General features: G+C 38.1%; 1 protein-coding gene across 1 annotated transcript; it reads left to right on the top strand.

Annotated features, from left to right (window-relative positions):
- The first annotated feature begins 54,404 nt into the window (after positions 1-54,404).
- Positions 54,405-71,352, top strand: LOC139708749 (uncharacterized). The gene is made up of 9 exons (XM_071620683.1): positions 54,405-54,725; positions 58,083-58,305; positions 62,231-62,413; positions 62,975-63,266; positions 65,231-65,387; positions 65,969-66,135; positions 67,675-67,811; positions 69,137-69,303; positions 70,867-71,352. The coding sequence occupies exons 1-9, from the start codon at positions 54,414-54,416 to the stop codon at positions 71,179-71,181; spliced, it is 1,953 nt and encodes a 650-aa protein (XP_071476784.1). The 5' UTR covers positions 54,405-54,413; the 3' UTR covers positions 71,182-71,352.
- The last annotated feature ends 737 nt before the right edge of the window (positions 71,353-72,089 follow it).

Below are 72,089 nucleotides of genomic sequence, written 5' to 3'. Positions count from 1 at the left end.
GCATTGTTTCTTAAAAATGCTTCAACTGCTCCTTCAGGTCCAAAATCTACATTTATATATATTATTTTCCTGATCTCCTCAACATTTTCCAAAAATAAAGCATACACCTTTTATGCATTGAGTCCTCCTTTTTGTGGATAATTAAAGGCAAAAACCCAAAATTAGTGCTTGAAAATTATTCTTAAGTGTGAGTTACGGATAGAAAGAACCTCTGTAAAAAATGAATCTGTATAATCAATGTTAAGTATTGTTAATAACACAAAATGTGAACAATATTTCTATGATAACATGTTTCCAGACTAAACCGTCCGCATTTATGCTTTAATGAGAAAAATACTGATATCTCTTTATATGTTTGCTTTGATTGTAAAAACTGTATATGGTAGGATGTCTTGTGATGCAACAGGGGGGCATTTCATGAAGCAGTTTGGTCAGATATTTTTCTGACAAACTGTTTCAAACTACAGAAATCCTTGCATCTGATTGGCAGAGAGCAAATTTGTCCGACAACTTGTCGGACAAAATGCTTATGAAATGCCCCCAGACCTACACATATTATGCATAAAATGTGATATCCTGAACATTTTTTTCAAGTCACTCTCCCAAAAGTGTATATATATAGGACCTTTAAGTTTTTCTTGTGTTTGTTCCTGGCAGATTACTAGTACACAAAACAGAAATTAAGGAAATTAAAATGAATATACTGAAAACCAAAACTACAGATACTAATAACTTACTTCATTCTTCTCTCCCCACCCCACCCCTTCTTTTTGGTTTCTTGATATACTAGTAGATCTAGCTGACTTTGATAATTGTAATTATGTAACATCATCTTCAATTGACAAGGCGATAAAACTTAACAATCATTTCATTATGCTGCTGGACTAATGGGGTTAGTTGAACTATATTGTTTTTAATGTACTATACTTTTTCCTCCTATCAATCACATGTATTTTGGGTGGAATGTATTTTGACATAAAGCATCATAGAATCAACCGCCTTTGGGTCGGGAATTTTGTCATATTATATTGTGATTTAGATTCTGCTCTATGCCGATTTTGTTTCATTTCTATCAACTTTTTAAACTTCCCCATAGACTTTGTTCACCAGCCAACTACATCCCACCCTCTTTGGATAATGTGAACCAATCAAACATTGCTTTTACTTTTTAATAACATGTCTATACATAGCTATCAGACCAAAAATATTCAAACCGCTTTAAGTCTTTATGAGTGAAATTACAAATATCAATATATCTTTAAAAATATTCAAATTGTCTAAATTCAACTTCATCTATGAAAACAGACTTTTAACCTTTTTAAACATTTGAATACCCCCATAAGAAATAAGAAACATATAAAGAGGGGAGGTGCCGACTATAAAAATTGCTTACGGGAACCAGGCAATCCCTGCGCTAAACCTATGGAATTCACACAATTTTGGAGGAAACGGGTTAAATTTGTTAGGAAATATGTAAGGCAATACCCAAAACCTTAAGTTCTCAATGGAATATGCAGCTCTTCTACTGGTAAACTAGTAGTTCTGGGAGAAAAAATTAACTGTGACATAGTCCTACACCTGGCTCAGTCATTGCCCAAGATTTAAAGTATCTGAGCCAGAGTCACATGTCACTCTTTGCCATTTCTCTACAGGAGGTAGACAGTACTAAAAAAATCCTTTACCAGAAATTATATGAAATTATTTAATGAAAAGGTGCTTAAGAAAACTGGACTATTCCAACACACCTCCCTCAGGTCCGCAGCACAGATTAACCACCTGTTACCATAGGAAAACCAGTAAAAATGGTGTATTACTGTAAACATGCACATAATATGTCGTATTATGGGTCTGAATTTTAAGACTAGCAACCATGTACATTGCATTGCATTGTACAGAAACCTGGCGAATGCCCTGTGTGTAGTCTTTGAATTCAGACATTATTGTTATGTACAAATTAAGGGCATTTTCTCATTTTTTCTGTTAGCGGATTTCTTGGAGCACCCCCTAATTTTGATCCTCATATATATACAAATGTCTGAGGAAAAAATGACACTTTTGTCCGGCGTGTCACGATTATCAGTATATTTGTCACTAAGCCACCCCACTAGTAGGTCAGTTTATATCAAGGTAAAAGTATGCTGTAGAGAAAATATGGTGTAACCTACTTAAAAAGCAAGTTTACAACAAGAACTCCAAAGTAAAACCGTGTGAATCGGAAATGTGATTGCAGTCTAATACGGTCTTTGCCTGTCATTTTGCTCATGAAAATAATGGCGTGTATCATACATTGCTTTGTGACGAAATCTTTAATCCATGAGCAATCATGTCATTTGTGAAATATGGCAAGTTTTATTTCTATTTTCAGGATGTAACACTCATACTTTGTTTCATCTCGTTACTGTATTCTTAAGAATGGGATTTTAAACATAGCCGGATGAATAGTGACTTTCGAATAGCGAATGCCAGCTATGTATATTGGAAGCAGGTGTGGGCAGATGACATGTTGTTGACATTATGAGAAGTTATGCAGAAAATAAAACTACATTTATGATTACATATTTGTTTTATAGAGACTGATAAAAAAGGAATAATCAACCGGGATGATTATTAATTGAATAAAAACAGCGAGTGATCTTGATAGTCATGTTTTTATTTATTTACTTGTCTGTTTCTTTGTTTGCTTTGTATTGGTTTTTTTTATTGTCATTAAAAAGGAGAAATTGAATTCCAAACCAAAATTTCTCTTATTCTAATCTAATTATCCACAAAAAAGACTCTTCCAAAGGCGAATCACTCCCAGCATGTTTTACGTGATGAAAATGAACAATACTGGTATTTTGTATCGTTGCCATGACGCCAATACTATAATATAGGTACACATACGCACGTTATCATAGGTGTTTTACGATCTGATTGTCGTCGCTCTGTAATATTAATGAAGTGCGGTAAAAAAAAAGGTTGTGTAGATCTCCTTCGTTTCGTGCAACCTAGTAACGCTCGCATAGACATATATGCACTCACACACGCACGCACACACACACACAAACACATACACACACACATAAGATCGTTACAAGCCCGAGGAGGTATATCCCACTCGCACAAATTGAATGCCAGAAAAATTGGGGCATCGATTTTAAAACTTGGGCTCTGTTTTATTGGTCCTTCTCACTACCTGGGGTGCCCTTTCATCGCTGTTACATAGATATCTAAAAGAGGTACAGGGTAAGAGAGAGAGAGAGAGAGGGGGGGGGGGGGACCGAGCCAGAGGGGGAGAAGTCAAGTAGGGCTGAGCTACAACACAAAAGGAGAATTGGAGCGTGAGTCTACAACAAATTCTTGCGGGCATTTTGTTTTTTCCACGCCGACTCCTGGAAGGGAAATGACTTCAGCGGAGTAGGAGACCTAGAGCCCACATTGCTGAGAGGTATGCCTACCACAGCGAAAGAAGGTCAGTCCCGTAGGCAGGTGACTGAAGAGATGCAAAAACAAAACTATAATCTACTTGATTAAAAGACACGTCACAGAAGGAAATTACGGTCGGTTATCCAGGGTAGGTTTTGCGCCAGCGAAGAGAATGTGCGTAACATTTTGCCATAATTCTATTCGTTAGCGATAATGAACTTATTTCTTCCACAGATGCCTTCTCCACGCTTACAACGTATATGAGCGTGCAATAATGTTCTCAATATTGCACTGCACGTATTAGGCACCAATTTACAAAAACTTGAACCTTAACCAGGTCGCTCCTGACGTATACGATACCTGATTTACCCTTCCATGATATTATGCAGCAATTAGATAAAGTCGGTAGACTGTTCAGTCTGTGAAAATATGTCTGAATTTTAAAATCGAAAATTAGTGCTCACTATAAGTATTAGTCATAAGGAGATCAAAGCGCTTTCATGATAATGATATTTTATTGGCTAATACTATTTATTACTTCTCTGAACGTTAAAGACATTTATCGGCATCACCTGTATTGATGCGTGAATCCAATCAGAACAGACTTCAACAAAAGCCTTTGGGGAAAGGCACCAATTTGTCTTAAAAGCATGCCATTTCCTCAGCCTGTTTCCATTTCGAATTTGAATTTTTGATTTTTTTTTTTTTTTTTTGCGTGGGAGACATTTTCGGGAGAGAAAATATCTTTTATATTTTATATTTGTTTTAATTCCATTGCTGCAAACGCTTTTGAGCATACTAATATCAGTTTTAGTTTTGAGCTCTTATAAGGTGATTAGATTGTAATCGTCCTTGTTTAATGTGCTGCTAGAAGTGGTCGTGTCTGATTCCATATACCAGCACGTATAGGAAGCCTGTTGTCTTCCTGACGTGTTATTAGTCTAATGACCTACGTCACGTGAGTCCCGCCTGCCGACCGAACGACGAATATGTGACTGGTCAGCTGCTGCTTATCCTAACAAAGTGTTTCCATCATCCTCAGACAGCTGCTCCTACCACAGTTGCACAATCGGACACCATCCGGGAGAGACGTCACCACTGCTTTAAACGCAAATCACACGCAAGCTGCGCCATGTGCAGGGGGATGCCATGGCTACTAAAACAATGTGATGAATTAGTTTAGTTTGGCCAAACAACAATACACTCAAGAGTTACCAGTCGTCAATCGTAGTCAGTCTTGTTTGGAGCGGGGAGGGGAAAAAAAAACAAGGGGTTAGGGTACCTTTACTGTACGCTGCACGCATGAGATACGACACCTAGGTTCGAATTCACGAAGGTGGTACAAAAGAAACCATGGTTTAAACCATGGACAAAAACCATGGAGCGCCAAGTGTCGCATGCAATAGTTCGTTACGAAATCAATTATTTCGTCGATGACATTATTATTTTGTAACGAAATGACGTTTTGTAACTAAATGAACATTTCATGCACGAAATGATAATTTCGTTAACGAAACTGTCATTTTGTTGACAAAATAACCAATTTCATAACGAAATGTTCCTTACGACACTTGGCGCTCCATGGTTTTTGTCCATGGTTTAAACCATGGTTTCATTTGTACCACCTTCGTGAATTCGGGCCTTACTGCTTACCTACGGCCTACTGTTTGCATCTTTTGGCTGCTCGTTATCCTGTAGCCACATAATTGTATTTCACAGCACTTTGTAACTTATATGTATTTTTGTCTTTTCATCATAATGTCAATGATAATCCTTGATACGTCATATCTCAAAAGGGAAATGTCAAGATATATTTTACTTTAATACTATGAAAGCGTTTGCCTGGGTAACACATTAATATCCATAGGCAGCAGTATTGGGCTTAAATGAGCGTTAATCATGTTTCGCTGCATATCAAATCAAGGATTTTAGATTTTCATGGTGAGATGGAGACGGCAATGTGTTTCGAATCAATGTGACTCTACTCGACAATGTGACAGGACTGGTGTGCTGGATTGCAGCTTAGCTAGACCAATGATAAAGATAATGACAACAACAACAACAACAATAATAATAATAATCATAATCATGATGATAATAATAATAATAATAATAATAATAATAATAATAACAATAATCATGATAATAATAATAATAATAATAATGATAATAATGATAATCATAATAATAATAATAATCATAATCATAATAATAACAATAATAATAATAATCGTAATTGTAGAAGTATTAGTAGTAATAATGATAATTACAATAATGATAATAACAATAATAATAACAACGATAATGATAATAATAATAATAAGAAGAAAAATGATAATAAATATTTGGTACTCTACTCATAGTATAAACTAATACATCACAGCGTTTACACAAGACCAATAAAGCTGTGTAATTATCAAAACCTTTCATAGCAACCTAATGTATCTGTTATCGATAGGAGCAGACAGAAAGAGTAAGCTAACAACGTGGAAAGGGCAAAACAATTTTTTTTTTGGGGGGGGGAGCTAGGGTATGGTTCGAAGAAGGGACTATGAAAAGATGAAGTAAAATTGATGACCATTTGCATATCTTAATGAACAGAAGAGAGTCTTCCTGCGGTCTCTCTGTGATTGCTCTGGAGGCAGATGTGCAAATAAACGGCAATTAAGAAATGCAGTCATCAAGACCTCAAGGCTCTGAGTAAAAACAAAAAGAAAATAAAAATCAACATAAGAAAAAAGAGCTTCCTTAGCACTGGAGGCAATACCAAAATTGTTTCAACACTATTGAAATTGAAGTAAGTTGAATAGTCAATTTTCTTTGAACTGCAAAAATTAATCGTATTGACTGTGTATTGAATTGATACATTTTATGTTACTTGATAATCGTTGCATTTCTCATTATACAAGCATTTACCAATTCATAAAGTGTACATTTCTTTCCCGAAATGATTTGAAGAAATATGACAGTCAAAATAAACCAGGAACGAAGAGACGTAAAGAAGTCCTGAACTGATAAGAGTAGAGACACAATTCAGAAAATATGAGAAGTCGTAACAATGTACATACGTCATTCTGGAAGTTAGCACATTGCATGTGCAGTTGGCCAATTTTGTCTGGCTGAGTATTATTCATCCTTTAAGCGTTTTTTGTGATTTTTTTCAACAACATTCGTCCGCTGATTACAAAATCCAAAGGCGACAATCCTCCATTGAAAAACAGGAACAATGTTTTTTTTTTTTCTTTTGTTTAGTGTTGTTTTCTGTGTATTGACTAAATTTTGATCAAATTTGTGCAGGAAGTCTGATATTCTATCTATACTTATAATTCGAATCATTATACATAACCATGACATTGCCATGATGTATTTGGGTACTTACTCATGTTAGTCTTCAAATCAACAATAACATACAAGAAGATGAATGAGCATGGTAGCCTTTTACAGTGTACATCCAAAACAGGAAGCTTTTGTTCTATTCTTTCTTTTTCGAAATACAATGATATACCAGACGCTTTTGCGGAGATTGATCTGAAAATGTATTAAACGCTTTCCGACGCTTTGCTATAGAGACCGTCTACCAGCCCGGACTTTGACGGATGAGTAGGCCTAATCTTACCATGCATTCCCAAGATCTTTTCTTCTTCTTCTTCTTCTTTTTTTTGGGGGGGGGGGGCACACAGTCACCAGTTTACCTCTTCACCTTAGGAGAGTCGGATGATATTGCTTGGCCTTGAGGAGGATATCGGAATTCATGGAATTGTTATTTGTTTAGCAGAAAGATGAGATGAGGCATTACTCATGAGTGTGATATGTTCTGCATTCCCGTGAGAAAAAGAGGCAAAGCAAGGGTAATAACGGTAGAAAACAGGTAATAAACCATCTTTTCTCCCCCTTATCCTTCTCCGGCCTCCACCTCCTTCTCCTCCGTCTCTTCAGTCATCATCGTTTCCTTCTTCTTTTTCTCTTTCTTCTTATTTTCCTCCTCCTTCTCTTTCATCTTCTCCGTGGCATGTTTATGCGATGGCATCTTTTCAAATGAAGTTAAGAAAGAAATCACTTTTCAATGACTTTTTAAAATGACTGCATCATTTTGTAAGGATTACTATTTTGTGTAATTTAAGAGAACAAGATCAATCTATAACGATGTATTACCCTGATTACAGACACACCTTTAAAGAGAATGATATGGTGCATGAGATACCTAAAAAGAATAATCATGATAATTTGTTAGTTCATCTCTCAAGTTGAAATTAGGTACGATTCAATTTTATGTCAATTCTTTTGTCTGCTCATGACAATTGACTCCAGATATTGCAAATTCAATGTAAACAGCATACGAAAGTTCGGTCTTACTTCAAGATTACTACATCCTGTATGAGATGCCATCGGCTTTTATTTTTGTTTTATTTCCATGAGATATGAAATAGAATTCAAGCATACCAAGGTGCAATAAACACATCCAAGGTCTCACTGCAGTATTAATCATTTTCAAGACTAGCACACAGAGTTTCATTTAAAATAGAAGGGGAACTTCACTGCGTTGCTGCAAATAATCTTTGTGATGTTTAGACGTGGATAATTATGACAGGTAGACTCAATGCATACTGAATACCAATATTGATTCTATAAAAGACACCTTTGATAGTATACTAACTGATGTGGGAACGGATTTGAGAAGACCAAACTAATACAAACAACACCAAATAAGAATCAAGAGGGAAGATTCTGGAACACCACAGGGCCCCGTTTTATCAAAAGATAAAATCGAATTTAAATTTCCTTACCACACAGGCTGTCATAGACTTACAGTTGAAATCAACTATATTATAATCAATTTTAATTCTTCATAAAACAGGGCCCTGAACTGTGAAATATTTCAACAAATTCAGTTTCTGCACTGCTTGATTGACCATTTGGCTCCAAACCTCCTCGAAGAAGCAATACATTAGCCCAACCTGGGCAGTACCACCTGTTGCCCAACAATTGAAGACCATGCTTCAGACCGCCATCCCCTCCCCCAACCCTCCCCCAATCTTTACATCTCTAGGGAGCGAAACAGTCTGCTGCTGATGACATCGGAGTGAGACCGTGATCGGAGCAAATCCTGGCGTGAGACCCGACACGACAGGCTCAATTAGAGAAGTAAATCCCGATCAGCCGTCTAACGTCATCGCTGGAGAAGTGGCCCATTACCGACGACTTCCGTCTATCCTCTACTTAAATACTGCATGGTGAGAAGCTTTAGACGGGGGCTTCGGATGAGGGGTATATCTTCACTTCTTGAGCCGACGTGATATTTGCTCAATCCAGCGCGGCGCGTCACCCTCTTCCCTGCATTATCGTCTTATCTGTCTTTGCGTATGGAAGTAACTGTGTGTGTGCGTGCATGTGTGTGTGTGCGTGTTTGTGCGCGACGTCATTGCTTCAGGAGGGAAACTATAATACAAATGACAAGCTTTTGCACCGTCACGTCGAACTTGTTACATTTCAGTGCTTAATGCATCGTCCCTGAAAGAAAAAAAGTGGATCTTGCTTGATCGAGTCTCCATGCTTGGAAGTAGAGTTGAATTTTATTTGCAATTAAACCCTTACCAATTACAACCCACGAGTAAGAAATTGGACTGTGAGTACGGGAGCACTAGTAATCGTACGGATTGATTTTTCGAAAGATTCCATCATCAAATTTCATTGAGTGAACCAACCTTTAAAAGGAATGTCTTTACAGCTGGAAAAATGAACAAACAAACAAACAAACAAACAATTGAACACGCGTTGCCAAGTTATCACCGTGATTCCTCCTTAGCAGCTTTGGAAATATCAGCAGTGGCAATTTGACTGTTTGTGAGAATGAGCATGTATCATTATGACACCTTGCACGGTCTTTCCAGAAGGTTCCATCCTCATGTAAAAGAAAAAAGTCACATCAGAGTTGGTTCATCTTGACGAAGTCATGATTCACCTTAAGAAATGCCATGATAGATAAGAAAGATTTTGAGCGTAGGTGAAATCTGAAGAAATGATAATGAAATCAAAAGAAGCATAAGAATGATCGCCTTTCCAGTGGAAAAAAATATAAAAAAAACTCGACAGGCCTACAGAGCAAGTTGGCCGGGTCGGGTCGGATGGTAGGCCTATGTACAAGCACCTTGAGTTCTGCTCGGTTATTACAGGAGTTCCACTCCGTTAGCATCACGTTTGACATCATCTTTGAGCCGCTTGTGGCGCAGCCGACAGCAAGCCCATACCTAAACAATATTATTTGACATCAAACTTCAAGCGGTATACTGCTATATTTTTTTGACCTATAGGAAATTGTCTTGTTATATCTACATTGTTTATCTTTAAAAAAAAACTTTCGAAATTGTGTTACATGTGTACATTACAATACTGTGGGATGTCAACACGTTCATATCTTACTAAGATCAACTTTTCGCTTGACCTTTACACCGCGTCATACACAAGGCATATTATCAAATTTTTGCCCAATATTCTATCTTGAATGACGTGTTGTATCCCCTTTAACAATGATAACACGGTTTCAATTGATGCGTTAGACACATTAATGTGAATGAAGAAAAACTGTAGCTTATATGCTAATCCACTTGACATGGTTGTTTTCAATAATAGTAATCCATTGCTTCTATCATTGCACCTAGAGTTGACATCACATGTATGGAAAGTCACCAATACTGACAGATTTGCTCATTACCTATTATCTTCCTGCTTCTTTTATGTTTCATGACCAGAGGCATCTTTATTCCCCTTTACCATTGACCTGATTTGATAAGGGAACAACTTTCATTCATTCTGCGTCTTCTACCGACACTGCTAGATTGATTATATAAATTGATTTCACGGAAGACCTGGACAGTTCCAAGGAAGGCATAACCAGGGGGTATTTCAACATTAGATGAAACAGGAAAATATTGGCGCTGAGGTAAAGAGAAGGAAAAGCTTTTTCCAAGATTGCTTGTGATTGTGATTGTTCTCGTTTGATCCATCATTCGTTTCTGCACGTCGTGCATTTTCTGTTACCATATGCGCATCTTGTTCCCTGGCTTTTAATAGTAGAAGATGGAACGTCTATTTCCTTTTAATTTGAATTCGAGTGTAATCCTACTTCAGCTTTAATTCATAAGGATCGAATGACGTATTTTGAAAACAAATGTCTTTAAAGTCTAAAGCCTTGAATAAATCTCATCCTTTCAAAACTATTACATTTGTCTGTAACACCATACCTGGTACTATAATCAGTGGCACTGAATTTCGTAATCCACGGTCTCAAAGCGTCTCACAAAATGTTTTTAACTTCAAAGAACTGATACGGAGAGAAATTGATTATTCAATGCTGGTGCTGTAATGACGTCACATGTTTTGATATGAAATTTAAATGCAGTAGATCTTTATCGGCTTAGCGTATAAGACCACGGACTCTCAATATTAAAGGTTCCGAGTTTCCACTCCTCTGGCAGGGGTGGTAAGGTGCGTGGGTAGTAGAGAGCCATGTCCTGGGTCTGTTTCGTGGTTTCATCCCCAGGTTGGTCGCTTCACCCTCCAGCCGATGCTCTCGACACCGATCACTCCATTTGGCATCATGTGAAATGGACTGATAGTTTACCGAGCTACAAAAGAAAACAACAACCGCTAATCATGTTGATAGTTGGACCAAGATCTACATCGATTAGCAGTAGATATTCAGCATGTATTATTTAGAGGTGTTTATTGCAGAATCTTTGTACATTAAAGGCAAAACATCTCACAAGGGCTCAAAATTCATTTTCCACCATTTGGAATTTGATTTGCAATACATGAAAGGGTCTACCAAGGAACTTTTCTGGCAGACACGATTTGGCAGGATGGTGGGTTGTTTTCGAGAATTTTGTTGTATTTCGAGATCAACAGAGTGAAGTAATTTCTATTGTAATGCATACGACGTTCATTCCTGAAGATCCCTCCACGTTCAGTGTCGGCGTGTCGGCAGAACGTTACATGATGATCGATCGTGCCCTGGCAATCGTTTCCCCAACAAGCTGCATGCGATTCGCTCAAGCGCTGAAGCATCAGTGGATAGGGCCTATTGCTGTGACCCGATTATTAATAATCGATGATCATAGTACAACTAGGAACCACGATTGGGTATGCTCTGATACAGTAGTACTTCCGGCGAACTTTTCTGGCTAATATTTCGCATTTCGGTCGTTATTTGATTGTAATCATGTTTTGACAGGCTTATTTAATAACACATTTGTTTTCTTTCATGTGTACATTTCAGACAAAAATCGACAGTTCTGCAGGCGTATGAAAACTATGTTTACCCTTCAAACTCTAAAGAAGTACCAGTTTATGAGATGAGTTTATGAGATTAATTTATGATATGCAATCATCAAATCATTAATTTCTGTTGCATGGTCTCCTTCCGATCCAAGCCGTGGTGGACCTTTAAATGAGCCAGCGCTTGAGGGCTGTCAAACAGCTAGGAGCATTACGTACTCCATGAACAAGAACAAGTGAACGAACAGAAGAATAAAGAATTATTGATCTTCAATAAATCAAAACTCGAAAGATAAACAGCGTGATACTTTGATCACCTCTGTCTTTTGCGTCAGTCTTTTGAAGACCGCAAGCCGTAACCATGGTTATTTCCATCGCGCCATGTATAATGTCATTTGCACGCCTTGAACCCAGCTTTATTGGCGCGTTCACACAACTTGCGAGCGAGAAATATGTACGTCGTCAAAGATACGCTTACATGCATTATGCTTGCCGTATTCACAGTTTGTTTTTGTTTTTTCACCAGGCATGCAAGCCTTTTGAGCAATGATTGACACCATCCTTTAAAGTAATGCGATGTCTGCATGAGAATTCTTGCCTAGCAATAAAAAAAACCCCCGAATACCTCACCACCAACCCAGCATCAGCACCAATCAAAGCAAAACAACCAACCAACCAACCAAACAAACATTAAAGCTACTGTATACACACATACGCACATATGCACACACATATGAATTAATAGCACATATTATTTACATTGTTTATGTGTGTATAGTTAGATAGATAGATGGATGGATAGACTCATACACCCACATCTCTATCTATATACCTAATAATGTGTGTATACATTATATAGATAGATAGATAGATAGATAGATAGATAGATAGACAGACAGGCTGACAGACAGACAGATAGATAGAAAAATAGATAGATAGATAGATAGATAGATAGATAGATGGACAGACTCATACACCCTCATTTCTATCTATATGCTTAAGCTCGGGTAAACAGAACGCTGGATTGCTGATTATGAGCAATAAGAATATTAATTGAACGATTGTTATGCTGGAGATTAATGTTATTTTCATTGCAATTTAGATATTTCTTTACAACTTTATTTGAATTCTGACCGTAAATCATCGTCCAGGCTAACTCGCCAATCGAGTATAAACATGTTAGGAACATCTGGACGAGTTCTTGCTGCAATAGAAGTGTCACTAATTATTGTTGAAGAATCTACGACAGATAAATCATAATCTACCTGTTATGTCCTTTATCTCCACAATACCCCACATACTGATTGCCTGAATTGAAGACTATCCACAGTCGTTGTCGCCACGTTAAACATACGTCATTCGGAAGCTATTAAATGGTGAAATACGCCGGTGCTTAAAGTCGAGCGGAAAGAAAGTCGGACGGGCCCTTGAGCTAAAAGTGGGGTGATATAAGGTGTTATGACTTGTGAGTTTCTTTGCCATGGTTAGTCAGATCTTCATAAGAACATTATTATGCAATATTGTGAAAATGGTATATTGGTAAAATTGGTAGAATGGTATGGTCAAATGTTACACGGATCTAAAGAAGAGACCTCGAAATTGATGGAGGTATGAGGAGAATTGAGTCAGTTACATTCGAAGAAGACGAATGTTTTTATGGGATGAATTCGCCGGAGAGAATCACCAAAAAGAATTTTGACTTTCACATTTTGAAAAGAACCGCTATAATAGTTTTTTTTTTCGTCTGTTTGGACTTAACTAATCCAAACTACACCTCGCTTCTCACAAACAATAAGAGGAATTAAACTTTATCCCATCATGCCCATACGTGTCTCACAATGTCCTCCATTCCCTTGTCGTGGTTATGATAATCGTTAGCAGCACTGACATCAACATCATCATCATCGTCATTATCATCGTCATCATCATATTATCATATCCATGCTATATATGTTCAACCTGTAATTCAGGTTAGTGGTCAACTTTTTGTTCTGCTTAACTGTGTGTCCACCCTGGGGCACCTTTTTTTCCCCACCGTCAATCCCTGTTCATAACATGCATGATTGCACGCAGTCACTCGCAAGTTCTATCTGAAATGTTTCTCTCCCCCCACCCCCTTTTTTTTTGTTTCCCTTTTGTCTCTTCGCACAAATTAACTTCACGTTAACAATGGATTTTTCTGATGTTCTCCTAGAGCCGAAATACTTCACAAAAGCGCTGCTAGTATTCTAGTTGATCTCCAGGGCGAAGTAATTGATTGATAAAGGTGGATGGCCCATATTGGAGTGACACCTTAAATGTCCATGAAAAGAGTTATAGTTTCCTTCTTAGCGTCATCTAACAATTATGAATGATGCGTCGGTAAGTGTACACTGACGTGCTTATTCTTCCAGGAAGACACGGGGGTTAATTAAATTGGATACAGGGCAGCTACCGCAGTGGTATTAATAAGCACAAATAATACACCAAAAAAAAAAGGAGGCTTAGTGTTTATACGGCTCGACAGGAGAGGGGAATAACAATGGCACGGGCAGTGGTCACAGATGAAATTTGTTTAGAGTCGAGCTTAATTCAAAAGAAACAAATAGCATCGGATGTACTTAGAGATATAATACAGCAGTTGATACGATACAGGTTCTGTTGCATAATGGTTGATCACACGTGTGATGCGTTTCAGTTTTGGTCTCAGCTTTACCTTTACATTCGTTACGATTTCAAAGCCATTCGTTGACGGTTATTCCACAAATCCGACTTATCGCAACGCAAGTATCGCGAATTAGGCTTCTACATGAATATCCGTGCACCCTGCCGTTGCTTTTTGTCGATCTAGGTCGACTGGTCCAGCTATTTAGAAGAATGCGCGTCTCTCCGATTTGATGTACGGCCCTTTCCCGTTGATTTGGCCAGGTCAGACAATGACTATTGCTTAAGCCTATTCATCAGGCCGGTCCCATTAATGATATCGTTTGCTGTGTTCTCAGATGAGAACAGAACGGGCATGGACATGACAATCCGGACCTTGATGGGAAATTATCACTTACTGATGTGTCCATGCTGGAAATTGGTCCGCATTGTATTGCTTCTCTTTTTTGTTTATGTTTCATGTACTGCTTCTTATTTAGGGGAATTGCTTTAGTTTGTTTTAATAGAATTGATCTGGTTTGCTTTGGATTGGGTTTGGTTCGGTGTGATTTGGTTTGGTTTGGTTTGGTTTGGTTTAGTTTATTTTGGTCTGGTTAAGTTTAGTTTGATTTGATTTAGTTTGGTTTGGATTGGATTGGTTAGGTTTGGTTTTCAGGCAATTGAAGGACTTACAGCAGTGTAGCTGAATCACAGTGAATGAAAGTACGTGGGATATGTGATGCTTATTCTTTGTTGAAAGAAATGTCGAAATCAGATCTTAATGGTATTCGTCGCTAGATGACTCTGCAAAAAAGAAAATAACTTGTAATAATAATTGATTTGTAGCTGGTTCATGGCTACAGGGTAGATTGAATGATGGATAGTGGACAGAAAGACATACTTTACTGATAAATGAGAACAAATGTGTTTTGTCTTTACACCTGTTGCGAGAGATTAGTAGGGTTTAAGGATGACATTTTTTTTTCGGGGGGGGGGGGGGGGGCAATGATACAACATGTTCAGGTATGTCAAGGCACTGAACGAGAAAAATGAAATGAGTCAGAAAATGTTGCCAGAATGCAGCGATCTATGCAGCGACTAACAGCACAAGTGCGAGAGAGGGTCGTAGATGATGTAAAAAATAATATAAACAGTGCAGAAAAGCGGTAGATGGCAAAGAGGATAGGTCTAAAGTGCACGAGGCGACCGCATTAACATTCTGTCGAATCGGTATGAAGAAAAGTGAACTCTAATCAATACCATGTGCGATTCGCCAAGCGAGAGATAATTCGCTAAATTAACCATCTATCGACGTGCGGTAAGGAGAGAGAAAGTCAATACGTCATTTTTTCTCTCTTTCATGGCGATTTTCCGGTAACTGGAGAGAAACGAGGTCATTCATTCACGGTGAGCCCTCTCACCCGCTTTGTGACGTAGGTGCAGAAGGTACTATGAAGACCCCCTACCCCTTCCTCCTCTCCCTATCGCCCCCTCCCCCCCCCCCGTCTTTCTGTCAATGTACAACTGCAAGAATTGTTATTACAGGCCAATAAAGCGCCTAGGAGAATGAAGCTTAATATCCGCATACTTCAGTACATCTTCTTGCGTCTTCTTCTTCTAGAAATCAACAACAACAACAACAACAAGTAGATGTAGGAAGAGGATTTTGCGGTCAGGACAAGGAGAGGTACGGGTGACAAAGACAGCGTTTAACGTTGTAATGGCTCGAGATATGCAACATGTCGAATTTAGTATAAGACGTACGTAGCTGTACGTAGCTGTGATGACAAATGAATTATATAATATTATACTGAAACATACAAACGCTTCCAACGTCGCCCTGTCACAGAATATATGTATTCTTGATCAAAGTCATGCGCCGATGAAACAAGAAGGTATCGTCACTGTCCACAAAATACACAAATGTATTCACCTTTTGGGTAACATGTCACCTTTGTTTATGTTAAACCGTATTTTCACTCATCCTCATGTCTGGACAATTATCAGAAACACCGGTGGCATTATCGGAACATGCAGTCAAACTTTTCCTGCTGAAAATTTTCCAATAAACGCTGAAAGTTTTCCAATAAACTGTCTTTGTACAAAGAGTGAGAAGAGATAGCGGACAAATAAAGGCGTGGGAGTAATGAAGCGTAAGCGCGTGTTATATACAGTTTACGCGGTATATTCACAAGTCCTTCTGAATTACCATAATTTGTTACCATTCTGACAATTTGTCTAGAAACGAAGTGTACTTCAATCTTTGAGTGAAGGTAATTGCATTACGGTGATGAAATATGTATGTTTTGGATATGATAGATTTATTTCAACGTTCTTCATGTCCATGTCTCAATTTCCTCCTCCTCCCCTCTTTTACCCCCCCCCCTTTTTTTTTTCTCCTTGGTTTTCTCTGCCTGAAGCATCGGCTTGACATAATTACAATTACAGTGTTGTCAGGGTTTTTAAATGGTTTACTCGTAGTGACCATGTTATCAAATAAACATTTTTTTTGCTTTTCTTTTATACTATGAGGAATTTTGATGAACATCACGAAAGCGAATAAAATAGAACGAGGAGAACACAACGTGCGAGTGTGTAAGTTTGTTTTGTTCTGAATCAATTCTTTCATGAGGAGTGCATTTCTTCAATAGTAAGGCAAAAGTACAAAAGTGGTGTGCTTGTGTGAATGTATTGGTGTCTGAGTTAGCATCTCAACACCAACTGCCTACACGTGATAGGAATCGAGATTAAAACTCTCTTCTTACCGTGTATCTTCAAAAAAAAAAAAGATTGAACAGATAAAAAAAAGTCATATGTTGAAAGCATTTCTGATAAGTAACTTTTTCCATACGCCATCCGTAAAGAGAAACTAAGGCACTGGCGAGCTTAGTTCTTCTCTCCATTTTTATAGTAATATATTATATTTCTCTCTATATTTAAGAATTCATAAAGTCACTGTAGGACAATGACATGAGGAAAACGTAAAGAGAATGCAACATACTTGGATTTTTGTAGCATAATGAAAAAGCACTTGACTTACCTCTTTCAGGAAGAAAAACTTGGCGGGTTCACTCACCAGATTTCAACATCCGTCAAAATCGTATGATATACATACAATTACGCTTCTGGGGAATACTGACAGGTGCCTAAAACTATGATAAATGATAGCAGCTCATCGCTTTTTATTTCACAATACCCGCCATCATATCAGTTGACACTCGATTCATTATATTCAAAGAAAAAAAAATGTCATTTGGTTCCCTGATGGTCGAAATCATTGTGCTATAAATATCTGACAGTCAAGTTTCCTACTGTCCGTTCCATTTCATTAGATCCTTGCAGTCAGGCTTCTTTGTTTGTTTTTGCTCGGCGTTTTAATGCCCTGCACAATCGTTTTTGTCAATAGTTCCTAAAATAAACGTGGAAAAAATGAACAAAAGAAAGAAAAAGAGAGAAGATCCGTTCGCGTCATCGCTATTGTTCGGACCACCTGTCCGTTGCCCGGCATTCATCGAAAGTTCCTCGGCGATCCGCTCGTACTTCCGCCGCGAATATCTATGCATGCACGCAAAGACAGCAACATGCCCGTCATCCAGTGTTGGTCGCTTTGTTGTCGTTGTTCTTTACTGCATATAAAAGACGCTGTTGGCCAGATGACCCCCACTTTGTTATCATTTCCTCTCTCCAAGTGCAAATGATGTCGATGCATCGAAAAATTAGAAAAAAAAACAACAAAACAAACCGAAGACATAATATACCTTTTTGTAACATCGAGAGAAAAAGAAAAAAAAAAGACATAAAAATGAAATAACAAAGAATAATTGTACAGGCAATGAGCATTTTTTCCTCATTACATCTGAGCGATAAAACATCAATATTTTGATTGCAGTTCGTTTCCCCAAAAACATACACCTTTAGTGTCTGAAAGGACACATGCTGATTTTGTGTGCATAACAAGTTGTGCCAATGGACAGACGACACGCAATATATACTATGGTACATAATGTAAAGAAAATCATTGCTACGCACCTTGCTAGATGTATGAAAGTGGTCATCAAGTAATATGGCTTGTAGGAATGTTGAAATTTTCTGTAATCCTTGGTGGTTTATTAAACGTAATGGATGTACGTAGATTTTTTAGAAATAATAGCTATTCATTGGGTATTTTTCGAATGAGCAGACACACTATTTAAAATGGTGAAGTAATGTCAAAAAGCTCATGATGGAGGCTTTTGACCACATTATACAAACTGCATGTGTGCAATTCTGCATGATTTTGTTATACAGGTTTGTTGTTACTACGAGGAACACGTTTGTCATTTCTTATATAATGCATGTACATTTGTTATGTACTGTATATTATGTTCATGCAGTAAACGTGAAATCATCACTCTCTTGAGAAAAGAAGAATCGTTCAATTATCTTATTTAATCTAATTCCATACTTGGTGGGAACGCGATAACATTTATTAATGTTATTTTTTTATCATCATCATCATCATCATCATCATTATCATCATTATCATATTTTTATTTGTTCTAAGTAGAGGTATCGCGTTTTACGGGTGTCCGTCTGTCCATTTGGGTGTCTGTCCGTCACTCCAAAAGTACTTTCGCCTCTCTCTCGTTCAGGGAAAGGTAAACATAATCCTATTATTATTATGTAATAATAATTGGGCTGGGGAAGGAAGGCCTACATGGAGCAACTTAGACTTTCTCTGAGTCAAAGGTCAAGGGGCACTTGTATTTTGAATAAGAATTGCATTTCCAACTGTATTTTTAGCTAGGAATGTGCAATTCAAACATTATTTGGTGGGAAAGATTGCGAAGGTTTGGATATTGCAGACGATTGCCATAGTACATGCACGGCGAAATTCACGTAGATTGACATTATATACCGACGCTGCAGCGAATGTGAGTCTCAAGTTGCCTACTTCGAATTTATTTTCTGGAATTCTGTCCAACGGGCAGCTTGACTTATGACGGATTTTTGTGGATAGCAGCGACAAATTTTCCAATTACTGGTAATGCATGGAAAGTGAGTGACCTTTCTGTCCATTACATGTTATTCGTGTGCGTGACATCCCTCTTGTTGGTGTTTTTTGTTGTTGATTTTGATGATTTCTGTTCGTTTTCTTCTCACGTAGGCTGCAGATCTGTACTGAGCCAGAGCTCCAATTTAAGCAAGCGTTCTAAAAATAAAGTACACCATAATCATTTTGTTCCTAGAAATCAAAAGTCCCGACAGACGAGATTAAGTATTACAAAGGGCAACCGACCTCAATCTCTTCTATTTGTTCTAGTGTTTGTAGCGTATGTAGAAAAATAATCATAATAATTTCAGGCTATTTGGGGGAAACTGGAGGAGCGAGAATTTATCTAGAGATATTACAGCGTCATATATCACAAGACTTTTGTAGCGATGGTAGAGTGAAATCTCTTTTTAATTTGTGAAGTCTCATAACTTTATCTACGGATCTATGTGCTATTACAGTTTACGCCTGTGATCTTTCCAGGGAAAATGTAAATGTTAAGATAGTGATATTAATAACAATCGTTTTAGCTGCGAAGATGAAATTAGAATAATCATGATAACTTAGGTCGAGAATAGGCTTTGACAAGTGAGCACTGTCTTCTGATTACTACAAGGGAGGGTACCCATTGATGATGCACTTGGGTCACATTAAGAGAACGACAGAAGTAAAACATCTTGTCTGGAGATATACAGGACTTGAATCCAGGATCTATTGTATATGAGTCCCTAGCTTCGTCCACTGTACCCCAAGATAGGGGTGAAGCGATATGGATAATCTAAAATGATGCGAATTGATTTTTTTTTAAGTACGTCTCGCCCCAGTTGACCCTTCCTGTGCAAATGAGTCAAAATGTGCACAAAAAGTTCACACACAAATAAATGGACAGGGAAATAAACGTGGCAAACAAAGGTTTCAAAATTCCATAGATTCATGAATAAAGTTTACTGGTTCGGTACACTGCAAAAAGTCCGGTGTTAAATAGTGAACACCGAGCTGGTGTTAAATTTTCGGTGCTCATTTATGGTGTTAAATTAACACCTACGGGTGTCATTTCCAAATTTTAAACTGTTTTTTGAAGAGTTTCTTAGTAACTGCACTTCTTGTTGATTTTTAATTTAAACAAGAAGATCAAGAATTTTACATTAAAATACTAGATTTTTGAAAAAATTTGAAAATAAATTTACACCAAAGTAACACCAGCTGGTGTGGTCCCTTATTGAACCTGGACGGGTGTTAAACTATGGATATTAACACCAGCAAATATCAAATCAACACCATGTGGTGTCATTTTTGAATTAACACCAGTACAGTGTCAAAATAACACCAGGTACAGTGTCAAATTAACACCACGAAGTGTCAGGTGAACACTTTTCAACACCATCACAGTGCATTTTTAACACCTGTGGGTGTGGTCCTTTACTGAAGTTTGATCGTTGTTAGATTTAATACCCGTGGTGTTAAATCTAACACCGATGTTTTTACAGTGTATAGGGATCGTGGATGCCTCATCTTTGAGGTCATCATCTTTTAAGTGAATTGATTGTCACTGATAGTGTTGTTGGAACGAGGACTAATGAAACATCCGGGATCTACATGAGCGTACCTCGATGCATTTATGTACATAATGCGATCACGTGCGCCCGTCTGAAACTCGTCGATTTTGGGGAAAGCAGACATGTTCAACATGTAAAAGTTCACTGTAACCCCACTTCTTTCATCCCGCACGACCTGATAAAATCGATAATGGCGCAAAGTTTCACATAATTTTGATATCATGCGTTGCTTGTGACCTTATTCCTTCCTTGGCGTAACTTGACATAATGAGTCCTTTGCGGCAATTTTCAGTACCAGTGCTAAAGGTGCATTGGGCCTTTGCACTGCTGTCGCCACCGCAAGGCATGTTGGCAAATAAAATCGCCTCATTCAGAAGACTCTCCTGTCTTCATCTCTCCATCCCCCCTCTCTCTCTCTCTCTCTCTCTCTTTCTCTCTCTCTCTCTTGATCTCTCTCCCACTGTCTCTTTCTTGACTGAAAGCTATTCGGTTAACTCCCTCGCGTGTTGCGAAGAGTCATTATCGTCTTCATTCGCCTCACACGGTCGATAAATTTGACAGCTATTGGCTCGATCCTTGGCAATCGGAGGCAAATCTCAGATAGCCGATGCTCTAAGAAGGAGAGGGGAGAGAGGGAGAGGGGGGAGAGAGTGTGGGAGGTTAATGACTCTACGGACACCCGTCGACATATTTTGTCCCTAGTGGGACTACGTGGCTTGGCGACGGCGTCACACCTACTTGCCGCTGAAGTCCCCTCTCTTTTACTTGTCCAAACATCTTTCTCTCCGTTCATTTAGAGAGGACACCGAAAGAAAATATCGCCGGGAGTTAAAGAAACAATCGGGAGAGTGGGACCACGTGGGAATGAGAAGAAGGAGAGTGGCAAGTGGGAGAAGGAATCTGATACAATGCATTGTTGATGCACAGTATTTGGCAAGTGTTCAGTTAATTCTTGCTTCTAGGCACTGAAGTCGAAATGTTCTCGTTCGTAATCATTTTTTATCAATATTACATGTTTATGTTTCTCTTGCAACTTGTGATACACTGATGTATTCCAATTGGCAGTCTTTGCGAAGTGAGCTTTATCCTTAAATCCTCTTTTCTCCCTTTTCTATGAAAGTGCACCTCCTAAGGCTCTCTTATTTCAATCACTTTTTGAATCGGTGATATGGTCCAATTTTTACAAGTTTAAGCTAAGGTCTTAGTCTTTTATATTATGTAGAAAGGTGAAAATTCATTTTGGCCTACGTTTTGTGGGTTTCGAGATAGGCGGTCTTGACACAAGCACACACACATACACACACACAACACACGCACACACGCATACACATACATATAATATAATGTATATATTATATCATATATTTATATATGTATATCTATATTGTGTATAAACATATATATATATATATATATATATATATACGTATATTATATATATAGTGCATGAGGCTGAATGCACTATAACAATATAAGCACCGACAAATTCTGAATTTGCCCCGAAGGCCAGTTATATTCAATGAGGCCGCAGGCCGAATTGAATATAATGGCCTGAGGGCAAATTCAGAATTTGGAGGTGCTTGGTACTTGTTATAGTGCAATACGATGTCATGCACTATGTGTTATATAAAATAGCATACATACCCAGGCAAGATAAATTGAAAAAAATACTAAGTCTAGCGGTTTAGATCATTTAAGACTCTAACGCTACACGTGTCTAGACAAGCAATAATACCAGTTTTTTTTAACCTGTGTAGACAAAATCCTGAAGATTCAAATTCAAACATAGAGTCTAGGGTCTACGTGGTTATATCTAACGATTTCTAGGCCCTACGATAGATTAGGTCTAGGGGCCCTGGCCTAACGTTATACTACTACTAGTACTAGACCTACGTCACTTTAATACGAGCGACAGAGCTAACGTTAGTTAACACTTAACCCTACAATAGGTCTACCATGGATCTAACACTAGCACTAGCAGTAACACGTTAGACGCCTAAGTTTACTTACTGCACTGTGGGTCCAGGACCAGGACTAGATGATGTTTTGTAGGATTAGGGATCTACTGGATTTAAACACAAGGCTCGTGCCAGGCATCATTGAAGTCACCATTGCTGCACAAGTGGATTCCGAGAGTGTGTTGTAAAAACGTCGTAGTAAAAGTTCATAGCGTAGCGTGATCAAAGGGCGCTTAGCGTATACCGTACACGCACACGCTACCCATTTCCACGGCACACTTTCGCGTAGAATGTACGGAGAAAGCGGCACAAATCTTGGGTTGACTTGCTCAATATCCGTCGGATTGATTCCTTTTTCAGAATAGTAGGAGTCCAAAATTCGTAGGGCGTATTTGATGGCATCCTTTATGTCCTTATTGTCTAAGATACTGTTTATATAGATCAGTCTCTGTAAAAGTAGCGAACCTGTTTTCAGCTTCCATTTTTTCAGCTTCCATGTTTAAATCTACCGCTGAAAGTCTAGTCCCACACAGATAAGTTGCTGGCATAGCCAGCGAGAATCGAGAATAACGATAATATCGAGCATATCGCGGTTGTGGCGCAATCGCGTCGATGAGGTGCGGGATTCAGTACTCGATGATTAAAATGAGGGAGCAAAAACCGATATCAAATCGATAGTGGGTTATCGTCTGCAATCGTTATATTTTGCGTGCACTATAACTTTTGTCGTGCACTGCCGGCCTGTATCATAAGTATGTATGCTATTATATATATATATATATATATATATATATATATATATATACTGTATACATTTACGCACATATGCACATTATATTAACCTACGTCACATAATTTAAAAAAAAAGCCGCTAGGCATGGATTTTAGTTAAGGACAGATTCTGAAGGAGCAGCTTTTAAGTTTTAAAATTATGTAAAACTCGATTCTAATGGACTCCCCTAGCCTAAATATTGGAAAGAAGGCAAACACTCTGGAAAAGTCAGAACTGAGAGAAATGGCTCCGAAGTATAGGGTCTACTCAAGCGCTTATCTTTAATCCCAAACTCTGCTAGCTGTGCAATGAATTAGAGGAAAAGAATATGATGCAAACCGCCATAGCAACAACAATGAAGGGATGATCAGATTAAGCTGAAACTGAGCATGCTTCATAAACACATTCTATCCCTGACTAATACCAATTTTCAAAGCAGTATCATCTGATTCTTTTCAAAAGTTCTACAGTTGTATGTAAGAAAAGAGTGTGTGAAAGATCTTAAGAAATAAAAAGGGACCTCTAAGACACCTTTTTTCTTTTTTTTGAGTCCTCACGTATGGTCACACATACATACATTCTTATATATGTACATTGAGTAATTTTTTGTCCATGTGTCGGTACAATAATATTAAACGTAGAACAGAACTCTAGCTTATGCTGTCAATACAAAGAAACGTTTTTTGTTTGTTTTTTTACACACAAATTTTCAGGGTCCTTGGCTTTTATCAAGTGTTCTTAATTCGGTGTTCAGAATCAAGAACACTTGGAAAGGGGGGGGGGGGGAGGGGGAAGTTCAAGTTATGTTTGGGTAATGTAGATCGCCTCGCCAACCCCCCCCCCCCCCCCCATTTGATTGTTCCAGTCTCTGCAATGCACTATTTTTTTTTCAGTTGCAGGGGAGGATGAAACTGTTAATTGGTCACTCTTTAGTTTTTGTTTGTTTGTTTGTTTGTTTGTTTGTTTTATTCTCCTTCCCCATCTCGGAACTTCGCCGCTGAACAATATCTGATTCGTATCTTGTAATTCAATGTTAAACAAAATACTCTACATTGTTCAGTGATTGTGTTATTTTAATCATGTAAATTGTTGAAAATAGTGTGATTTTGTATAATTTTTCAATAAAACATAAATACAAAAATAAGAACACTTGGAAGAGGAGCCCGAAAATTCGTGTGTCAAAAATAAACTGTGATGGTATTGACAGCATGAGCTTGAGTTCTCTTTTATTCTTTATATATATATATATATATATATATATATATATATATATATATATATTTAAAACAAAGAAGGAAAAACTGACCAGAAACAACTGTAATAATAAATAGCGAAAACTTTGAGCAAAGAAAACGGGTTTTCATCGGGATTCGAACCCGAGACCTCCGGATTACTAGACCGGTGCTCTAACTTTGCTCAAAGTTTTCGCTATATATATATATATATAATATGTACATGTATATTGAATTCGTTGTTATTTGCTATGGAGATTGGATTTTTTTTGACAAGATACTTGTTTGTTTGACAAGGGATTAATTTTTGACACATACTGATGTATTCTAATTCGTATTCGTAAAGGCCTATTTCCATCATTCTTGAAAACAACGCCCAAAATCGTGTCAAAGATACAGACAGATATTAATATCTTTTAATACCATGTCAGTCGACGCTGAAATTTTCTCCCGATCAAGTCAAAACTGATCATTATAATCTTCACCGCTACACGTTTCCATCGTTCCAATGTCGAGGTCTGTGGGAGGAGACGCAATTAGGCATCCGTGATCCGACCAAAATATGGGGGATAAGCGCATATAATACTTAAAGTTTAATTTTGTTTAGTCTGTGTGCGTATTTAGGAGGAGAAGACGAAGTCACGATGTATTTATGTCCAGTCTCAAGGCTTTTATAATTCGGTCGTTTCGTAACATGGCAAATGCGAACGTGCTAATCTGAAAACAGGTCAAATATAATTGTCAAAGTTATGTCTTCACCTCTTACGTGTCTCACTACTGTTTTCCCCATCACGTATAGTGTTACTAGTAGAAAGAAAAAAACATTTTGTGCGAAATCGGTCTCACACGTAAAAATATTTCATCGCATAGACATTTGTTAAAGATAAAAAGGTATATAAGATACAAGAAAGATTCATTGTCGTTTGTGTTTCGAATCGAAGGAAAATGAAAATTGTGTCTTATATTATACAGGTATTCAGGCATGAACAGTTTATTCCAATAAACAAATGTTTATCTTGTATATAATTTTTTTGTGAGGTGTACGCTAGATCTCAAACTTCAATTACTGCATTCGAGCGAGCGCCAACTTTCAACCTTGTTTTGGATGTTTTCAGTGTATGGCTGGGGCGTGACACCCAATTTGCGTCTATGCATGCCGTGCGTTAAATGCAGAGCGAACAAATACGGGGAGAAAGCCTCAACACTATGCCATGCATAGTATTCAAACTCAATCCGTATTTAATTATCCATTGTCCACTCACTCTTTTGATCTTCAATACTCTACTACACCGGTAGAATACTTGGTGCAAAAGTCACTTTTCGGCGATGGGTAAGTTCCCCCAACAGGTGCATTAAAAATGTCATCACTATTCGCATCATGTTGTATCCAAAATCACCGGAAATCTGGGAAATTGAGCTTTGAGGAGCTAATTCATTATTTTGTAACTACATTGTAGACACTTTATCTGGACAAAAAAAAAAGAAGAAAAGGATTTGGTCTCCACACGCAAGTCTTCTTCGTATCACCCAGCATAATGTGGTTGTGCTTTTTTTCTTTGTTTTTGTTTTGTTTGTTTGTTGTTGTCTTTTTTTTTTGGGGGGGGGGGACGTTATCCTCTCTAGATTTTTGGAGAAGGCGGCTGGCAAGGAAAGACTAAGCTATACTCGGGGATCACTCATGCAGAACGCCCATGAGTCAACAAAAGAAATGCAACCCCCGGATGGATGGGCAGAATTCTCCCTGCTGGTCGCCATGAGCGCAGCACAAGCCCCCATACAACCGCAAACAACACCCATCACAGGAACAAACAAACACACCACTACCACCACACTCCAACCAGCAACCACACACCACTACCACAATTCCAAACAAACCCAACACCGAAACTCTTCAAGCGTGACGCGCTAAGTATTTTGTAGCCCCAGCAAGTATGCCTACAGCATACAAGTTATTTCTCCTATCATAATATTCACTGTACACTCTTCTCCAAGTCCAAAATAAAACCCAATGTACATTATTCTCCAACAGGCATGTATTTTGCCATCAGTACAACAAAATCAACATGATCAGCAGAACATATGATTATCATAATACAGTCTGAGTGCCAAAGCAAGATTTTGGTTACTTAGTATTTCTTTACATGATTTCGCCGCCACGTGTTCCTATTATAGCCATTTCTAAAGGTGTTATCAGAATATACAAGTTTCATAAAAACACAAGACGAGTTTCAACATTTAAACAAAAAAAGTCACACAATTAACACTAGACAATATAGAAGAACTTCACATCTTGGGAACCGAAATGTTAGCCGAAATACAGTAACTTCACATCTTGGGATGGGGGGGGGGGGGCAATCTTGGCGGTTATCTTTATGGTCATTTTGTATGTCTTTTGGCATAATAAAGTTATTAGTCATATCTTTGTGTTCGTACGTTTCAGACTTTCATCTCTCAAAAAGGATGCTGAAACCGTTTCAGAATACGCGTATAAACGTCCTTTTAGATATTCATTATTGGGACGAATTCGCTGAATTATTGGTTTCATAAGGAAATATAGGCCTAAAGGAATTCCAGATTTTGGCAGCCATCTTGTATATCTCAAAACCTTCGAGGATACAAGAGGTGCATCATTCGGATTCGGATTCAGCATGCTCAAAAAAAAGAGGAAAGAACCATAGTGTTTTTTTTTTCAACTTTCACCGTTAATGAAGAAATATGAAGACATTTCACAAAATTGTCCCTATTTTTGCTGCCAATTTGGTGGAAAAAAAACAACCTGCTATTAAAAGTCAAAAAACAACTGAGCCGGTGAAACGTATTTATGCAACATGTTGTCCTAATGATTCTATGGAAGAATGGACCGGAAGTTATCATAAAACAGCTACTCACAGAAACTGCAGATCTCATCGTAGTTCGAGAGTTTAGAAAGAGAAAGAAAGATTTCAAAAAATGAAGCGAAAAAGCTTGGTTGGCAGTTGGGATTTAGATGTTGATGAATAGATTAACCATACTGCAGCTTATTCATGTCATCTGTAGTTCAAGTAATTTGAGGTTATGAATAAATCTCAGTATAGTGTCTGGGTCGCAACGTTGCTAAAGACATGGCTTAGTTTGTCTCGGAGTCGTTCACCTACGCTTTACCGCAATATTATGTAAAGCCGGTAATATTATTGTTTGCTTAAAATGTCATGTACCGTTATTAAAATATATTAGATACAACTGAATCGGCACAAGTGAACAATAAAACCGTCCCACACTTCATCACCCCATGCGATATCATTACCATTTTAATGATCTGTCTGCTGGCTATTGTATATTGAATTCCATTTTTTTTTTCCTATTTTGAATGCCTAATCTGCTGTAGGACTATGTGGTTATAAAACTTTCTTCTAATGTGTCTAAGTTGAATATCATGGATTTTACTTCATTCATGAAACAAAGTATGAATAGAGACTGGTTGTAAGTTTGACAACACAAAATGTGTCTAACTAAGATTTGCATGCACATGTTTGTCTAAAAGAGTTGAATCTTAAAGTTGCTCGAAAGCTGAAGTATTTCTAGGTATTGAAACTAAATAAACAAAATCTAATGAAATGTTATATGTTTGTTTGTCTATGATTTCAGGCAAACGCGAAAAACATTCTTTGTTTTCATGTGGTAGTAAAAATGTCATAGTCGCCACAAATAGGCAAACACGAAATGGAAAGGAAGATGATGCGAAATCGATCTGTCAGACTTGCTTATTTTGGTGATTTTTTGTTGTTGTTGTTGGACAATTGAATTTCGGTTAAATTGACCAGAGAAGATGTTTTGTGTGCTCGTCACATCTTTCTTTTGGACTTGTGTGAAGACTAGCAACATGATACTGGCCTCGACCGTGAAGAGAGTGAGACTGTCATAAATAGCGAGGGCATTGTGGCTAGAAAACCTGATCTCGCCGAAGAGAGTGGAGTTGACTTCATCCGAGACGGCCGACAGACGAGACTCGGCCGACGACGTGGATACGTAATCATCATCGAAGAGTGGTTCAGGAGCAGACACCTTGAATTGTTGGAGACACGTATCCATCCCCTACTCCATCAGCTGCCCTGCGAAATGGCAGGCCTCCGATGAGCACGTGGAACTTGAGGCTGAATCGTGGAATCCTAGAGCGAGGCTCAAGAGTCACTCGGGATTTTTTTTTTCTTCTCCCTCTTCTTCTTTTTCTTTTCTTCTTCTTCTTCTCTATTTCTTCATTTTCTTCATTTTCTCTTCTTTTTCTCCTTTTTCTATTTCTTCTTCTCTTTCTTCGTATTTTTTGTCTTTTCCTTCCCTTTGTTTGATTCAAAGTATTCAGTATGCCCAAAAGTATTCAGGGAAAGACGAGAAAAAAGCGGTTGCAACATTTCCCACATAATGGTTACACCGTTGTACTAAGCATCAGTCGTAGTGTAACTGTAAGAACGTATCTTTTTCTGCAATATACCGTGCATACCTTTACATGGCTTTCATTCTTACCTTTACTTGCTGACACAATTTCGAAAAAAAAATCAAAATGATTTAAGGACTAGTTCATAATATTCAAGATCAACATCCATTTTTCTTGCATACTTCTAAGCTAAAATGCTTTCAGTTTAACAGTATTCTGTTTATTTTTCTCCCATATCTTGAGGAAATCTGCTTCCCATGCATGTCGAACATATTATTGATATTGTGCAATTAAGACCAGTGAACAGTGAAAGTGTGATAGCGTTCGGACAAAACGAAAAGAAGTGTGGATTTGAGACAATAAATGCAACTACTAGTATAGATGAGATAATGCTGTCCTCACATGATTCTCCTCTTGGCACATACAATAAACATATCAAATATAATTTCAGCAATTATTCATAAGTATTACAGAACCAGTGACTAGCCAGTCAGTGCAACTCTCCGATAAGGTAGAGAGAATGATATAACTGTTCCCTTTGACTCCATCAGAAAATAAGAATGAGAATTAGCAGAGCTTTACGACAGCCTCACTGTTCTTTCTTATTTTTTTTCGTGCTCTTTTAATAAAGATTAATGAGAATAATGAGGTTACGTATTCTTTTCATCTCCCGTGCAGCTCGACTGCACGTGTTAATAGTAGCACTTTTGTCATTATCATTTCAGTGATTATACTTACTATCATCACTTAATAATACCCCTGCTATTATTGTTTTTTTATTACTATAGTTATTATTTTCATTATTATTATTATTATTATTGTTATTATTATCATCATCATCATCATCATTATTATTATTATCATTATTATTATTGTTATTATTATCATTATTATTATTATTAGTAGTAGTAGTAGTAGTAGTAGCAGTAGTAGTAGTATTGTTATCATCATCATCATCATCATTATTGTTATTCATTATTTCATTTCATTTCATTTTATTTCATTTCCGGCCAAAGTATACAATATGACAAATGCATATAAACAAATTAAAGTACAATGTAACTTATGCATATCCAAATGACATTTAAATGCACGTGATTTGTTTACAATGAAACAATAAACATACTTTCGATGAGGTTATTATTAACCTCATTATTATTATTATTATTATTATTATTATTATTATTATCATCATTATTATCACTCTCATTTCTATCGATATCATTAGCATCATTATGAAGAACCAGTCTCCATAACTATTACCTAGTTGGCTATCCATTGAGTAGCTGTACTCTGAATAACCTTGCTGCCGAGAGAGGGCGCGGTTACTTAATATCATCTCAATCGGAGCTGATCTCAATGATCTCCATGCCGTATATCTTGTGCAGATGAAAATATTCTATCTATTTATTCATTTATTTATTTCACATATTGTAAAGGGTTGCTTGCTCAGCAAGGCCCTTTTTAAAAACAACACGTTAAATGTACGATACAGAACATTAAAATACGCAAAATTGCATTAATAATATTATACACATTTAGATGTAAGATGTTGCAGAATATATAAATCATTAAACAACAATTAAAACTGAATATAAAAATTCAATAAACATTATTAGACATCTTAAACGAGCTGTTAGATCATCAATATACATAAATATTTAACTGCAATAAAATAACATAATTTCAATTCAATTAAAAAACAACTGAAATTACGGATCTGCCAATCCTATGCTAGTGTACTGAAGAGTTATGATTATGTAGATGTTTGTATATGTTTGTGTGAGTGTGTGTGCACTCTTAAAACATCCGAGTCAGAACTGACAGGGGACTGGGTCCGTTGGGGTCACACACCGTTCCGGGTCAGAAGTGACACGGAATGGGATCAGATATGACCCATTCAGAGTCATGAATTGGGTCAGGGTGACCCCATTCGAGGTCTTCATGACCAAATTCCAAGTCATTTTTTACCCCTAACGGTGTGTGACCCCAACGGACCCAGTTCCGCGTCAGTTCTGACTCGGATGTTTTAAGAGTGTGTGTATGTGTATGTGTATGTGTATAGGTGTGCGTTACATGTGTGTGTGTGTGTGTGTGTGTGTGTGTGTGTGTGTGTGTGTGTGTGTGTGTATGTAGGTAATATTGGCAGTCTCGTAATGCGACGATATACTTTTCTGAGTTGGCAATGTGCATTATGACACTAACCAACTGTATATAAGTGTAATATCAAAAAGCGTTCTAGCCACAATTTTACATCCCTTCAAACGTAATCTAAATGTCAAAGCCTCGTTTTTTGACAATTCCACCAAGTATTCATCAAATTATCTAGATGAATCACATTAGTCGGATATTACAGTACTGAGGGAAGGTTTGTCCGAAACTACCTAGTAAACTCTCATCATTCATCTTATCTTCACAGTATCCAAGCCTGTACCATTCGCCTATACGGACAACATAATGCGGACAAAATAATGCTGAAGACACGAAAGCCATGGAAGGCGTAGATGCTGGAGTTCGATATCGCAACGATTCTGGCCCTCAATAAGCCATCATCAGAACCCTTAAAATCTTAGGACCCCTCCCCCTTAAAATTTCGTAAATGACCCCAGAATAATCCAGTCATAATAGATTTAACAAAACAGTATAATTCGTCATATCGGTTAATGTTATAAAGTAATCACACGAAACGAGCAAAATTTATTAAGTGAAATATGAGCACTGCATTAATAGCTTGATTCTTTACAGAGTAAAAACGCAAGGCATTAGGTTACGGCTTAGTCTTTTGATGGTTTCACATTTATCAAAAGCAGCGCCTTTGAGACATTAATTGTGATTATGGAGTCAAACATTGATCGCTTACATGAAATCGATGTAAGGCATTTAATATCACTTGTTTGGAGAAGAAATCAATCTTCCACACTAGGAGTACGTCAATGGGTATTATGAATCAAGCGCTGATTTCTTACAAGAATGCAATGAAAGATAGTGTCACCTTGTTCAAGAGGAAATTGATCCCTCGCCTTGAGTGTATAACATTGGGGATCATGAATCAAACGGTGATCGTTTACCAGAAATCAATGAAAGACAGTCGATGTCACCTTATTCGAGAGGAAACCGATCTCCAACACCAAGCACGATTTGACCTAGATTACTGTAAGCCGAGTGAAAGGCGGCACGTTCTACACTACTAGATTTTCTTTACTCACTTTCGAATAGAAAATGATGACAAAATGTCAAGCAATTGGCTTCCCTTCGATCACATTATAACTAGAAAGCTGATAGCTTAAGGAGCTTGGATATTTGCGCGACCACGGAGTTCATTTCACGAAGAAAGCCTATAATCTCGACAAATGCATTTTGTTCCCGTCTAGCTAAACATCAGTATGACGTGCCCACTGTTCGGCTGGCGTCATTACGTGCAAATTCATATCCCCTTGCAATCTTCATATCCATCATCATCAAAACGAGCAAGTGAATAGTTCAGTTCCACCCCCTTCAAAACACATACCCAATCACAATCACACACACACACACCCACTCACACACACACACACACACACACACACACACACACACACACACACACACACACACACACACACACACACACACACACACCATACACACCCACACACCATAATGCACACGCGGTCATGATCTACCTTACCATTATTCACACTCATGCAGAATATGTAAACTCATCCACCCGCAGATCCACACCCTTGGGCATGCACGAACTCCCACTTCAAATATCCACGTACACATACACTTTTAGAACACTGGGTCTCTACTTTCATACAGCACACATAATACACGCATACACACACACCGCACACACACACACACACACACACACACACACACACACACACACACACACACACACACACACACACACACACACACACACACACACACACACACACACACACATTCACTCACTCACACCAATTCAAACTTATTATGTGATGACCCCAGACCGAAAAGCCGCCATCGACCCTTCCTATTTGAGCGTATACTTTTTATCCACTTTTGTTTAGTTTACCTGTACTTTAAACAAAATCAACACTTACATCAGATCCTCTCCCATGCCTAGCTCTAGAGCTTCTTTACGTGAAAAGAAATATGAAAACTTTCCTCCTAGATTAAACAAGGGGAACATCCATGCAGTACACCAAACTTTAGGCCGACTTGAGGCAGGAGGCCTTCGACGGGACGATAACGATGTCATACCTGGTGGTTAATGTGTAATCTGTGTTAAGTCTTTTTATTGGTAGGTCTTATATCACCCAAAAATAACTTCTTTATGGATTTCACGCGCATGATATCCTTTCCAATGTAGCTCTTAGTATTATCTTTAGCTTTGTGTAGAAAATCAAAATACCATTGATAGCGTGTGGGTTTTTTTTTTTTTTGATAGTCTTTGATATTGTTCTGTTGTTTGATGTTGTTTTTCATAGAGTAATTTCATCTATGACGTCATAGATACCCATCTTGGCAGACAAAGCATGCTCATCTATGGGGAAAGGATGACAGGAGGAAATAAAGCAACGACGATTTGACGGCCATTTTTTTTTCTTGGTCGAGCTGACAGAATTGAAGATCTGTAGTCTTCTCTCAAAAGACAAAAATTTAATGTAGTTAATGCAAATCAGATGGAGTGATGAAGTCAAATATGTATGACGAATCAACCTGCAGTTTATGATTGATTTATTTCTGGTTTATGCTCCCATTATATAATCACTGCATCCGTACCAGTATTAACTTATTGAACTCGTTATGAATTCGATTCTAGATATGTGCGCGTACATACTTGTGTATCTATATTCTATTTTAAATTGTTTACCCAGTTCTTATTCTTTGGTTTCTTGTTTTTTCCTTTTTCTTTTTCTTCTCTTTTATTTCTAATTCCCTTTGTGTTTGTACCTTGATAATTTAGTCTTCATATAGTTTCGTCATTATTACTTTGTGTCCATCTCCATTGATTGCATAGCAAATTTACACTGGCACTTTTCATGGAACCTGCATTTACAAGCTTTGCTTTTGCGGTTCCATCATATTTCACAAGTTATAGAGAATTGTCTTATGTACATTATATACGCTGACACACTTTCTGTCCATGACCCGATTTACAACATATTTTGTATCTTGCTTGGTTTGTATTCTTTTTTAATGTATTTCGATGAAATGTATCTCAAGTGAAATATGACAATAAACGTGCTGGAACTGTTCACTGTGTCTCGAGTGTAAGACCAGTGCAGTTTCAGTTATTCAATTCAATATTCAATATTCAATAAAGCCTCGCAAGAGCTCCAAGGAAGTGCACACAAATCTTTACTTACTTATATTTTGACATGAAGTTAAAGAGAAAATAAGATTGTGTCTTATTAGTCAAGTTATTTCTGTGTTGTATTCATGATCCCTTTGCAATATTATACCTCAGGGGATTGAGGGGTTGTAGTAGTTATATGATCTTAGAAATAGGAACTAAGAACATTTCTTTTGTGGGCAGGATAATGTAAGATTTCTTTTTGTACTTCTATCCATAAGGTAATAACTTATTCTCAAGTTTCAAGTTTCAAGTTTATTTCATATTTCCACTTTCTCAGTGATGGGATTACAAAATGATTGACAATAAAACAAAAGTACAAAATATATACAACCATATCTTATGTTTGAAAAAAAAAAAGACAAACAAACATTACACACAAATATAAATGGTCATTATCATCTGAGGATATTACAAATCAATGTCAGAAATATGATGGGGCCTACATACAAGCAATGATGCTTGTAAAAACTGTAGGTTCCCGAATTTATAGGCGTGAAATTATACGGAGAACGGACATGTTTATCTCGACCAACTCAAATAATTGTACCAGTGCAAAATCAGCATTAAGAACGAACTATCGAACCACATGAATACTTTAGTATCGCTTAAACGAGACTGTACATATTTCGCCGTGTTTACAAAAAAAAAAGTGCTATAATGGTATCGTTAAATAACTTGGAGCTGCGGACAAAGACAAAAGACTGGGGTTATTAAAAAGAAAATGTTGCTAAGAGCCGGGTAGTGTGTATCCACTAAGTAATAGCCGTTTTAGTTTGCGTTTGAAGGTGAATAAGGATAAGGAAGAAGTAAGATCTTGAGGGAGGTCATTCCAGTATCTGGGTCCAGTAAACATAATTGTTTTCTTTGCAAAAATAGTGCGAGTACGGATGAGGATTCTGAGGATGAGATTGAAATTGCAAACTATTGAAGAAGAAATCCACTCCAAAATCAATTTCATGAGAAAGAGACAAAAAATCTCTGCAGATAAGTTATGACTTTCTGAAACTTCAAATATTTTCGGAAAACACTTTTTTACCGGTTATTTTGAATATTCAAATCAGGGAGATGAGGATGTCATGCTTTCACAATTTCTTATTCATTTCATATACAGAAATGACAAATATATCCTATTTAACCTGTACAAATATAAAAACTTGCCTTAAAAACCACTAAAAAAAACCAACAAATGTTAACTTTGACATACTTTTTTCGGTATGGGAATATGCTTTTACTTGTATTAGCTAAAAACAACAACATTTTCCGAGTTTCATATACAACTGTATAACATACATAAAAATCTGTGAGGGCATGACATCATCAGCTGACTCATTTGAATATTCATAAGGACTGGTCAAGAAATGTTTCCCGAAAAACAAAAAAGTGAAGTTTTATAATGTCAGATTTTTCTTATTTCACATCCGATTTTTTTGTCATTTTTGGAACAGCCTTTTTATCTTTCTTTCGGAGTTCATTTATTTTTGGGGTGGATATTCTTTTTTATTAAAGTAACAAATACTGAAAAGCAATGCTTTCTCTCCTTGCGTTTTTCTTGCCTTTTTTTAAAGTGTAGGTTCAATCACCCACTTTTTCTCTTAAAAAAGAATGAAACAATGCATTTTCGATATTTGATCGATCGATTTTGTCGGACCATACTCTGCAATCTGATTGGTCCATTGTCATGTATTGATTTGTACTGATCCACGCTGAGCCATGTGTCCGGAAAATCCGAGCGCATGGCTCAAGTCTTGTATAGTGTTGTACCGGACGCTTGATGGGGAAAATGCTTGTATTTCATGAATGTACGGGCCCATTTTATAACACAAATAATGCACAGGCCAATTTCGTGGATCAGTGAGAATTGGATGCTCTCGTTTAACTTTGGAACAGTCTAGAACCCACTCGCTGCGCTCGTGGGTTTAAACAGTTCCAAAGTTAAACATCCAATTCTCACCGATCCACTCTGTCCTGTGCATCATTTGTATATTGTCGCCTTTTTCTAAAGAGTTTGTTACGAGCATTTGGTCCCATTCACTGCAAATACATCGACATAGTTTAGCTATTTTTTTTCCAGCGCAGGAAACACCGGTGAGCAAGCTTGACCCCTCACAGGGAAGAAAATTATGAGAGTTATTCTTTTTTTTTCTTTTTTTTTCATGCCTGAATCTGTCTTTAGATATCGCTAGGTTTGTGTTGTTCCTCCATCTCCCGCTAATATCCCCCTCCCCCTCTCACCATCCTTCCATTACTCTCCTGTCCTCTCGTTCTTTCACCTATGTTTTTTCCTCTCTATCCTCTTTCTCTATATCTTTCCTTCTCTCTATCACCTCTGACCGTCTCATTTTCTCTCTTTCTCTGATTTTCTCTCCTTTACCCCTTCCCTTTCACGGGCTGGCCAGCCTGTCTTTCTTCCTACTAGTGTGTCAACGATCGCTCTTCGGACGCACTTGAAAAGCTCCCTGGCGGTTTTAGAGTTCTGCCGGGCTCTGTGTCCACACAAATAACGCTTTATGCTGTGTAAAATCTGAGTGGGAGAGAAGAAAACGAACAAGTTGTGCAGAGAGAATGGACACTGAGGAGAAAGAAGGAGATAGGAGAGAGAGAGAAAGAAAAGATGAAGAGGGGGAGAATTGATATGGGTCACCACAATAACGTCCAGTCCCTCGGACTCTTTCCACCGCGGGCGTAGATCACGTGACATTTCCTCGCACAAGTGTACACAGTGCGGCACAAGCATCCACACAGCTATAATTGTAATTGCTCCCAACGAAGGGAGAAAGGTGATATGACTGCGTTGTTGTCAACTTCACATTTCCTGTTGTTTGCCTTTGCCAAATTCGCATTACGAAATCGCTTTCTGTGACTTGAATTTCCTAGCGTTATTAGATGGCCAATATCATTTTCCGACCTGCTTTCCACCCTTTCTCTGTCTCTCTCTCCTCCTTTCTTCCGTATACGCGCCTTGTGGCAACTGCCGCCTTCTTGATTAGTTGTGCTTTCATTTCTTTATTCTTTTTTTTTTTTACAAATTAATGTTGGCCTATTAACTTTATTTTTGTTATGTCTATTTTTCATTTATTCATTTACATTTATTAATTTCTTTATTCACAGACTTTTTCATTTCTTATTTCTTTTTATTTATTCATTTAATGTAACAATAACAATTTATATTAATACTGTAATATAGTCATTTTTCATAGGCAGATGGGACACGCTGGGTTTGGGGGGGTGTTGTTGGGTGGGTGTTGTTGAAACATCTGTATATATATATATATTTCAAAACAATTATGTATTATGTATCAATTTATATGTTATCTGTTATGCCTATTTTTCGTTTATTCATTTACATTCATTGATTTGTTCATTTAAGAACGCATTTACTTTTCTTTATTTATCTTATTTATTCATTTATATGTTACATAGTTTGGTGGGTTTTTTTCATGGGAATATAGGCCCGTTGTGTGTTTTTTGTTTTGTTTTGTTTTGTGTGTGGTTCTTTTTTTTGGGGGGGGGGCGATTGGGTGTTGTTGAATCATCAGTATGTTATAACGATCTAGTATACTTTCATCTAATTAAAGCTCGATTTCAATGCATCTGTTTGGGATAAGTATAACAAAAGTTCTGCTTCCTTAGAACTTCGATTCATTGAAGGAATTTGAAAGCTTGTACACCAATGTGATACATTCATCTCACATGGGTTGCGTATAGGTAATGTCCAGTAGCGATATTATATACATCTGCAAAGATTGTTAAGACAGTTTATCATGAAAAAGAAGACATGCCAGTACTCTTTTCGGAAGAGATTGTACATTTCGAAGATGGTTTCGCCGTTATTGTATCGCGGTTGTTTTGTTGTTTTGGATTTGTTGTTGTTGTTGTTGTTGCTGCTGCTGCATGCTGTTACAGTTAAGGGTGTGGCCAGAATTGCTTTTCGCGAGTAAACTCCAGCCGAATCACAATATAGCGAGTTGTCGGTGACTGCATGCTGAGGACTGTACTCGAATGATCTTCATTGAAATACCGACAAATTGCGTCATGCGTGTCCTTTAAAGGTGTCAGCATGACTTATGTTTATCACCTGCGCCAACTTCTAAATGGTTCAGATGTTCCTGTATAAAGGCTCCATCTGAAAGAGAGGGAGAGAGGGAGAGAGAGGGGTGTAGAGATAGAAAAGAGGATGATTGCCGACAATCTTAGTCTGCGCGGTCAGTTCGTTTGCTGAGACTCAACTCGTGATCTTTCCAGTTTTGTGTAAAGCCCTGTGATAATCAATATGAATAGCGCTCAAGAATGGGATCAAAGTGTCTTATTTGAGATAGAAGGGAACCTCTGACGGATCTGAGGAAGGCATCTCCGGCTGTGGTCTTACACAGGGTTGTCATGGTTACCAACAGGTTCCATTTACTCTCTCGACTCGAATACACCTCTGTACACCGAACGTTTTTGTAATGATGGCATCCAGGGTGTCTCTCCTCTTCTGTTTCAGCGGCTGCCGTTGCAGGGGTAGGGATAGAGGTACGCTGTATCAGTCTGCTGGTACTTTTAATCTACCCTTCTACCTTTCAAAGGAAAATCAACCGTCAGAGTGCATTGAAGTGCAACTCTGAAATATCGCCACCGTCAACAAAATCTTTCTCATGAAAGACAAGGGTTGTTTACTACCAAGTAATTAAGATCTGAAAGATTCTGAGCATTTTTTATCAAGAGTTGAGGTCACTGGTAATGATTCAGGGCATCATTGAGGATGTTATGCAATGGTGTTCTTCCAACGGTCTTCTAAAAGATCTCCATGGTGAAGTATTATAATCCAGACACCGTAAGGCGCAAAAGAGCAACAACACATGCTTCTTGTAAGCAAAAATGCGTTTGCGTTTTTTAGTATCCGAAATGAATGTAAAAATGCGATATATCCGGATATAAATTGTAGGCAAAATTTTAATCGGTATACTAATTGCTTGTTTGAACAACAGGCATGGGCCTATAATATCATTGTAGGTACTTTCATCGTGAAATATAGATACTAAATGATTTCTCTTGAATTGGTTTTCAATATTGACGTCATATTGGGTTGAAATGGAATACAACGCAAAACACTCTCTAGTCTTTGTTCTTTGACAGCAAGGCCTACAACGTAGACGTGTTTTTTTTTTCAATTTCAGTTTCAAATCAATTTTTTTTCCATGTGTAAGGAGTAATACATGATACACAATATGCATTTGTCAAGGCCTTTAAAAAAAATACAGATCATGAAATAAAGAACAAATTATACGGATAATCATTTATCGGGGAAAACAATGCACACTTTGCAATAGAAATCAAGAATAAATAAAGAGATGGAGCAGAGTGATCTACTAAGAAGCAAAGTTGTAAAACGTAGATCACTTGAATAAAATGTATACATATAACATATAATATCCAAATATAATACAAGGTTTACAATGACATCATCGAAACTAGTAAACATCGATCGTTCTAGAGAGAGATGAAAAAAATCTGTCACGATGCCGCAATCAAAACGATCATCTCTTCCATTGCCGTTTCTTTAATCTAATTTCTCGATCGTAAAGTTGCAGGAGACCGATGATCAATAGCACGTGGACTAACTGCAGCAGAAGATTAATATCTTGGGTGATATGTGCGGGACGATGTCTAGGAGACGATAATTGTGTGGAGGACGAGGAGGTATGAGCAATGCAATCGATATTTTGCTTCTATTTCATTCCAGACGACCTGCCCGGCACGTGCGCTGCCACGCAGAAAGATACCAAAATAGGGTACAGAATGTCTTTTTTTTTCTTTCTTCCCAAATTGTTTTTCTCTGCAAATTGGAAGAGAAACAAAGCTCTTTCTTTTAGTTGTCCAACATGTCTTAAGAGAAACAATTGTCATATAATATTGTATACCCAGGATTTTGTTGGAAAAAAAAACTTGAGCAAAAGGGCGCTAACCAATGCTAACCGGAGCTCATTTTCAAATTCTTGGTAGCTTTCGAGAAGATAGAAATAATATAGAAGAAAAGTTTTGAAAGTTCCACAACCAAAAGTTCGTCATCTTTTGTTCTTGTAGATACACCTGGTTATAGTGTTATATTGGAGATTGATGTCCAAATTAAATGTTTCGCTGTCTTTAGTGATTAAAAAAGCCCTAGGACAATTTGATATCATATTTTGAATAACAATTGAAAACGTGAATATAAGAACGGTCCAAGTCTAAATTTGTCTATCATCTTTGGAGACCCCTTGCATAGAATATGGAACATACTGAAAAAAAAATGTAGAGAAAAAAGATATATCAGTTGATTCTAAGGATAATGTATTCAGATATATTTCTTCTAACAATTAATCATTAGCTTGTAAACTCTGAGTTAAAAAAATCCTTTTCAAACATTTTCAAAATGTACAATAACAGAAACCCCAGGCCTTGTTGACGTAAGCACCACTAGGAAATGTGTGTGCGTGTGTTCTTTCGATTTCCAGGTATAGGGTCGGGTGTAAATCTAATAATTCTTTCACTTACCTATGATGCAATGAAATTACTTATGATTTAATTAAAATGAATGAGTTCTTTTCACAAGATATGAGTAGGCATACAATTAGGACAAGGAGACAAGTAGTTCACACGGAGGCAACGAATCGAGTGATTGTAGGTCCAGAGGCGTTGGGTTAATGTGCTAAAGTGCTCTATTGTCAAACGAGTTTGCTCATTTACAGTAATTGTGTTGAAGAACTTTCCCCCTCCAGCTATATCTCCCTTTCTTTCTCTAGTGCGCGCGCGCACACACACACACACACACACATATATCAATTAGTATAATGTCCCTTTTCTGCCGTTTTCGTTCCTATACACTCCAATTTCTCTCTTCCTCCTTCGTTCTCACGTACACAATTGTACATCGATTCGTAGATTCCCTCTCTCCCTCTCCCCTCTCTCTATTGTTTTTTTTTTCTCTCTCTCTTCTCTTATTGCCATTGAGCACCTCAACTTTTTTTTTCCACAAAGGAGTCAAATTGCGCGCAAATAATTGTTATGCAGTTGCTGTTTAAATTGGTTCGTAATTGAAGATCAGGGCCCCATTTCATAAAAGATTTTAGGATAGCTAAATCTTGCTGGAATGGCAACGTCCCACAGCAACAGCCAATCAGGAAGATGAATTTTTTTGTCATTACCATGATATTTGCCAATCAAGCAAGAGTTGCTATCATATCAACTTTTTATGAAATGGGACCCAGATTTGACATTTTCTTTTGTTGCTCATATCATTTAAATGATATCATCATTTTGCTAAAATGTCAATGCCATTACAATTGGGCTCATTTCTATCATTAACTACCTAAAAGTAATCCACAGTGCTGTTATCTACATTTTTGTCATCAGGTTTCCGTTTTCCGTTTGATTTCCTTCAACTCTGAACACTTTCTTTTTGTTTAAAAGTTTATGTATACTACTTAATCTTGGCACGCTAAGCAATTTTATGACACTTAAGTGGAAATTCACAGGTCAGTTTTTTTTGGGGGGGAGTTACCTTTTAGTCAAAAATCAATATCATTCTTTTGAAGTTGAGAGCTGATACAATGAGTTTGGTTTCCGTCGCCTTCGAGAATAACACATTAGTTTATCAGTGATTTCTTGTCAACGCCGAGCTACTCACCGGTCTACGAAGAAAATTTTGTCAAAGTGTGGTTACAATTTCCACTAAATCGCGAAATTGACAGATGCTGGAGCTGCTGACTGAGTATCCCAAATGCATGTTGCTACAACAATGATAGGACAGCGATATTCGGAAGATATGTCCAAGGAGAATTCTACAAAATTCACATATTTTTAAAATGAAAAGCGCTCATTCCTTCGATATGTTTCTGACATAGTCTACTAAGGGTAATACAATTCCTCTTGCCTTCTGAAGAAAATAAGTCTAGCATTGTTTTTTTTTCATTATGTTAGAAAATTAACTATGTTGACATCTTTCAATATTTTCCTTAAACCATTGTCCTCCCGTGACATCACTAATTGTTGACTCTTCTTATTCAGCGTGACTGCACAAGCAGGGATTTAACCAAAACTGTACAAATTCTCCACCTTTGAACAGATTGTTCGATATTCTTCAATCTTCACTGATTGTGTGCTACTAATATTTTAATATTTCTGTATTCACTTAATCGACATTGTATAATATGAGGTAGATTCCCCTGCAAAATTTTCCACGTTCCTCCCCCTTCCCGTTTTTCCCCGTTCGTACAGTTCTAGCCCTTAAGACAATTGTTTTTACTGGCCCTTCATTTTCGAATGAGTTACTCGTAGATTCTGTCAGGTTGCAATCAAGTTTTCTAAGTTCATTTAAGCAAGATCTAAAAGCCAGCTTCTCAAAATCCTCCGTTTAATTCGTTATTCATGATTAGTTGAAATGGTTGTGTGTGTATACTCCCAATGAAGCCTCGCTCGAATGACTACATTCATTTATATGACTGAATTGTAACTTTATTTAGCATTGGAACCTTAATTTCAATTATGAACATTATATAATAATTATGCATTACGTAAATTTCATAACATTCTCGACATTCTGTGTGCTCGTATGTTTCGTCATTTTTCGTCATTGACACATTTTACTAAACACATTATTATTACCCAGGAGCCTAATATCCTATAAGCTTTTGCTTTTTAGTAAGTTCCTCATATTACACGCTTTTCATAATTCCTTATACATTTATTTAATTCCATCTCAAATTGACTGTATTGTATTAAACTTATTTCTCGAAATCAAATTGAATGTAAAATGTTTGAAAATGTGGTATACGGAACAATGAATAAAAAAATGGATTATTATTCTTCAATTTTGTAACCTGGTGTTGGAGAGCACAGAAAGGCCGAGTGGACTCTATGCAACATAATTTTGGTTCAAATCCGGACCGACGCGTAAAACATTATAACATTTTTTTGTAACCCAAGAAGTCCATCTTCGCTCAGGTTTTTGAATCCATGCCGGGCAATAGTGACTTGCTGAGAACGGTGCATGCATATTATACACTTACAATCAGTGCTAATAAGGGCATCCAGTGTAAAATTAAGACAGTATTGTTACTACTTTAGTAATTGTCATTATCACTGAGATCACTATCATTATCAACGTCATCATTTACAATGCTATGACACTCTTGGTGGCGATCACTACTAACTTGAATTTGAGAATTTTGTTTTGAAAAGATTTAGTTTTGACCGTGCAGAATAATGACAAAGTTCTGACGAGTCAAGATCTCCCATGATACATTTGCATTAAAGATAACTCAATAATTTCATTCTAAACAAGCATTTCTAGATCCTCTTATTTCAAAATTCTCTTGCAACTTATCTCTTAAGTTCTTATATATATATATATATATATATATATATATATACATATATATAATATATATATTCATATACATATATACGGTATATATATATATATATTATATGGGCCGTGACGCGAGAAAAGGGCCCTAAGCGCCGCTGCGCGCAAACGTCAGAAAACGGCGTGGAATTTTAACAAAGCAATACGCGCAAAAAAGATCAACTAGCTAACTACGCGGAAATGCATAGACGCATCAAAAAGTGACAGGATTTGGACAAAACATGCTGTTTGGAATGTCGTAACTGGAGCATTTAGGAGTGGAATTTCAGACATAGGTTTGCATATCCAAATACGTCAGAGTTTCTTCTACAATATGGAGGTGAAAACTTATTATCGGTATATAATGCCCAAAGGGCCCTTTTCTCGCGTCATGGCCCAATGAGATTAAAACCTAAACTGGCATTAAAACGCTTTATCCTGGCGAGGAAAGCGCATGTTCTAGAAACAAGACACCAAACAGGTTAGTCATCGCATTCTTCATCAGCGACCAGGATGCGATGTGATGTTAGATTAAAAATCCGTTTCTGAAGCAGAACATACACACAAGGGTATACGTCTGCTCCTGGTCGGAGCGTATATATATACATATATATATATATATATATATATATATATATATATATATATATATAAGGTGTATATGTATATACTACCAATCTATTCCTCTGGGGTTTTATTTTTCTGTATATTCACCTATCTATCTATATCTACCTAGCTATCATATATGTCTTTTCTTCTATCATATTTTATTCATACATTCCGCCATGCATTCTTATGTGCATTTTTTATCATCATTATCATATGCCTTTATATTCTTGTCCTTCTTTCTTAATCCCTTCAAGAACCATGTCTGAGAGTAACAGGAAGATACCAGTCGGTGGACAATAAGCCTCAAGAGATACTGGCATGACTGGTCGAGCACGACCAGTGGCGCCCCATCCTCGAGATGGAGCGCCACCAGGGTTTCTGCTCCTCTGAGATGTACAACTAATGATCATTTCAAATGACTTCAGAGATCTCATGTGTCTTCAAATCTCTATCCTGATGGAGATTCAATGAAGGGAAAACCTGTACTGCAAATTCATATCTTATCGAAAATAATTCCAACCCACCAAATAAAGAAAAAGAAGGTCGATGTCTTTCGTGTGGATGTATTCACCTCTGCTGACGTCTGTATTAAATATCTATATCTATATCATGTATAATCAATATATACACACATACAGGCATGTGTACCAAATACATATATACGTAACACAGCTAGCTAGCTAGATAAATGATAGATCATCTATCACACTGACGGCCTGGCCGAGTTAAAATTTGTGGCGTTTTTTACAACAGTTACGTCTTCTCGAATACCAATGCTGCCCCGTAATGCTGCCCCGTTCTTTGGACGAGGGACCATGGTGGCATGCTATTTTAAGGAGGGTCGATGTAATTGGCAACAAGCAGGGTAGCCCAGATCAGGCGGCAGCGCAACGTGAAGACGGTGTTTACGCGGGGGGAGAAAGCATGCCGATGACTTGGCGCTTCCTGTTATTCGAATGATAGTCCATTGATATCAAAGGGACTTTGTTACCATGGCTTTCGCAGCCGCATAGCTTCACTGCGAGCCGCTTTACAGAAACTCGACACGGGGCGGCTAGTATCGGTGTGCAAGTGCTAACACACAGCCGGCTAATACGAGGCTGTAGCAGAGGACCATAATCGATAGACACAGAGGGAGCCCAGAGGGCGGTGTGTTGTGATTGCGGACAAAGGTAAAGAGACAGGTGAAATAGAGTTCAACGGAATCAAATTAAACTATAGCTCCAACCCCACCCCACCTATCTCTCCTTGAATTCTCGAAATAGAAGTTAGTGAACTCAAAGTTTTTGAACAGCAGCGGGACATCATTCCTTACATTTTTCATTACGAAACATGTATTTTTTTGGGGGGGGGGGGGGTCTGACATTCATTCGGTAAAATTTCCACTAACATTGCAGACCTCTTACTCTTCATCTTTTTCCTTTCGCTCTAATATTTCTCTTCTCTCACATCATCCTCCGTTAACTTAACTTAAAAAGATTCGGTTCCCACAGAAAATGAGAAAGTTCCTACTATGAAAAGAAGAATTTTTGGCTCTCCTTTTCATCCATTTTGTCCCATCCTTCCTTCACTACCATCCCCGCCCCATATCCTCAATGCCCTCCACTTCCCTCTATATGCACGAAAATATGCTTTAGTTGGTTTGTTTGTTTTTTCCAGGCTATATAACCGTATAATTTGCGTGTCCTGTAATCCCGTGTTAACGTTAATCGACAAACAATCCACACTTGTGGCTCCAGGCAAATATAATTATTCCTTAGACTGACAGTTTCAAAACAACCCAAGTGTGTGCTGTGCAAAAGCTGCGCTTGCTTCGCTGCATCCCGGATGTATAGAATTTCAGGTGAATCCCGAAGCCTTTGAGATCATCCGCCACAGATCTTGACCAATTTCTACCAGCTGTCCGATGTGAAGAGGCTTGTTTTGATATCGGATGATTTCTAGGGTTCCCCGCCAGCGGCCGCTGGTTCCAAAAATAGCGCGCGGGATTCAACACTGAGTGTAAGAAACGAATTGTCCAATCGGACTACTTTACTAGACATTTGAGAGGCTCTTATCGAAATAAGGGCAATTTTGTTTAGGGCAAGATCGAGTAAAAGAGAAGTTAGAAAGAAAATTTGATAGTTCAGAGCAATTAATGTTCCTTAATGAAAATAAAAACAAACATATAATATTATCACGCATTTTCTACATGTTTAGGCAGGTTAAGTTGATGACATAATTATTGCTTTTTCTTTTTAGAGGCCGTCATTAAAATCACTTTGCATTAATGTGATTAAATGTTATAATGATTTTCCAATAACCAGCTCGTGTATTACGCATCACTTAGTTACTGGCATGATACTGCATTTTTCCAATGTATAATCATCTTTGAAAAATCATTTGTAACGTTATATTCACTTTGTGAAAAATGCGGAAATTAAATCAAATAAAATAAAATAAAAAAACACGATATCATGTTAAACTTTCCTGCATTAGGGAGAAGTTTGCTAAACTTTACCAAGCCATTCATTTTCTTTAAGGTAAAAATAGAAATAAACATTATAATTCTTCGGTTAAATAGTGCGAAAATATTATAAATCAAATAAGGGTGAAATTGAAAGGAGAGCCGAAAGTTTTTTGAAACTTCTTCCGAGACGACCGTTAATTGGGATATCGGTATAGGCCTACTGCCTTGACGATACCCTTTGATGCCATTAAATGAACCATAAAATGGTCGTACCTTTGAATCACGGACATCGTTTCATGAAAAGATACAGACTAACATTAAAAAAATTTAACATGTACCAGCAGCATTAAAGGTCCATTTCCGATATCACAGAATCGATGTCTGACTTTAACCTTTGAATTATTATGTATTGCAACTATTGCAGTGAATCCATTTTTTTTTCCATTTTTGGAAAATGTTTTCTTCTTTCTCATTCATTTTAAAATTTGTCATTCATGGCCGTAATCATTGTCTTTGTGAATTTCGGTCTAGTAGTTCGCAAAACGCGGCGATTTATTTCCGTTCCCGAGGGAGGAACAAATAGTAATTTCCGCCTCTTCGCTCTACGACGAAGGACATCAATATTATGGTAAGAATGATTTGCCCTTTCAGTGCCGAACCGGGAATGGAAGAGAAAATCTCGAGGGTTGTAGACGTCATTTTGCAAAACATAACGGGAATTGCGGTATATAATCAATAGTACATGCTTACCTGTGTATTTAAAGGGGTATCATATACATCTGTATAATTATTTGCGTGTATATGTGTGTATGCTAATTAGTTTAAGTATTTATCATAACTACCTTAGGTATTACTTCTTCTCTTGATACTCATAATTCTTCTTATGATGCTGAATATGCCTGTGGACATTTCAATGTACCTCTTAACAAGCAGCATATTTGGAACGTGCCGCTTCGATGTAAAGAAATGAGGCCAAACAGTAACCTATGTTGAAACTTTACTGCCTGAGGGAAAAAATGTGCAGTTAAAGGGAAAGAATATATAGATAATGTGAAGATTATGACGCAAAAAAGAGGGAGTAGAAGAGGGAGATGAAAGAAAGAAAGAAAGAAAGAAAGAAAGAAAGAAAGAAAGAAGATGCTTCGCACGATATGAACAAAATGCTATGCACTGAGAGTCGTTAGCTAAAATCATGGATTCCAAAGGGAAGTAGAATCCATATTTACTAAGTGCTGGAAATAGCATGATATATTTGCTTTACATCCTCAAACACATACTTTGAGATAACATTGCAAGACGTTTCGACTTACAAAAGATATACCTCTAACTTTGCTGCTTGCTTACATAATTCAAATTCCAACACATACAGACAGACAGACGATCATAGTGTTAGGCGCGCAAGGGGACGTCATTTATACACAGCGCGTGGTCTATGAGGCCGATACCGATAACACTTTACACACACTATCGATGACTATCCGTGAATATGACGTCATATTCATGATATAGTGCACTTTGCCAAGAATATGACGTTACAGTCATATTGTCTTTAGCATAGCAATGTCATTATTGATCACATGACGCTATATGTGGACCAATCAACAAACAGGATTTCATTTAATAGTGACGATGACAATCACGATGATAACAATTCCAATTTACTATGTTTTTATTTACAATGAAAGAAAGAGAGAAAGAGAAAGATCTTAAGAAAGAGACAAGATCAAGAAAAACAAGGAAAAGAAACACTTGGGAGAAAGAAAGGACAAAGAAGAGACATGACAAGGAGAGAAGATTGAATAGTAAGAGAAGGAAGATCATAGTACAGTCCCAAGATAATGACCACTAAGACCTGAGATGTTAAAAGGTGGGATAAGAAATTGACCTTATCCGTATGGGCAAAACAAAGATGTGGGTGTGTCACATTAAGAATTAAAAGGTGCATTCGTTGATTTCTGGGTGCCGAAGATAATTATTTGATAAGTTGTCTTTGATAGCATTAGAACAAAACTGAAATTGCTTCTCCCCCCCCCCCAAAAAAAAAAGCAGGTGCTAAGGAATCTTTCTCAGCTTTTCAAACAATCTGTGTAAAGTTCTCTCAATGCAATATTTGATTCAATACCATTATTCGATTTTGCGTGTATTACATAATAGACCAGTTCGTAATTCCACTTTGCGCTTGAGCAGAAAAAGGTCATTTGTACCAACAGGCATTTTGGTTTATTAATTCACTGACATAAGTATCTGTGATGTGATGATTATTCATGTGATCCTTGTCTAAATAGTGCTTGCCAGAACATCCACCTGATAGCAAGCCTGGTATTTGGCAATATCAAAAGAAAAAGGTTGTTATTGCGTTCCATACGAAACAATGAATTAGATGCCTGCTAAAGTGTCAACTGACGGACTATTCTGGTCACCTGTTCTAAACACAAGTTCATGCTTTGTTTAGACACGAATTCCATAAAATGGTATGTCGGGCAAGCTTATGCATTATACAGCTTTAAAATGAGTGAAGTGCCTAACCCACTGAGAAAAAAGAAAGGTCATTTGCACCAAGGTGTACATGAGCTAATTACGAATTGGCTTATATGCAGTCTAGTCAGTTCAAAGTGAACGAAAAATACCTAGCACTAACAATCTATTATTATCATTATTATGATTATGGTTCTTGTTGTTGTTTGCTAGTTCGGGTTTGAATGTAGTAGAAATATTGAAAAATGTCAAAGAGAATAAAACATAAATTAAATGAGCTGCAAACTGAGAGTTAATAGTTTGATAGAACATATTATTATATGGAAACATGCAGAGAGAGGATCCTGGCGACTTGCTGAAATACGCAGCTTGAGGCTCCCTATCAATTAACTTAGACACTAAAGTATGCTTTGAGAGTGCGAGAATAATATGAGAGGGCTACATGTTGGAGCTCACAAGGGGGCGCTAGCAAAGATGAAATGTTGGTCTCCCACTGTTTCGAGGAAATAAATCCATTGAACCTTATACTCCACAGTCATGGAGGGTTCAGTCAATAAAACTGCCTTCTCATCTTATCACACATCGCCGGTTTAGATGTTCGCCTTTTCCTGTTTATCTTTTAGTTCCCCTTCTAAAACGCATAGAGACCTTGCCAAAGGTATTATGCGCTATATTATAAGAACGGCAATGATGATTATAATGATAATATCTTTAACAACAGTCAATAAAAAGACGTAATGTACGTTATACATTATCAAAGAAGCATATAGAGTATGTGTGCATATATAGTTTCCTCTTTACTTACAGGTTCACGTAACATAATAATGGTGGGTTCTTTTTTTTTCAAGTTTCAACACTGCTTTTCCCTCTACTCTCTTAAGTTTCAACATATCTGTATCAACATGCAGTCTTACAAAAAGTCATACATAATCACGAACGCAGAACCCAATATATTTACATTAGTTTTCTGTGTATAACTTATCAGGTTCACGTTGCTGGCCATCTTAAAAGCTGTTAAGCTTTAATAAAATTATGAACTTACCTTTTGATGTAAATGATGTACTATTCAACATACCAAACAACTTTTTGAACATTAAACTTTATTTGTTACTGTATAATAGAAATAAGGAAACTATAGCATTCAATATATTTACCCGATCTTGCATTATGGGTTCATCTTTGCTTTTTTTTTTCTCTCTATTTTTTATTTCTCCGACACGAAGTGTCGCCGGAGCCATTATTCTCTTTTAACTTCATTGTTTCTTTTCGCTTGAAAATTATGGCGGTGTTAACACGGTATTATCACGGATCTTGCGGTGCAAACACGGAGGATGCCGTTCTTTACACGATGAACGGCAATGTGAAAACGGTCCATTTCAAACTACCAAGACCGCCACGAAAAATTAAACATGTTTAATTTTTCTGGCGGTTCCCCGCGGTTTCCCGCGGTTCTCGGGGTTCATGGCGGATGAGTGACGGATGACCAGGGTTTGCGTACGGTGTAAACACGGTCTTTGGCGGAGCACGGCGATTTGCTGAACATGAACCGCCATCTAAACCGGCGATGTGTCATTGCACCTTAAACATGCGCTGAAACGAGTTCTGTAAGTTCTTCGCAGTGTCTCATATTCCCAAATATTGTTCAATGTTGGCAGCCCTGTAAGAGACTTAAAGTCGATTCAACAGACGAGTGCTGCATGGTTTATGAATGTATAGTTTTCGTAATAAGATGGTTTCTTTACAAGCAAGACGGGAGCTGTTCGGTCGTTTGTGTTCTGTTCGGTGAAGTTGTTCGTCATTTGTGTGTGCGTGTGTGTGTGTGTGTGTGTGTGTGTGTGTGTGTGTGTGTGTGTGTGTGTGCGTGTGTGTGTGTGTGTGTGTTGTTTTGTTTTGTTTTGTTATGTTTTTGCAAAATCACCAAGGAATCAATCAAAAGCTGAAGGAGGGATTGGGAGAGTGAAAGGAGATAACAGTTCGTGAATATAACAAAGTCTGTTCCTTCCACCCCCGCCCATTGTGACCATAGATAGATTGGTAGATAGATAAATACTTAAGTAAATATATAAGTCGATTAATTGATGAACAAAAATATACGATAAATGGTATCCATAAATGCTGGTCGGTGATTGGTCATAATGCAATCACGTGACTAATGCAGCAGGGATATCGAAATCGTATTAACCATTGAGAGTCATGTCAGGCAATTCCAGAATTTGACAGGCGGCCAACCGGGCTAGAATGAACGATGGTAGACCACAATAACAAATATTGCCTTATCTATCATTGTGATACAGCACTTGTCATTCCCGTGGGAGTTATATTTTGCCCTCGAGACAATGGGGGCACTGTGGCAAAGTGGATAAGACTTTTGACTTTCAGTGAGTCAAGAGTTCGAATTTCGTCAAGTGCCTATACGTTATGATATTATTAACCCAAATCAATCAGGCTTCAGACCTGCCCATTCTACTATGACTGCTTTAAGTTACGTTCAGACTGGAGCCCTTAACCTCTCACAGAAGAAATGCTCCATAACTAAGTTAAGGGTGAAATGGTTAGAATGGTCTCCACTGACCTCAAAAAGGCATTCGACACAGTCAATCATGCGACACTTCTTCATAAGTTATCTCTCCTTGGATTGAATAGTAATGCGTATAAATGGTTTAGTAATTAATTATCTCCGTGATCGTGTTCAGTATACTACTATAGACGGCTCCATATCCGAGCCTATAATATAATGTAACATGTGGAATCCCACAGGGCTCTACGTTAGGGCCCTTGTTATTCAATGTATACATCAACGATTTGCCTGATTGCATGAAGGAATGTAAAGTCCATTTATACGCTGACGATACATGTCTTACCTGGCAAGGATCTCGGTCAAGTACAAAAGAGGTCTCAACAACGACTTGACGTGCTTGACACAATGGTTGGAAGTAAACTCACTTGCTCTGAATGTGAAAAAGTGTGAAGCGATGTTAATAGGTTCCAGAAAAAGGATTATATATAGGAACAAGGTGTTGAGAGTCAGCATTGATGAATCTGAGTTTCCCTCTGTTACTTGCTGTAAATAAGGAGTCTATCTTGACCAGCATCTTGATTGGAGCCAACAGGTGGATAGGGTGATAAAAAGCATAGTGAAAAGTCTGTATTTATTGAAAAGAATACGATTTTGTATAGCTGAAAAAAAAAAACTGCTTTTGTGTTTTACAAGTCCATTATTCAGAGTAAATTCGATTATTGCAGAGTTGTATGGGGTAATTTGCGAAAAACGGATTCTGAAAAGTTGCAAATTATTCAAAATAGAGTTTTGAAAACTGTCCTTTTGGTTGAACTAAGGTACTCGACTTCAGCAATCTACAGTCGTTTGTCATTAGATACTTTGGAAAAACGAAGATATAAACAACTATTACATGTTATGTATAAAATTTCTAATGGAATGTTTCCAGAATTATGTATTGCAATATTTTGAAGAACATCTAACAAATTATTTTCTGAGAAACAGTGTGAAGAAATTGATATTATGTAAGGTAAAAACAGAAGTTGGGAAAAGAACTCTTTCGTTTAGAGGAGTCCAGAGTTGGAATCGGTTAATTTATGACTTGAAATGTAAGCTCTCTCTGTCCAGTTTCAAACGAGCTCTTGACATATCTCTGCTGTAGCCTAAGCAACTGCCCAGGATTTTTTTTTTCTCTCTTTTTTTTTTCTCTTTGTCTCTATTTGATATTGTTGAAATAACATTATATATCCGAGTTGCATTTATGTATAATAGCCTACCACCGGCTGCTCGATCAGCCTTAAATTTAGATGTTTTTTTACGGATATATACAAATTTATGAATCCCAGTTGCAATGTATTGTTTGCTGTGACAGGATAGACGGGTTACTTTGTTCTGTTGTGTTATGTAATGTTTGATTTTGTTATGTCATGTATGTTGTTACCTCAAGCCCTGTATTTTTTTCTCTCAATCTCTTTCCACTTTTATCTATGTATCATTCTGCCTTTTTGCATATTGTAAAGCCTTGTTTAATTACTATGTAACTGGACCCCTTGGAAGACCAGTGGTGCCATGGCGGCACCGCTGAATATGGGCTTTCCAGCCGTTATATTTTTTGTATATGTTTTTAACGGAAATAAATACTACCTACCTAACATGTTACTGTAGGTATTTGTTACGTGGCTTGTTTGCCTGGGTGTAGCCATGTAAGTTACGTGTTGGTATTTCAATGACTATCTCAAGAATGATATCACCCCCAAAAATGTGCTTCGAGGGCCGGCGACAATTTGTGCCGTCAGCCCTCTGCACAAATTGTCGCCAGACGACAAAATTGTGCAGGGGCGACAATTTGCGCCGTCAGCTCCATGCACAAATTGTCGCCTATTTCAGGGGGCGACAATTTGTGTCGGGCATACTCGTGAAATAGGCCCCACCACTGCGTATCCGTACAAATACTACGGCGGCTCGCCTGTTTATACTCGTGAATTCAGCCCCACCGTGTGGCGTTCATCGGTAGATAAGCACGGCGGTGGGGCTTTCTTCCACAGTATAATAATCAAAGAGATTAAGGCTCTTTGATAATAATCGTGAATACGGCCCCACCAAACGGCGTTTACGCGAGATGCATACGGCGGTGGGGCCGATTTCCACAGCATAGCATCGCACGGGTGCACGCGCACTGCGGTGGGGCCTGTTTCACGATTTTGCCTTGTGTCGCAACAAACCACTGTTACGGGGGGAATCCCCACGTTATTACACTTCCGCATCTCTGTAGCTGTTGAGCCGATGTCATAGCATGTGACGTGACTGAAAAAGAGAAGCGCTAGAACACCACAGAAGTGTGTAGAGTTCTGTGGAATATAGCAAAGGAGAGCATAACAGTCTCGCCATTCATACAACCATAACTCAAGTTGGTAAGCGCCAGTGCTCCAACATGATGTTTCGCTCTACTTTAGCAATTTTAGTATGCACCGTAGTGTGCCTTCCCCTCTGCCTTTGCTTCAAACCGTCCCGTCTGTGTGTCGTGAAAAATAGGATCGGAAATGCCAATCTCACCCTTGCTGTTCGGACAGTCGCCGACGGCACTGCACAAAATACCCCGTCTGCAGTCGTGCAAATATCCTACCGAAACTCCGACTCGGCTAACGCCGCCTGGAGCCAATGGACAAACATCGGTGCGCCGCTGCAAAACCAGTCGTTTCTGTCCAATCCTGCGTGCGTCTACTCAGAGCTAAATCAAACGCAGGTAAATCTTTTAATTATCACTGTCATATAAATGCTGAACCTCAATACAGTGTGTCAGTAGAGTATGGTAGATATCCTTGTCCCCCGTACTTTTACAATGTAAATGTGATATAGCGTAATGTCTGTTCTGCAGCAGGCAGGAGACACATCTGTTAACCCTTCAAGGTCCTGTTTACCGTTGGGAGCAGTTTAAAATTTTTTTCAAGATATCACATTTGATGCATATGTGTAGGTCTGGTAGTGTTGTACCACAAAACATCCTACCATAAAACATTTTCACAATAAAGCGTAAAATATAAGGAGATATCAGTATATTTTCTCAATAAACCGTATTGTAGAGGGTTTAGTCTGGAAAAATTGTATTTAGGGGAGAGCGGGGAGAAGTGGGACATTATTTCAAGTTCGCCAATTTTCTTCTTATATCTTTTTATAGAAGAGATGATTACATTTCCTTTTGGGCTTGCATGAAGGTTCATATGGTAGGTTACATAAAGAGCTATAAACTGGGGGTGGCACTGTTCTCAATTTTCTGCAGTTAATGAAAAGAAAAAACCTTATTTTGGGGGAGAAGTTGACCCACCCGTGGGTAAAGTGGGACAACGGCAAGGGAGAAATGGGACGGTGTTGGTAAAGTGTGACATCCTATAGAAATGTCGGAAATGTCAAAGTTGGAAGGCGTAATGAAACATTGGTAATGAAAACAGTCAAACATGCTTTCAAATTATCTCTGTTTTAACAAAACAAGTTTGAACGACATGTTTGAAAATCTCAACTTTTTTTTTACATGTAATGCTATTATGAGGGACAAATGGGACACGTTGTCCCAATTGTCCCTCACGTGGCATATACATAAATATGTACGACTGCTCAGTAACCATGCAGGCATTTGTCAAAAACAAGTTATATTAGTTGCATATCAATAAGGCTCACCACCAGCTTCAATTGTGCCCTTGAAATCATGAATACAAAGACAACAGGTTAATTAACCTGATTTCAAAAAAATATCATATTTTGGGGAAAATTTTCAATAGCATTTTATACATACTTAGAATTTGCCGAACTGCATGGCTTTCTTAGTGTGATGTATGGTTGTTGGGGGCTTATTGTAGATATAAGCCAATCGCTGATTGGTTGAATAGTTTTTAATTCAGAGAACGTGTCCCACTTGACCCGCGTCCCAACTCACCCCGCTCTCCCCTAATAATTGTTCACATTTTCTAAAAATTATTAACTTGTGTGTCACGTTCGCACGTCCGACTCAGTTGATGGCGTGCCAACTTTGCATATTCTGCTCAAATGCACTAACCCGTCCAATCCGATCGATAAATCGCCAAATGCCATGGTACAATGAAAGCGTTTCTCGCGCTTCCGTTCCTCTCACATATAGCTTGCATTTTATATGGGGTGATTGACTGTCAAGCGTGTGTTTTCTATTGGATTTGCATGTAAATTGAAAGTTTCTGTCACTGTTTTGTGTGCAAAAGTCATGCCTTTACAGTAATGTAGCTACTGGTCATGTGAAAGAAAAAAAAAACAGTCATATACATTTGTCATACAATGATACATCAAAGCAAATATTGGCATTTTCTCCACAACTTTACTCACTATTTGTCCAGCACAACAGAAATCTGTAGAAGTTACATAGACTGGAAAACAGAACCTTGTCTCAAAGCATGACTATGTTGGTGTCTCAGAATAATGTGGCACACATACAATTGTAGGGGGTCTACACCATGGCACATGAAGAGTTAAACAATACTTAACATCGATTTTACTGAATCAAATTTTTACAGTGGTTCTTTCTATCCCTAACTCATATTTTAGAACTATTTTAAAGCACTAATGCTAGGTTTTTGTTTCATCTGCAAATGGTAAATAGTAATTATAGTGTACTATAACCATACAAAAAAGTAGGTTTGCCATATTCAAGGCTATTGGGAATTCATGATGTCTCTGAAGCAGAGGGATTAAAGGGATGGTACAATTTCTTTGAGATTGGACTACAGGCTTCCAACATTAATTTTTTGATAATTTTTTAATAGATATTCTGCGACCTAATATTGGTTGAAGTAAGGATTCAGTCTTTAACATTTTGCAAGATACTTATGAGTAACCATTTTATGAAATGAGAAAGAGCATATAATTCTAAGAGGAATTCAAAGTTTATTTGATAAAAATTAGTTTGGATATAATATGGCTGAGATAATGTTTTACTTTGTTTTTGGATATATCTCAGCCATTTCAAAACCCAAACTTTGAATTCCTCATAGAATCGTATGCTCTTTCTCATTTCATAAAGTGGTTACTCTAAGTATCTTGCAAAGTATTAAAGGCAGAATCTTTAGTTTCAACCAATACTATCTTTAAGCACTCTCATTCTTTGAATCGGGTGGAATCCAGTGATGTTGATGATTGACCACATGTTGGTAACCCACATTTCATGACACGTGTCAGGAGTATTCAATGCTACTGAAGGAAAATCAAGCGTTTTTTAACCCCTTGAGGATGAGTCCCGAGTATACTCGGGCAGGTGTCTGATGGGAAATGCATACATTGTAACAAAATCAGCCCATTCTCAACAGGTTAAACCACCTGTTGTCACATTTAGAAGAGTCACAAAGTTGTTACAGGTCTATATTAACTCATTCAGTCCTATCAACAATGTGTCTATGTATAATATTCAAATTATATTGTGACTCTGGTCCTGTGTGGGTGAAAGCTACTGCAGAAGTGGAAAAGGATTTGTATTGTGACCCGCTACAACAAAAGGATCCTAAAGTCGCTGACGGGTGAGCCGAGAAAATCAAGTTTGAAGTCAGATCACCAAAATCTGTCACAACGTTTGGATTTCTGTTTTAACATAATTTTGTAGTCTAATGTTTCTTCTATCATCTGCCGAAATTTCAAAGCTAAATGATCAAAGGAAAGGCCTGAAAATAGCATTTTTCTGGGCCATGCTTGGCTCGCCCGTCAGCGACTTTAGGATCCTTTTGTTGTAGCGGGTCACTATAGTCATGCTGTCATCTTATGACCCGTTGAAAAATAGACTACTCTGTAGTTGTGATTATTCTTGGGCAGGTGTCTACAGGAGATATTATGTGTTAAATAGCAAACTCAGCTAGTTCTCAGTGGTTTAACATGATCCTCATTTGAAGTAATATAAGCTCCATTTGTCGAAGCATCAAATGGTCAAGTTTACAAAGGTTTGGACACAAATCTTGTGATATGCCCATAACTGTTCAGGTCCCAGTCTAGAATCTGGAGAGAAGTTCAAAGGTAGAAAGTCATTTGAGATAGTTGCACGTAGATATTTTTCTGTTGCGGTAATTTTCTAATCTAATCTTGTTTGTCCAAAAAGATATTCATTCAGGCAGCAGATGGCCAGGTCTACTCCTCCACGCAAAGTTCGCAGAGTTTTCTCGAGTTCAGTCCCTGGGCTCGAATCGGGACCAACAAGCTTCCCGCAGAGAACGCCAAGGGTCCACTGGTGGACTCTGTGTCAGCCGTGTGGTACGGGAAGATTCTCATGGTGTTTGCAAGATCGCTGAGCACCAGTGAATCAAGGCTCTACTGGTGCCGAGGTTAGAACATAATATCATCATCATCTTGATCATTGTTATTCCATTAGTTGTAGTATTAGCAGCAGTAGAAGTAGTTTTAACATCAATGGTGCAATTACAACATATGATTATTGATATTCAATATAGGCTATTATTAGTATCATTAACATAATTAACAACATTATTATCAGTGGCGGATCCAGGCGGGGGTGCACCGGGCGTGCACCCTCTCTTTATTTTTTGTTAAAACAAAAGAAATAAAAAGAAAAAATGGGGGCGCATGCACCCCCTTTGATTTGTAAAGGCGCCTCCTCTTTATGGAATTCATGGATATGCCTCTGATTATAGTTTTCTTCATCATCATAATCTATATTTCTGTGTTGATTGTGTAGCAATGGTTGTGGGATAAGGTACAATTGACTGCAAGAGCAAATGCTGTCAAATTATAATGGGATGGACATTGCTTGTTGCAAAAAATGATAAATCAGTCAAATTTAATTCCAAAAGAGGAAGAAAGAAGTCCCATCAAAAGTACAAGGAGAATTGTTTGTGTGTTCCTTTAAACACCAATTAAGTTTATGACAATTTATGACAGTTTATGACAGTTTGTTGTGTTTATTTGTAAAATAGAAGAGGAGTAACAACATTGGTTTTGAAGAGGGAAAAATGTCAAATTACTTTTAATGCAAACATTAAGCAGTTTCATTTCGATTATTTCCTTATTCTATCCTCCCCCTCTCCCAAGTTTACTGCAGTACAGAATCATTATCCAGGTTATCCAAAATAGAATGTGTTTATATTCAGACATGATAGGTATGTTTCACTTTCACACATGATAATAGTCCTTGTGCATCAAATGATAGGTGTGAAGTTTTATGGTTGAAAAGCACTTGAATAAATGCAAACATGCCAAATGACAAACAAACACTGTGGGAATCCCCCCCCTACCCCTTACTCTCATTTCCTCAATAGCCATTGTTGAAACAGTACCATACATTGCAGTCCTATTCAAACACCTGTCATTACAGTTTCAGAAATTGTGTTTTAAGTAATGATTTTAATGTGCAATTTATTACCCACGCCGATGAAAATCAGCAGGGGGTTATGTAAAGGGTTCCGTATGTTTGTTTGTTTGTTTGTTTGTTTGTTTGTTTTTTTGGTTTTTTTTTGTTTGTTTGTTTGTTTGTTTGTTTGTTTGTTTGTTTGTATGTTTGTTTGTTTGTTTGTTTGTTTGTTTGTTTGTTTGTGTACAAGATAACAAGAGAACGGGAAAACGGATTTGCACGAAATGTTCAGGGAATGTTTGGATAATGACAGGAAAGAATCGATTAGATTTTGGTGATAATCGGTTGACCCTTGCAAATTCTGTGTGACCTTGAAGTTTTGACCCCATGGTATAGTGACCATTCCGAAAATTTCCCGTTTCTCACTTTGCGATTTTCCGCTACCATACGAAGACATAAACTCCCCAACGATCCGACTTCGCTGCTCAAATGTTCGTAAGAATTCCGAAATTTACGTTTAGGCCTATTTGAGGGACTATGTCCTTCTAGATTTATGAAAGTTCGTTCTCCGTCATCACAAACTGGCCCGTATTTTGATGATTTTTCAAATCAACATTGATTGTTTTTTTCGTTGGAGGAGCATTTTGCTCGGTCGCAGTCACACTGCACGATATGCGCGCTCAATGTCAATGCGTGTGCAAGGCCGCTGAAAATGCATCGCGCTCTACACTGTTGGTGCAAAATTGCACCGGGGACGTTGCGGCGCTCGTTGGTGGGCTAATACTGGTGCAGTAGACATTTGCATTCAACCCTTGCATTGAATAATTCCCGTAGACACTAATCATAGGGGTAATTGCCTAGGGGGTACGTAAATTTTGTTTTTCTTTTTTGCTTTTGTGGATACCATCAAAGATCGTACACTCATACGACCTTTGATATTTGATGATTTTTCAAATTAACATTGATTGTTTTTTTCGTTGGAGGAGCATTTTGCTCGGTCGCAGTCACACTGCACGATATGCGTGCTCAATGTCAATGCGTGTGCAAGGCCGCTGAAAATGCATCGCGCTCTACACTGTTGGTGCAAAATTGCACCGGGGACGTTGCGGCGCTCGTTGGTGGCCGAATACTGGTGCAGTAGACATTTGCATTCAACCCTTGCATTGAATAATTCCCGTAGACACTAATCATAGGGGTAATTGCCTAGGGGGTACGTAAATTTTGTTTTTCTTTTTTGCTTTTGTGGATACCATCAAAGATCGTACACTCATACGACCTTTGATATCATCACACTCTCGGCTTGCTATAATCAAAATATCCCGCAAGAAAACGGCGTATTTCTCGATTTTTAGCGCTTTTTCCGCGACCCGTCGCGTAGACAATACTCTTAAAACTGGACTTAATTCGCGCGCGCTTGGAAAAGTTCCGATTCTGCACTTTTGACGGTGGAATTTGGGATTTTCGATGGATTTTTGGAGGAGACTTAAGGACTTTCCTGTACGTGAATGAGTGTTAATACCGTATGTGTAATTATGTGATTTGCGTGTGATGTGACTGTAGAACCAAAGATCGTACACTTCAGTGTACGATCTTTGGTAGAACTCACTGGCTGGTGATAAAGCACACTGGCAATTAAGTGGCCGAATTCTGGTAGATGACCGAATGCACATTATGTTTACCCCGACTTTGTACTTAGGCGTGGGTCTGCCGCCTTTGACGGCCCCTCTCTAGTTGTAAATGAAACTCTGTTTGTGACTTAATCTTTGCTTGCTGTATGGTACACACACCATATCAAGCAACCAAGATGAATTAGTCATTTCATGTTGACATTTAGAGCCAGCTGTTGAGGTTACCAACAGAATATCAGCAAACAACGACCATTGATTTAAAAGTGTTAATAGCTGTGCCATTGAGCTAATCTCTTCTGCCTTGATCAAGATATTGGTCCCATAAATGTTGATTCAGTCCGAGAGCTCACAATCTCTGTCCATGAGGCCAGGAAACCACAAACTAAAAGGTAGCCATTCGGTCAGTAATTGTATTGTTATGAAAGTTTGCAAAAAAGTTTGTTGACCTGTAGCCTCTACTGGTTTGTTTGCTAGATGTACCGGTAGTGATAAATTGTGCACACTGAACTTGTTGGTTCAAGAGAATTTGCATGTCTGTTATTGTTGAATCTCTGCTGAAATTTACAGCAACTAATGTTTGGCTTCTCTCTCTTTGAAGGTGAGGTCAATGGAAGTAAATTTGAGGTCATTAACCACTGATCATGTGATGTTTTGAAGATATCAGTTTTTCAGCCTATGCATATAATAATTATGGACGTAGATGTAGATCGAGACGTTAATTTGCACCCATTGTCCGCTTGTCCTTTTTATGCTAACGTTCTACAAATATTACCATATGTGGGGAAAGTTTGTTTGGTGGCCACAAAACAAGTTTACACATGCACTGAAAGCCTCAGATGTGTGCCAAAACAAACACCTTTTTCAGGTTCCAAAGAACACATATTGATGTGAAAGAAAGGCTTTTGAAATTAGAAGGCAAAGGTTAATTATCCAAAGAAACACACTCATATAACAAATACATTATGCATTATGAATATGTCTGGCATGTATATGTATAGAGAGAAAGCATTAAGTAAATTAGAGTGTGTGTGTGGGGGGTGGGGGGGTTATGTACCTTTATCTGAAAGTGATTATGCATAGAAAGGAGACTGAAAGAAAAACAAATCAGGAGAAAGAGAAACATGAATGTTTGTGGCCTTTTTACACTTGGTATTGACAAACAGTGCAGCAGTAGTTGTCAATTTCTGTACAAATGTCACATTGGTTTGTTCTCTATATGTTTGTTTGTCATGTTAGAGCATATTTGCATTAAAAAATGAAAATTTTCCCCATACTCATCTTAATTTCCCCTTCCCCTGATATTATTTCGTGCAGGAAACCCTACAAGCTTTGGCTCCTGGGGTCTACTGGCTGGCTCGACCATCCTCGGCACCGATGCCACGTTCGTCCTGAACCCCTTCTCGGGCAAGTACGAGGGTTTCATGCTCTCTACGGGAGGCAAGATGCACAGGACATGGCAACACAATGATCACAGCTTTGCCGGCTGGAAGACCATGGGTATGATCCCAGTGATCAGTTACTCTAACGTCATGGTGGAATCATCCATAATGAATGTGTAGTAACCTCTTAAAGGGAAACTCCACTCAAAAGTTTCAATTTACTTTTGATAATGAGCGTGGAGGCAAACCGATTTGAATAGGATAGTGTTACTTTCTATTAAAATCAGACAAAAGAATAAGAAAGTACTGGCTCTGTTGATTTTATTGTTTCATACGTATTCTATAAAAACTGTGATTTTTGTGATATAATTATGTTATCCCATCCCAAGATACAGTAAATCCCATCAAAAGTGGAGTCTCGTACATGTTGGATATGGTTTAAGTGCACAAAGAATGATGCTCACAGTGCAGTGTTTTGGAATCTGTTGTAGATCAGTATTTCATGTCAGCAAATCTCGTGATTTAACCGCTCTAAAAACATTTGTTAGTTTTTTACAGCAGGATGTGTCCATAGTCAGATAAAAATAGCAGTGCTTAATTTGTTCAGCTAACCTCATTCATTCATTCTGTTCCTGTGTTTGGTTTCCACTCTGAAATTAAAAAAAAAAATGGAAACCAGCAAATGCCCCAACATTTTCCACTGACATGAGACCTGCTGCTCATGTGATGGGATACGACATTTTCAACGGGAAGCTGATGGTCAGTGGCATGGGCAAAGATGGCATCGTCCGCGAATGCGGCCAGAGCACTTGTGACAAGGTGGACAATCCCTGGGGCTACTGTACATGGGGCTCATGGTACCAAGTCGGGGGAAAGATCCTGTTCACGGGGGCAGGGGTCGAGAATAACTTGATCATGACTCGGAACGTTCACTTCGGCGTGGAGGCTTTCATCGTTGACCAGCCAGGACAGTGAGTGTTTCCAAATTCTCTTTAAACTTTTGTGTGGGAGAAGAAGGGTGTCAGTATGATCAGAATCACTGTGCTTAAGATCTGTGAGCACCCAGCTCAAAACCTCCAAAAGGTGGGCCAAGATTAGTTTCCACTTCATACATAATTTAAAAGAGTAAGCTCTTAGCTTTAAATTGATATACAACTCGTTAAAATTTGGACCATCCTAACCTTTTCAAAAAGTGAGTGATATAAGAGAGCGCTGTGACTTGCAGTTTCATGGAAAAGGGAGAAATGAGGATTGAAAGATTAGGGACACTTAGGCGTACTGTGCACAATTGTCAATGAGAACCCAGTGAAAGCAGCAACTGTCCCAAAAGATATGGCCAGGAAAAACTTCTAATATCTCAATTTTGGTTTTGTTTTAAGCTGCAAAATGTTGACAGAAAGTAGAAAAATGATTACTCTCCCAGGTGAGACAAACTTTAAAAATGTTGGTCTGTCAACCTAAATGACTATTTTGGTCCATTATAAAGAATCCTAAACTGTGACTTCTTGTGGGTTTTGAGCTGTGAAGTCACATGTGCTTGTTGAAACCAGAGTGTATTGTCACTATTCATGAGCTCTGGATTCCACTCACTGCACTTGTAGGCTTGGTTGTTCTGTGTAGAGTAGGTGAACTTTGGACTCACACAAATTTCCATAGAATGCTCTATCATGGCTTGTCCCTTTAGAAGGGGAGTACTGACATGTTACATCTTGGCTTTGACTTGACAGCAGACAAAATGGAGGAACAGACATGTACCATGTGCTTCGAGAGTTTATTGCAGACTCCTCTTGTCTGGAAGAGTACAGCAGACAGCTAACTCCTCCAAACCTCTTATCTAGAAACAAACAGCATGCACATAGATCATTATAGTAATCTTTAATCGTCCGTTGAGAATGACAAGGGCATTAAGTTGCCACTATTAAACCTGAAGTGTTCGAGGCAACTTAACGCCCTTCTCCATCTCAACTGACAAAATGATGAATGAGTATTAAACTCTAACAAGAGCTATCGAAGGCACACACCTCGTGACATTGATCCTAGCTATGTGCAGCTACACAGTATTCATGAGGCATTAGGGTGATACATAACAGTGAAAACATCACATCTAGACACAACTAAATGCTTCTTCCTGCCCTTTTCTTTTCAAAAGTGGAGTGATCATGCACATTTGCTAAAAAACAAACAAAAAAACCACACACTCACACACAAAAATCTGAAGTAGGACCAGCTTTTCAGGCCCATGAATCATGTCAAGAATCAGCCTTATGGGCACTGTCATGAACCAATTATCACGATAAATTGATAATTGTTTTTAATATCTGTATGCCATAACTTCTGCATCATGTTTCCAAACATAGAAGTCAAGACAACAAAACTTGGTGTGAGCAATGTATCATCATGTATCAATAACAGTATGATAAAACTGTACAGAATGGTAAAACAAGATGAGCAGTTCTTTTTAGTGATTTGTTAACAGCATTTTACCATTTTATTATCATGTTTGTCTTCTTGCAGAGACTGCAAAATGTTATACACAATCTCAAGTGTGTGTGCATGTATGTATCTCTCTCTCTCTCTCTCCCTCTCTCTCTGTTGGGAGAAGGGCTCGGAGGTTGCATGTATACCTCTATCACCGCAAAACCAAGTTGTTGAGCAACCTGCCCTCACCCCCCCCCCCCCCCCCCCCAATCCCTTTAACAAATTAGAAAAAGAAGCATTGTGAGGAAAAAACAAAGCAAAACAGGAATACAAATCTTTTTATCATAAAAAAAAACTATTTAAAACTGTTCAAATATGTGTATAGATAGATATATTATCTTTCTTTCAGTAGCTTTCAATGATATTAAAAATGTACTGGTACATGGAAATATGATCATGATCAAGCCATATCACTCTGTCATCTTCTATCATTTTAATTCTTTTTTTTTTTTGACAGATTGTGGAAGTCATGGCAACTGGAGCGAGGTGCATCATTTCAAGCCTGGGAGAAGGTTCCCCATGACACCAGCCATGGAGCCATTGCATCGCTTCCGTACTTCACGGTTGATGACAAAGGATGGTGGGAGGCCTATGCACTCAATGCTTCTGGTCAGGTAACACCACCAAAATACTTGCATACGTTCTCCAAAGTGTGAGGTGGGCTACCTTTTCAAGAGGCAGAGTTGGCTGTTTGATAGCTCTCGTACAGTACTGAAGCAACAATTATACCAAGGCACACAAGGAAATACATGAATTATATCATAACTATTACATGTAGCACATCATACCTCTGGTAACTCTCTGTGCACATGAAAATTAGCAAATAATGATACAAAGATTATGAGTGAAGAGAGACTGGTGTGTTAGATAGTGTGTTAAGATATGACATTTTCTAGAGAGTGGAGTTTTCTGATCCTCTGAAGAACTGCCCATCTTAGCTTATTAGGTTGTGGAAATTAGAATCCATGTGTACTCCTGTAGTAGGATTTTTCTCAGCCCCCCCCCCCCCCCCCCTCTTTCAGAACCTTTGAATCTTCTGGGAAATGCATGATACCAACATTTTTGTTAATATTTTTCAAAAAGAAATTAAATCCAGACAATGACATGCAAGTGTTTTGATGTGAAAAATATGCCAGGCATGCAGAAAATCTTAAATCAGATGGAGAAATGACAAAACTGTGTGAAATGTTTCCAGATCATCACGGTCCAGCCTCCTCGATCCATCGAGGCCTCACCCCGCACGGTACCATGGGGAAACAATCTCACCGTCTCGTGGTCAGTGTCTGCTGACCAGGTCTTGAGGAGGGATTGGGTGGCTATCTTCCCACGCGATGCCGAGAATGACCAGTATGTTGACTACAGGTGAGCTTTTAACTTCCTTGACCATTGTCACCAAGGAAACTGTGAAACGTATTTAATGGAACACCACTGAGAACGAAGACTTGAAGTTTCCTCAAATGGAATTATAGGCGATGAGGATAAACTGTTACCTGCCTCACCCAAGGACACACCCACTCCTTCCAGCGGACTCAAGATTGGGAATCACTCTTTCATGTTCTTGATGAAGAATACTGGTCACAGATCACAGAAGATTGTGATTATCAAATACTTGAGGACAGTACTTATCTACCTAATACAGTGTACTCATAACGAACTCGGTTATAACGAAATTCCGGTTACAATGAAGTAAAAATTCGGGCTGCAATGTTGTCCACTCTGTACTCTTTTATTGTTTATTTGTTCAGTTATAAAAAGAAATATATATATATATATATATATAACAAAGGAAAACTGCTGGTCCCCAGGACTTCGTTGTAATGAGAGTCCACTGTATTTGTTTGAAATTGGATGCAACCTGGGTGTTTGCAAATATTCCATTAATATTTCTATAATTTTTTTCGATCTTTTTTCTGTCATCTTTCGTTTCTTCCTTTATCCAAAGTTTATTTATTTGTTCAGTAAGAGAGTGAGGGACATTTCACTGGACAAAATTTTTGTTTCTTACTCCCCGCAGTATGAACATAAATAAGATGTGGAAATATTTTGTGTATTTTGTTTGTTTTTGTGTCTGGTAATGTATCAGGGTTTTCTCTTGCCACTCTCTTTAAGCCATACCTTGACTGTAAAAAAAACAAAACAAAAAAACCTGAAGCACATAAATACTTTATCTTACTTTATTGAGCATTGCATTAGAAAGTAGTCATACAGGAATAGCTTCTCTGTCACAGTAATATTTGCAACAGCAGATGGATATCATTGCCATTATAGTCAATTTTGCCAATGCCATTCTTACAAATATTGTTTCATGGACCATTGTGATCACCTCACTTAGCCATTAGAACAGCAGTGCCCAAGTTTTTTTTTTTTGTCTGTGTGTTTGTTTGTTTGTTTGTTTGCTGTTTGTGTTTTTTTTGTGGGGTGGTCATGGGATAGTGATACATTGTTAGTCCTCAAGTGGGTAGTCATGTCAGGGAATAATAATTCGATCTCACACAGGGAATTTTCTGAAATCAGTGTAGATAATATAGAGTTTTATAGTAGGGTTATTTGCAATTGCTAATAATTGTATTATACGTGTAGATATATTAGTATGTAAGGTCTTTTTCAACCTTCGCTTTCATACTAGCATCTTCAGTACATTATTTTTTCGTTGATAATAACCCATAACAGAATGATCCATATCAGTTCATCTTCATGTAATCAACAGGCTGTACTTTAGAATAAACACCACCTTACCTTATCAAATCATTGCTGCGGACCCAAGATCAGATGCTTATCAGTTTATGTAATCAATAGGGTATGTATCATAAAATGTCACCTTCACTTATTGTACATATCTTCTAAATGCTGTACATTTATGATGTCATCATTTTTTACAATATAATTTTACATTCATCACAGGTACGTTCAGGGAGGTTTGAATCCGGGTAAAAAGGCCGTCGCTGTTGGAGCTGTGAACATGGCTTCTTTTCTTCCAAACGGATCCTACGATGTACGCTATCTTGTCAACAGGAATTACATCAGCATCATTGATACAAGTATGTGTACTTTACCACCATTTTGGCTGTTTTGGTAAAAGGCCATAAGTGCAAAAAATATAAGTTTGGGCTTTTTTGTCATTAGGTAGATTTTTCAAGGCCAAAATTTTCATTTCACCAATTCTCATGTTATTTCATTCAGCTTTTGTGTCTGAGATATTTTTCCAGCATAATTATATTGCATATAACTTGTACAGCATTTGAAATTAAGTCAGCAATCAGATAATGCCAGGGTTTTAGAAAATTGACCTTGGAGTTCAGGTGCACTCAACCGTGCAAGTAGATAGGATATCTAAACACAGTAAGATGATTCAAAACACATTTGGTATTATGACATGCTATATAAAAGCCAACAAATTTCAAATGTCAAAATGTGAATAATTCCTTTTTGTCGAGCCCACCAGAGGTGTGGAGAGACTAAGGGATCACCTGTGGCGTCTGTCCGTCCATCGTCCGTCCATCCATTGTCCATCCGTAACGCTACAAAAACTTGGATAAATCTCTACTGAGGACTTCAATCAAAGTTCAATCAAGTTCAATCAAACTTTGAGGGAAGAGTGGTTATACAAAGTTACACATTTTACCAAACCTGAAGGTCACCTCAAGGTCAAAGGTCACAGGCAGGGGTCATTGAACTTAAGGGCCCAATGTTAAGTTTTTACGGCGCGTTTCGATTATGGCTCATAACTTTTGATGTATATGTCCGTTCGTTACTAAATTGGATGGTAGGCATAGATGTCCCTTGGGGAGTTGAAGGTCACCACAAGGGCAAATGTCACAGACAGTGGTCAACGAACTTTTAGGGCCCCAATGTTAAGTTTTTATGGTTCGTTTTGATTATGGCTCATAACTTTTGATGTGTATGTCTGTTTGTTACCAAACTTTTGGGATTTAGAAAAACATTAATTTCTTCCACCCGAATGGGCAAGACACAGTTTGGCACTTGCCTTGTTTGTTCCTGTGTTTGGTAGCAAGGGAATATGTGTGGGTGATATTCATTGGAACAAGTTACAGATTTGGCTGGGATGTTTCATAAGAATGATCATTGGATATGTTTGAATTAAATAAGCGAGGGCTGAGGATAATCCAAAGTCAATATGTTGGATGCCCTCTGATTATAGCCCTGGATTTCCATCTGTGCCACCCTCAAAACTCACTCTTTGGCCACAGACATTTTGACACCTTGTCACTGGACAAAGTTCAAAGAGGCCATTCTGTCATCTATTTTTAAGGGGGAGGGGGAGGTTTGGGCTTTAATATACTTCAATCCTGTGAATTTGTTTAAACATTGCAATCTGTTTTCTGTACTACTCCCCACCCCTCAGCGGTAACATACACCGATCAGTCTCAAGAGAGTGAGACGATGCAGCTCTTCCGGGGCATCTACAAGGGCCTGGGGGTCACGAATGACAGCATACAGGCGTGTGTGAAGGAAGGAGAACTCACCATCGAAACCTTCCGCCAGTCATTTGAGGCCTTCGCAAAGGAACAGGTGGGTCATGAGATTAGCAGATTAGAATTAAAGTCAGTCATATTTTCATCTAATTGAATATAAGCAGGGAGAAGTTGAACCATTACCTAGACATAAAACCAATCAATATAGATTTGGAAAATGACTAGGGTGAAATAGAGTGCTGAAATAATGATCTGACAGTCTTTTCTTTTAGCATGGGTTGACACCTTTTCGCAAAGCATTGTGTCTGACAAATTTGTCAGACAAATTTGCTCTCAGCCAATCAGATGCAAGGATTTGATACATGTAGCTTATAACAGTTTTCCAGAAAAAATTATATGATAAAACACTTCGTGAAATGCCTCCATGGTGCTCGCATAAGCATTTGGACCAAGTTAGATTCTTTAGAATAAATTTCCATGGCGATGAATGGCTATGACATCATCTTTTGGACCGTATAATGCAAAACTTTCATATCATACGCATGCCACTCTGATTACTTCAGCATGGACGGGTGTCCAGCAATACTCCTGACTCATGGACATGGTGGATGTGGCATCTTGTCCAATTTAGTATGCATGGGACAGGATATGAGGCAAGGGTCTCTTGTTTTTCCCGTCAAGGTTTGTAGGAACTCTGCTCCGGAAATCATTTCATCCTCAAATTGGCACCTCTGATTTTTTTACTGTATTTCTTACATTGGAGCAAAATTAAATGGAACTGATTAGATTGATTAAATCTGCAAATTTAGAAGAAATATTCAAGAATTTGCCAATAGGAGAGAGAATCAGGAGCTCTAATCTTCTCAAGTGTACTAATAACCAATTTTATATTCAGTTATAAATTTACCAATTGAGAGAGGATTGTGAAAAATCTGCAACAAAAACACAGATTACACATGAATAATGAAGGGCTCAAATAATTTTTTTTTGAACCTCCTTAAGAAACATGTACAAAGAATACTAAAAAGTTATGTTTAAAAGGTACATCAGGACACCCATAGCCCTGGGGTTTCTTGGATGCAATGGCTTTGAATTGACTCCATCTTTTCACAGTGCTCCATGGTGATCCTAACCCATTGAATACTAGTCCCTCATATACTCTGGCAGGTGTCAATGGGAAATGTGTGTTATAGCAAAATCAGCTTGTCCTTAGTGGGTTAAAGGGGATGGCTAGTAACTGATCAGTGGGAATCAGTGGGAATGCTGGGGGATGATTGTTCCCATTCTTGTGGGATTCATTTAAGAGTACATTATACATATCTATTGTTGTGTGGAAATTATTTGCTTCAGAACGGTCTCATATTCAAGTAATGTGCCGTTTAATGCCAGTCACTGTACAGGCATGCTAACCTGGAAACATTAAATTGCACATTACTTGAATATGAGACCATTCTGAAGCAACTAATTTTCACACAACAATAGATAATTATATAATGTACTCTTAAATATCGTTTGTAAGTCTTTCGTAACTTTACGAACAGCTTTATGAAACACCCCCAGATCTATTGATGGTGTCTATCTATCTCCCTGTATTAGCAGACTGGATGTCTGCTGGCATTATTGCACTTCATTTTCCTTTTCTCCATTTCGCTTCTTACAGATAATCACCGGACTCCATCTCTTCGGCCAGGCCCTGATTGACGTCGCTCACAGTTTGCAGATCTGTGAGGAGACCAAGCTGTTCTTGGAACTCACAACATTCATCAAGGACCTCGTATCATGCACCAGGGACGACTGCACCCATTTCGTCATAGACATCATCAAGGAGCTCCTCATCCTGTACGAAGATCGGTATGAGATCTATGGTGACATCAAGGGCGCATCCAACAACTTCAACATCATCCACGCCTACCAGCAAGGAGGACTGTGCATTGGACGCCTTGTGCGAGCGTGCCTGGGGATGCACATGGAATAGGCCCACTGTGCTCTTCCCCACACAATGGGCACAGTGATGATATCATGATAGTAGTGATGGTAACAAAGATGATATCTTTTCAGAGACTCCAACTCTCCCGCTTTCGACGGGAGATTTCCCGCCGAAAGCCCATTTTTGCAAAATTTCCCGTTCTCCCGCTTGAGATTTAATTCCTCCCACCCTGGCTCCCTGGAAATTCTGTCATAAGGATGTCCACACCCTCTCTCAGTTTTTTTCTGCCATCAGGAGATGGGATTATGGTTCACCGAGTTAGGGGATAGATGCATCAGAGCCTGGCTAATGCTGTCTTTGAGTCACAAACATTCCAGGATGCTGCACGGAGTAGATTTTGCTTTCCGTCTAAGTCTTTTTGCATGTTGACAGCGAGTGATTGTACATAACCTTGTTTAAACACAGTGCTTGATGTCTCATACCACTCTAAACAACAATAATGTATCTCTTGTAGCAAAAGCTCAAGTATAAGGTCTTCTGCATCTTCCTCTGGTCTTTTTGACTGTTCAGATTCAACGAAGATCCATGTATAGCAAGGAAACTACCATGTGCGGTGGTCCTACCAACCACGTTATGAGAGGGTTCCCCTGTATTTCTAATGGTACAGTCTTGTTTAACCCCATTGAGGACGGTTTGATTTTGCTACAATACTCATTTCCCACAGACCCTTGCCCAGGTATACTCGGGACTCGTCCTCAACGGTAAATACCCAGTGCATCTGCTTTATTAGAAGCCTTTCTCTCTCTTATAGAATGCTGCACCAATAATGGTATCACCCCCAGCGATTCCAGGCATCAGTTTGTTTACACCGGGATTAACAGTATTATGGTGGATGAAATATCATGTCCAAGGGTATTTGCATCCAGTATGATAAATCCTTAAGGATACCCAGATGA

The sequence above is a fragment of the Diadema antillarum genome, unplaced genomic scaffold, assembly GCF_040938485.1.
Source record: "Diadema antillarum isolate AM-2024a unplaced genomic scaffold, OU_Dant_1.0 seq00001370_RagTag, whole genome shotgun sequence".
Lineage (NCBI taxonomy): Eukaryota > Metazoa > Echinodermata > Echinoidea > Diadematoida > Diadematidae > Diadema > Diadema antillarum.
This window is presented reverse-complemented; position numbering and strand designations above follow the sequence as displayed.

What these genes read in the sequence shown, in the direction of transcription:
- LOC139708749 (XM_071620683.1), top strand. Translation starts at nt 54,414, where the DNA reads ATGATGTTTCGCTCTACTTTAGCAATTTTAGTATGCACCGTAGTGTGC. An exon ending in AAGGCTCTACTGGTGCCGAG is followed by an intron (nt 58,306 to 62,230) that starts GTTAGAACATAA and finishes TATTTCGTGCAG; the next exon opens with GAAACCCTACAAGCTTTGGC. An exon ending in CACTCAATGCTTCTGGTCAG is followed by an intron (nt 65,388 to 65,968) that starts GTAACACCACCA and finishes AAATGTTTCCAG; the next exon opens with ATCATCACGGTCCAGCCTCC.